Below are 52,349 nucleotides of genomic sequence, written 5' to 3'. Positions count from 1 at the left end.
AGAGAGAGAGAGAGAGAGAGAGAGAGAGAGAGAGAGAGAGAGAGAGAAGGGGGGGTGGATTTCCTTGAACATGAACCACACGTTCTTTAAGCCAGCTGCTGTGTGGGTCAGGCTGTGGCCTTTGTTCATAGGCTACATTTTCTGGGTGTTGCCCAATAACTAAACGCCCTGAGGATGGCTCTTGATGCAGTGAGACTTGCTCCCATAGGCTAAGACACATGCCTGCAGCACCAAGTGCAAATGGTGTATGTTTAACCAAGATCGGACGAAGTTAGAAAAAGTTAAACAGAACAAATCTTATTTTTCAATCAGAAAAATGAAGCCGAGGGTTAAATATAAACAGGCAGACACAGAACTTAGACTGGCGATAAAACATGGTTTTAAACTGCTGAACCTTGACGACAACAACAGCAAAAATCGCATTAACACTTTCCAGAGGGTGGGCAAGAGAGCTCGTCCAGCAAAGGCATTGTCCAAGACTGACAACCTGAGTTCCGTTCTGAGATCCACAATGTAGAAGAAAACAAACTCCTCTGCCTGTCCTCTGACCTCTACACATCCACAGATCATCCATGGGTCTGCCACCCACCTCCACCTATAAATGAAAGTGAAGAAGCACACACACACACACACACACAGGAAGAATGGTGTGGGGTAATCCTGCAGGAAAACCCTCCAGTCGATGGGCATCCTCACTCAATCTAAGTAATTTCTTTCTCATATATCAGTCATTGGCACAGGGAACTCGAGGAAGGTCCCGAGCTTTTTTTATTTCTTCCAAGCTCCTGGAAAAGGCATTCCTGCTGCAGTGTCATTCACCCATGCAGACACTGCAAAGGAATTTCACCTGATGCTCTCCTGAAGCCATACCAAAAACCACTTCAACGGCGCTCTCATGCGATGGAAGCAATCATTCCGATTTCCCCTCCTCCACACTGATGTGCTTTCTCTCAGGACAACCAGCCGCAAAAAAAAATAGTGAGCAAAAGACAATGAAGAGAGACCCTGGCCTTGTTTATACCAGCAGCATTAGGGTTATATAAAGCAAGATCTTACCCACATAGTTCATGTGTTCAGCTTTTCCCTGGCCAGAAGAAAGGTTAAAGGGCTGAAAATTTGCAGACACACCCTCTGACTCAATACAATCCCTTTGCACTGTAAGAAATGAATGTTTCACATGAAAATCAATAATAATTTAATAATAAAAATTAAACCTCACAATTGTATATGACTCACTCCAAACCAAAAGCTAAGAAAAAGTCCCACAAGCGCCCACCCAGCAGCCTGATTCAGCGAGCAGCCGAGCAGCCACTACTCCACAAGCCCAGCTAAGGAGCAAGCAGGCTTCCTCTCTAGGTCCCCCATCGTCAGAAAGCAAAAGGCCACGGGAGAAGACTTCTGTTCTAGTTGTGCTTCAGAACACAATGGAGCTGCTGAAGTGTGGTGAGCTATCTCAATTCTAGTGGCTGCCTGACCTCAGCTGGTAAGATCTCAGCTGTTCTACTGCCTTTATGGTAACCGAGACACACACACACACACGAACATGCGTACACACAAATACACATGCTCACATACTCCACACATATGGGTGCACACACATACAGTCACATACACTCACATGTCTCATGCACATGTGTTCCCTCACACCTTCCTAGTCATGCACTATACTCGTGTTCAGTCACATACATTCACACGTACTCACATATACACATTCACACCCTCACACACTCACCCATGTTCGTGTGCTCACAGTCATACCCCTACCCCTACTCCTGCACACACTCACATACTCACACATGCTCACACTCACACTCACTCATGCAGAGTTTCGTACTTACACACGCACTACCCCACAAACATACTCTCACATGCTCCCATACACCATCCTCTCTCTCTCTCCCTCTCTCTCTCTCTCTTTCACACACACACACACACACACACACAGTCTCTCACATGCTCACACTCCCACACATGCCCCCCACTCACAACTTTCTTACAAGCTCAGGCTCATATCCATACTCCTGAATGCTTTCACACTCAAGTACGTGTGCTCATGTACTCACAAGCAACCACATCCTCTGCCGCATGTTCTCACACATACTCACACCCTTACACACACATTCACACACTCACACTTGCACACACTCACTGGTACTTCTTACATACATGTATATATACACTCCTTTGTCTTGGTGAGGTGTTTGCTGTCACTGGAGTTTACAGTGAATCAAAGAACTTGTTTCTGAAATGAAGTTATCACGTATTAATACCACCCCACACCTGCCCTCGGCCTAGATTCCCACCTGGTCCACCTTCAGGCTAGATTCCCACCTGGGTCCACCCTCCAGGGAGTTCCAGGAACCAGCGGAGCCATTCCAACAGGCGGATGACTAAGAAGCCCAAGGCCCCTTCTTCCCCACATTCTCCACAGGTCCTCCTCCCCATCCCCAGCTCCCTCTCTCTGCCTGCCTTCCTGATCTCCCCAAAAATACTCCAAGTAAACACCTCTTACTCAGAACCCCTGTTTCCTCCCAGCCCCAATGCTGGGTGCCATCTCAAAGCACAGCATTGCCCTCACAGACAGTGACCCACCTACCTCAGGTGCCTCAGCCAGGGAGAGAAGGCTTCCCTAGCCCCTGTGGAGGTGCACAGCAGTGGCCTCCAGACACAGGAGGCCATGTTTTTCACAAAACCCAACCTTCTCATTTCCACAGAGCAGTGGTGGCACATGTTGTTACCTACCAGCACACATAGGACAACACCCAGGCTGCCTGCCTGCAAGCCTTCTTCATAGCCAAGGAGTTTGAGGCACACCAACCTGGTTCTTTACTAGTTGGAAATGCCAAGGTGCTCACATACTCAGGCATGCATGTGGACAGCCCTGGAGGGCAGGCATATCTCTAGCCTGTCCTCCCCACAGGCATTCCTCCCCATAGTGGCCAGGATGCACTGTTCTCTGCTCTCAGAACTCCTAGCCTAACCCATGCCAGGGTTCAGAGGTGATCTGTCATTCTGTGCCTCAAGATATTTAAATCATCTTCTAAGCTTCATCTCAGCATGTGAATAATCTGTAGTAAGCAATGTCCCCAGAAATATAACATTAAGCATCGCTCCAGCCCCCTGCAAATGCATAGTTTCACTTTCTGCCATTTTTAATGGCATTAAATTTATAGTTGTCATATATTTCTGTGTAAATTAATTCTTTAAAAAAATCATGGCCAATATATATTAGTTGCCCTCATTTCTTGTAAACAACCATAATTTAATAACTATATCAGAACATAAGAAATATTTATACCTTTATAAAGTATATTTTAAATATATGGCTAAATGATACATAAATAAAGGCACAACACAGAATTTCCCAGAAGTAGATAAGCAGTGTATTTCGCAAAGCTGTGTATATTTTCTACCCACACACAGTGGGCAACACGGGCAAAGAAGACATTACAGAGAGAAACCTCCGCTTCGTTTCTGCAAAGCAGCTGATATGTCTCTTTCCCCCGGTTGTAGCTTCTCTATAAACAGACACAAAATGCTTGGCTAATTCCCTGATTTTGATCAACACTGTGGCAAAGACACTGTTATAACAGTATATCCCACAACCTTGTGATATCTAGGCAGATGCTGACAATCAGAAAGCCAGACGTGTCCACGTGTCTAAGGAGAGGCTGTGTCTTTCCCTCCTGGCAGGAAGCAGAAGGTCGATATGAGCGCTGCCATCTTGTCTCACCCTGAGTGAAAGGCTGTCCAGAGGCATTAGAGAAAAACAAGAGTGCATGCTGAAGGTTTCCTCAGGCCCAGCCCACAGCACCACAGCGTGGAGATTTCCCATCATGCACTGGGCATGGAGATTTCCCACAGTGCACTGCTGTTTTCCGGCTTGTTCATGTAATATCTGAAAACTCAGATGTACATGACCACTGTGGGTGGCCATTTTCATGTTTGCAGAAACCTCAAAGCACTCAAAGATCTGTACAGACTTAGGAGAAGAATGTGGTTATATGTGAGGAATCGAAAGACTGTAATGTTACCCAGGTGTCCCTAACTTCCAGGCATGATGCCTCTGGGAGGTACTTGGTCACCAAGTACCCAGCTGAGGAAATGCTCAATGGAATACATCCAGCCTCTCAGCCCTGTGCAAAGCACTTGTCCTGTTGACCAATCTCCTGTCTTGAGAGACCTTCTGTGACTGACCACTGTGCCAACACAAAGCAAGGCTAGGTGTGCACCAGGGCTCACTGTGGCTTTGCCACATTTCAGAGCCCCATATAAATCACTTTTATGCCATCTTTTTCTCTTCTTTGATTTGGCACCAAGAGAACAAAGCCTGTAGGTGTGCCTTGCACAAGACCCTCGGTTGCAATTCAGTATAAAGTAAGCAAGCAAACAAAATAAACAAACAAACAAAATCATACACACACATACACACACAGAGAGAAGGTTCTAATACTCAGGCAAGCATCCCAAACCTAGCTGAAGACACAAATATAACATCACTGGCAGCCAATCTACCTACCCAAAATGACTCAGTGGTTCACTTTCCCCTTTCTTAAAGGTCTTACAATATCCTGTGAGCATCAAAATGGAAAATATAACTTCCTTTAAAACAGCACTCTGGAGCAGAAATAGTAAAACCTGAGTTAAGGAAACAAAGGAGACTTGTAAAGATATTATGATAGGGAAGTGTTATCATGAGGCTTCACTTCCCAAGACAGCATCGGGTACCCATGGCATGAGGCAGGGACACAGACACGGACAGAGCTGAGACAGCCATCAGAATGGCAAGTCCAGATGTCTGTGTGTGTGCGTGTGTGCGTGTGTGTGTGTGTGTGTGTTAGAGCTTACTTTAAGAACAATTTCGTGACACTTTTGAGATGTGAAAGAATCTCTTTTGAAATTCAATGTTAACTGCATTCATGAACCCCAAGAATAACAAGAGGGAAGAACAGAAGAACCCTAAGAGTGAAGTAAGAATAATCTTGGAAAGCTTCCTCAAAGAAAATATCAAAAGATCCTTGCCAGGTTTGATGGCACATGTCTGATATCCCAGCATTTGGGAGGCAGAGGCAGGGATCTGGGTTTCTAGGGTATGGAGTAAGATACTGTCTTGAAAGAAAAAAAAAAAACACAAGGGGCTGGAGAACTGGATTATCAGTTAAACACATGTGCTGCTCCTCCAGAAGACCCAGGTCTGGTTCCTCTCACCCGTACGGCTGCTCACAACATCTATAACTCCAATTCCAGGGTATCTAACACCTTCATCTGGCTTCTGTGGGCACTGGGCACATACATGATACACGTGCAAATGTGGAAGCAAAACACTCACACATATAAAAAACAATTCTTGAAAAATAATGAAAAGAAGCAACAAGAACAAAGGAAACACTAGATAAAAATGTGGTTAAGGGTAAAAGCCAACTGTTTCAGGTAGATAGGATGTTCCCAAGAGAAGAGGTAGGTAGCCACCCAAGAGCGATGGGCTCAGATGGTACAGCAAGGCCAGGGCAGCAAGGGCAAGAAATGAGAGCACTTAAGCAAACCCTTTCCAGAAGAAAATGCACTCCGCCTCAGTTGTCCAAAAAGTAACAACCACACGGCCATGTTCTTCTGGATGGCCACTTCTGAAGAAGGTAATGGAACCATTGCACAAGAAGCCAATAGGAAAACTGTGTGTAGAAACATCGTACACAGCCTTGTCGAGACTGACAGACTAAGGCGGATAAAATTTTCCTTCCCTGTCCCCACCAGTGCAGGCTCCTTTACTAACAAGTTTTGACCATGTCACTAATACCTAGGAATCTACCCCAATGCATTTGTCAAGATGGTGAGTGCCATAAAGAAAGACTGCAGAAGTTAGAGTGCACCTGGATGCCCTGTCATGGTACCTAGGGATACCGTGGACTTAGTAGACAAACCAAGCTTCAGGAAAATTTGCACACCACCACCACTACCACCACCGCTACCACCACCACTACCAGCAGCAGCAGTTTCCAACTCTGCCTCCACATTAGCTGTAGGGGGCAGCAGTGAGGAATCCAACCAGGGCCTATATAAGTAGCATATGCTCATGTATGTGAATGTACACTCACACAGCCATTATCTTGAATTGTCAGGCATCCATTCAGTCCTGAACACAGTGATGACTGAGGAAGTCTTTCTGGAACCTCCTCCTGGTTCTGTGAAGACTGCTACAGGACACTGAGCATGTGGACTGGTACTGGTACATAAGAACTGCAAAGGAGACTCAACTGGGGAAAATGGCGGCAGCAGAGGGGAGGAAGGATTGGGGATTGGGTCGCCAATCCTCTGACTGTGTGGGAAAGGAAGATTACTTTGTTGCAGCTTTGCCAGAAATGGTTTCCTCAACTGTTCAATTGAGCAAACAAATTCAGAGAAGACCCTCCCTAGGTGGTCTCCCCATGCTAGGGAGGTGCTCACAGCAGACACCAAAGGCTGTTTGACTGAACTTCAGCCTAGAACGGAGCCGTCAGAGAAATGCTCTTGTCTTCTGTAGGATGTACAGCTTCCAGCTCTGTGCTTCCCTAGAGGTGAACTCTCTGGAGGGAGTCCTGCTTTAGGGTACTTGGATGCCACCTTTCTCACCTCTATCCCAGACCCTCTCTCTTTTTCAGGCCCCTGCCAGCTGCTCTGAGCCTCAGCTATTGAGCCCTTCTCTCTTCTCTCTTCTCTCTTGCCTTCCACACTCGGCTGTTTCTCAGACTCCCATGACTACCACCCTTCTCAGATGGACTTTCTTTACTTTGTCATGAAGCTCTGACAGGTAAATAAAGGGCTTCTGCTTGGCCACAGTGGGGGGGAATACTCTCATGACTCCTTCCTTCCTCACATTCAGCCTACGGACGCTGTCTCCCCTTAAGAGAAGGCCACATGCTAATAACGCAGGGTCACTGAGCTGAAGAATAGAGTTGTCCTTTCTTGGTAAGACATCTATAATAAAACAAATCTACAACCTTTCAGTGGCTCACTGAAGGACACTGGAGACCTCCTTGCTCCTAAAGATATATGATAAAACTCTGCAGTGTGGCGAGCCCAGCTTTCTGAAGTTTACAATGCTGGTGGACGTTCTAGTGTGTTGCTGAAATGGCCACTTAAATTGTCCTTTCTTGTGGCTGATATTCATCCCCCATACAAAATGGCTGCTTTACAGTCCTCCCTTTTTCTGTGGAGGGAGCTGGAATGGATGCTGGGGACTCATACACACCAAGCAAGTGTTCTGTCACCAAGCTACCTCCCTGCTTTACATTTTATTTTTAACAGAAAAGTCCTGATGCATCAATGCGCCAGAGCACAGAATGCATTTAGCCAGGCTTCTCTGCAGTGGCCAGCATGCCGAAGGACAGGAAGACCCAGAAGTGTGCTGGTGGGCATCCTGTTAATCCCTGGCACTTTAGTTCTGAAATTGGCTTGGTATTTCCCTAAACCTGGTTCCTCTGCTTGGAGAGAAATTCCTTGACCCACTTTAATAATCAGGCGCAACTCATTTTGCCCAGATCTCAGTAGAGTCTCTACCTTGATGTCATGTCTTGTTCCTGTAGACTGAACAGATTCTAACTAACAGGACAGTCTTAACCCGGCTGCCCCTGCCTCGCCCACCACAAGACTGGTTCCCTCAGAATCCAGCCTTAGGTCACCAAGACACCCAGAACTGGCTGTCTTGTAAGGAGGTAGTCCTGGCCTTAGAGTAAACACCTTCCTCTCCTTTCTGCAGAATTGCATCTCTGAACTTAGAGCTTATGGACAAAACAAATGACACCTGAGACAATGAGAAGGCCAAGAATCATGCAAAGAGTTACTTCACAGTAACTGTGCCTGCTTTGTAAAGCTTATTGGAGCCTGTTATGAAGAGTGGTGCTTCCTGTGTGAATCCTAACATATCCCTTACTGCTGGGGATATTTGGAGACAGGGGTCCTGGCAATCGCCAAGCTCTTGGCTGTGTTTGTCTCCAAGCTGTGTTCCAGAAGCAATGGGCCAAGTGGCCCCCGCGTGGTGGAATCCTTCAGGATCCGGCGACCTCTAAAGAACTGAGAGCTGTAGGAGAGGTGGATCTTGGCTCAAGAGGTCTGTGATCCTGACCACTGGTCTGCGAACTAAAACCACCTACCTGCACCGCCCACATGGGAGTGTTAGAAATTATAGTCCGTGCTCCCGGGGACCCTCACAGAGATTCAGGGCCTCCACGGAGGCCACAGAGTGAGAGACTTAGTCCTCCCAGCCTGATGCAGTGCAGGCTGCAGAGGGACTCCCAGTACTGCCCCAGCCCCTACCGCTGCGCTCATTAGAAAACTGCAGGGGGTGGTCCCCTGGCCTCGGCCCTTGCAGCCCAACATTCTTACATCCAAAAGGATCTGTCCCCAACCCCCACAGGGTTGGCTCTTGACATCTGAAGGTTACAGAAATGTGTGTGGGAAGGGATCAAAGTCAGTGGTGTGTTAAATGGAGGGGCCTCTTGAGAATCTTGCACTTGGGTCCATAAAGACAGCCACTGGTGGAGGCCAGAAGTGAAGCCTCTAAGGTTGGGCTCTGGGGCCCAGAAAGCTTCAGGAGGCAGGAGTACATTCCCTGTCCTCCACTTAACACCTCCCCAAATGTGCCCGAAACTCTGTCTGGATAGACCTTCAATGGACCTCCTTCGTCGCCCACGCGTGTACACGCGTCCTCATCCACGCTCCTGGGGGAATCGACTACAAATCTCAGGTTCCCCCCCTCCCACCCCACCCCACCCCCGCGCGCGCCGGTAGACCAGACTGGAGGGAGGGGGCGGGGGCGAGGGGGCGGGGCGAGCGGAAAGCAAAGAGGACAGGAAATGCCCTTAATTGAGGGAAATGCACACGAATTGCAGGGGCAGCCTTTGATGTCGCCTCTGGGCTGAAGGGCCCCTCGGTGCTGGCCAGCCCACCCGGCGAGCCCCATCTCGGCTTCGAGCTGGTCAGAGCACCCAGGAAGAGGACGCTTTCCTGCTGAGCAGGAGGCTCTGGGCCAGTCCAATCTCCAATGCAAGGCAGCTAGCGGGGAGCCCTTGAACCCCTTTGGTCCACTCAGACCCAGGGCTCCAGGGGACAGCTCCAAGGCCAGGCCTAGCAGGCCTGACCACATCAGCCTGCCGTGTAGCACTCCCTGGAAGAAACAGGCCTGCCTTGACCTAGGATGTGTAAGAGTGTTCGTCCAAATGACATTCCAAACACACACACACACACACACACACACACTTTTTTTTTTCCTTTTCATCATCAGCAAATAAAGATTAGCCAGGGAGATTACAGAAAGCGTTTTCAGTCTGCAGCTGATCTTTATTCCGAAGGCTTTGTGATGATATTGATGATGATGATGGTCAAGAGGACAGTTTGATTTTTGTGTTTGGAGCTAGTTATAAAGAATCAATATTATATCAAGGGGTAACTTTCGTGATAAAGGACTTTAGCCACTCCGGCTATTCATCATAAGTCTGTAGCAAGCAGATAGGTCAAAAGAAATTATATTGCACTAAAGAGTGAGTCTTCTTATCTCTCCCATACCAGGGGAATAAGGGGCCAGCCGATCGATACAGTAGCTGCCTTATACTTCTTGCAATTATCAATAGCTGATTTCGCCTTTTGAGGCCTGCATCTATTAATGCAAGCTAATAATCATCACTTGAGCCTCCCCACAGGCAGGAGAGTCAAAGTTTTCAGCCCTGGCATTATTTATATAATCATATATGCTAAAGCACCGATTCCCAGCCATATGCAGCCCAGATTCAAAGTTTGGTGATCAGGGGAGAAGGACTTCCATAACATTTGTAGCCCCAGGCATGCAGATGACTAGTGTGTGTGTGTGTGTGTGTGTGTGTGTGTGTGTGTTACCTAAAGTGAAGCTGCATGGTACCCTGTAGTGAATATGCAGCAAGGCTCCACAGCACAGGGAGCAAGGCGGGTTTAAATACAAAGCACATGGCTCCCTCCCATTAAAAGTATCTGGGCACATTTATTTCAATGACTTTGAATGCAAAAAGCGATCAGAGCAGGGGCTGAGCTGAATCTAGTGTGGGCAGGGCTATGCATGGATTTAACTAGTTAACTTCAAGTGGAAGAGCAGAAGCTCAGATAAAGCATGCACCCCCCCAAAAAAAATCTCCTACAAGTATAATTTTTGACTATATGTTTTCTAATACCCCACACACACCCTGTAATAGAAAAGCAACATCTCTATAATTGGCACTTGACATGCTGTTTGCGTTGGGCTGTGGTACACCAAGCACAGATTTCCTGTTGATGGAAACATTTATCATTGTGATTGCCCCAGAGTGGCAGGTGGTGTTATCAATTACCTCTTCTTACCAATAATAATATTAGTATGGTAATATCTTTGCTCTAGTGAGAACCAATTAGCGGTCACTTGTCACAGCATTAAAGACGCAAAATCATGCTGAATTTAACCCAAAGGACCTAAAACAAAAGTTAGGGGGTGGGGAAGGAACCAAGGGAAAGGGAAGAGATGTCAAGAGAATAGGAAAAACAGAAAACAAAAGCCCCTAATATCCGAATATCTATTTGTGTGAACGAGCGGGAGAAATAACCATATTGTAAAGAAAATGTCAAGACGAGCTATGTAACACTGTCTTCTGTGGATCCAGAGCCAGGTATCTTCAGTAAACCGTGACTGTGAAGTCAGAACCAACTAGTCAACTCCTCTTGTCAAGTCAATCTTGCAGACAGGCTTTCTGTTTTATCTGAAGAAATGATACAAATTAATTCAAACACCTAATTATATGTTCCATTAATGTAAAATATACAGTATTAATTTGTAAATAATATCATTAAGCAGACAAAATAATAACGTGTCACCTCTTAAGACGAAAACAGCGTTGCAGGGGGAGAGACAATTAACAAATTAGATTTAATTACAGGGAGGAAAAGCAACTTTTGTTTTTGCAATAGTACTTAGGTATTGCAATATTTTAATAGATAGTGGTCATGCGGTAAGCGTGCCTGTTCAGTGTGCCTAACTATACTGGAGCATGTACCTCTTCTGTGTGCTAACCTGGGCACAGTCAGAGAGCCTGCTCCCTGCTTCATCTGTGGAAATATCCCACACCACACTGTCACTTTGCAATAGACTGTTTTGATTAAGGCTTCAGATGCAAACTCTTTCATCGAAATTTGCCACACTGCATAAGAACGACGAAAGCTGTAACCCAGAAGCATAGGAAAGGGAGGGAGGGAGAGGAGAGGTGTGCAGGAAGTAACAAGCTTAGGTTTTTTCCAATTTTCCTTTTTAAAATAATCCCCTCTCCTTGTCTCGGCCTTTGGGATCCACTGGAGTGTGGCCCTTCTGCAGTGGAGGGTATCTGCTTAAGCTTCCGTCACACACACACACACACACACACACACACACACTGCTTCCTTGTTCTTTCCTCCCCATCGTTGACATCTCAACGAAATTCGCGAATTCCCTCAAGGGAGTTAGGTAGCCTGCAACCTCAGCCACAAAGGTCAGCCAGGCATCACCATGACCCTGCCATGGCAGACCACCCCAGCCTGGCCCCATGTGGAAACCGGCATCCTTCCAGGATCAGCAATGTCCACTTCTATCTGAGCCCCACCTACTTCACCTTTCTACTTAACACCTACCAATCGAGCCACACCTCTGGAATCCGAGGGCTAGCTCCTTTTACGAGGACCAGAGCAGGATTCGCCTTCATTGGAGGGACTAGAAAGATCCTCCCAGAATCACACCTCATAGAAAATGCAAAGCAAGTCTTCCAATTAAACAGTTACATTGGGAAGAAAGACCTGGGGCGAGCATGCCGGCTTGCTACAGATCAGGAGGGGTTGGCGAGAAGACGATGGAAGAGGGCCTCAAGCAGCAAGGAAAGGGTTGAGACCGGCTTAACGTGACCTAAATGAAGAGTCGATAGGGATCAAGTGGTTGTGGGATCCAGTGGGTTCCATCTTCCCCCGAAAGACTTCAGGCTGTGGGAACCTGCTTTTGGTTCTCCCTTAAAGTGTGCCAGAAAAGTAGGGAAGGAAGGGAAAGAGGAAAGAAAAGAGGGAGGGAGGGAAGGAGGGAAAAGGAAACCATAAAAGACGGTGCACCTTTAGCCAGCGGCTGGACACAGATGACCTGTGACAATCTTCCCGCCAAGTCGCTGCAACTTCTCTCAAACTCTTATTGGTCCTATATTTTGCAAAATTTTTCATTTCACACGTACCTGCCCCCAACACAACACTTCCATTTTTTTCTCTCCTCGCCCGTAATGCATTGCTTTCTCTGTTATTTTTTCTATAGTAAAGGTCCTGCCCCGGTCGCCCCAAAGTCCTAGATGTAAACTTTTTGTCGCCAAACACCTCTGAACCAGACACGTGTCCCCCCATACTCTGTAAGCATTCAGAACTTCACCGCATGATTACAGCGACAGTGAGACATTTCATCCCTATAACTTAACCTAACCGTAAACGTGCCATCCTTGTGCTTAAGTGTATGTGTGTGCTACAACAAAACTCACGGTTTCGAACATCTTTTATTTGCTTTTAATTTTTTTCTCTTAAATAAATATTCCCTCCACCAAAAGAAAAAACAAACCAACCTTAAGGATTTTTTTCCCCTGTAAGTGGCTCTTGGGGCTGTTTGGAAGCGGCTCCAACCTATGCGCGTCCTTCCTCCGCACAGTTCTCTTGCGCTCTTCCCGGAGCCAAAAACTGTTGCTTCGTGGAACTTAGACTAGATGCGGGCGTGAGAATGCAGTGTGGGAACCAAAGCCTAGAGCCGAAAGACAGCTTTCCAAGAGCCTGGTGAATTAGACAGTTTGGGGTCCTGTGGAGGGGGCAGAGGATTCCGTCAGTAGGCAGTTCGGTTCCCTCAGCCCTGCGGGAAGCTCGCAAGTCGCTGGGCATTGAGGCTGAAGGGTTGCTGTCTTACTTTCCCACCCTCCACCCACAAAACAAACCAGGGTAAACTCCGGGAGGCCATCTGAGCCAAGCTTCGCACACTTGGCTACTTGCACAGGCAAAAAGTATGAAATTTAGGAAGAAGGAAAAAAAAATAACACACATGCTGGGGAGAAGGGCATTGGAGCGGCTGCGGCGAGGCCTGGGGCACATCCTGGTGGCGGCTCCGGGATGGAGGACGCACGCGGGCGCGTGCGCTCAGTGTTGCAGGAGAGCGCGCGAGTGTGCCCGCGGGAGCGAGGCCGCGTTCGCGTGACCGCGGGAGTGGGGTCGGGAGGGGTGGACCGGTGCGGGGAGCGCGCCTCGCCAGCTGTCCAAGGGTGCCCGGCTGGCGTAGACATGCGTGACCCCCTCACCTGGCCCCCACGTTATCCCCGAAATCCCGATAACACGCAGCAGGCTCGCTGGACTTTCGTGGACTTGGAACTTTGAGTCGCATTCGTTGCCCACTCTGTAGGCCTGGACAGTAGGCGCTGGGGCCACGGAGCCGGCGGGAACGGGAAGGGGGGAGCGATACCTAGGCCCCGCTGTCCCCTCCCTCCCCTGGACTTAAGAATCCGTCCGCGGTGGGGAGGCCCTGGCAGGCGGGCGCGGAGCCGTGAAGCCCTGGTGGTGGCAGCGGGCGGGGCAGACGCTCGGGAGTCGGTGGGGACCGGGGGTGAGGGGGGGCGGGGGACAGCAGAGGGGAGGAGAACGCAGGGAGGGGAGGAGCCGCGAGGCCCGCGCCGCTTCCGAACCGGAAAGTTGCTCTTGCCGAAGTCCCGCCACCCTACGGTGCGCACTCCGCTCCGGCCGCGAGCCTCCGAGCCTGGCGGGTCGCCGGAGGAGCCCGCGAAGTGGACAGGAGCCGGAAGAGAAAGTCCAGAGACAGGGGCACCTGAGCCGGAGCGGGCTGGGCTTCCCGAGCGGCGCGGCGAGTCGCTTCTCGAGGACCAGAAGCGGTCGGCCGGCCCGGAGCGCAGGCTGTGCGGCGCCGGGGCGACCCGGGCGAGACAAAGGCGTCGGGCCGGAGCCCTGCCCGCGGCCGCTCGCTCCGGGAGGGGCGGCCCGGCGGCGGCGGAGGGGGGGGTGCGCGGCGCGGGCGGCGGCGCAGACACTCTATAAAGGGGCGAGCCCGGCGCGCCGGCGGAGACGGCGCCGCGCGGACGCCACCAAAGTTTGCAGCCTGCGCGGCGCGGAGGGGTCACCGCCACGGCCCGCACCGTACCCCGGCCCGCCGGAGCCGCACCTGGGCGACGGACGAACGCAACGCCTGAGCTCGGGCGGGCGGCGGAGCCCGCGATGTGAGCTGCGTGGGGCGGCGCGCACCCCGGTCCGCAGGCGCCGCGGCCCCTCCTCGCCTGCGCGGCCGCTAATTGCGAGAGCGGCCTCATTTGCATAGGCCGCCGGAGTCCGCTGGAGGCCGGCCAATCGGCGCGGCCCTCCGCTAATGGCCATGCATTATTCACCAGCCTAATTGCTCAGCCCCATGCGCGGCCCGCGCAGCCGCCGCCACCGCCCCGCGCCCCGCGCCCCTCGCCCGCCCGGCCGCCCCGTGCCCACCCCGCGCTGTCCCCGCCGGCCACCCCGCTGATGCCGCTGCCCCGCACGGGGCCGGAGCGCCGCTAGCAGCATGTCTCGGCGCAAGCAGGCCAAGCCCCAGCATCTCAAGTCGGACGAGGAGCTACCGCCGCAGGACGGGGCTTCGGAGCACGGTGAGGGCCGGGGACCTCAGGGTGGCCCGGAGTTCTGGGGTGCCCACCCAGGTTGGGAAGCGCGGGCGGTGGGAGCGACTGCGCGCGTCTCAGAGTAAGAGAAAGTTCCTCTGTTCCCTGGAGCGAGTGCTAGCTCTGAGTCCGGCCCCTCGGCCAGGCTGGCCAACCCGGACTGCTTACTCCCTCGATGCGCGCGGGAGCGGAAAAGAGTTGCGGGCCAAGTAAACTTGGCTCCGCTGCTCAGACTTGGGGAGCTGCGCGCGGAGGGCGCTGGCGGCTGGGCTGGCTCCGGACGGATCCGAGTCGGTTGGGCCGGAGGCAGAGGCCGGCTAGAGGCGAGCGGGCGGGAGGGGGTCTGCGCTGCCGCTTCCGTGCGGCTCTGGCTCTCTGAGTCCACATGCTGCTTTGGTGGGCCCGGAGCGTCCAGAACGCGCGGGGACCCTAGTCTAGCTCAGAACTGATCCCAGGGAGGGTGCAGCAGCGGGGAACGCGTCCGGGGCTCACCTACCGCTGGACGCGGGCCCTGGAAGCAGCCGCCTGGCCAGCTTTGTTCGGCGCCGCGCGCCTTGGTGCTCAGCCGGTGCTCGCCTGGAGCCTACCCGGGGCCCCAACGCCACCTCGGTGATCCCAGTCTCTGTTGCTTGTCTCTGATACCGCCAGCAGGCGCCTCGGGTGACCCCCAGGCCGCGAGTCCTGCGGTGTCCCAGAGCGTTGACAAATCCAATCATCCCTTTCGGAAGCAAGTGGGGAAGTAAATGTCTCTTGGCCTTTCGTTAATGGCCGACTAGGGAATTGTGGGGCGCGAGCACAGCTGTTTCTTTTGGGGGCTAGTGCGTGTATGCGGTAGGACCTCAGCACGTTTCTGGAGGATTCCAAGTTTTCCCTTCGGCCTTTTCATACTCTTTTGGACGTACGGAAATCGGGCTCTGGAGGCACCTTCGCAGTTACTTCGATGGTAGGAACTTCCTCCTAGAACCATTCAAAAATGCAGGACCGGAGAAGTACAGACACTGGAGAAGATGCGAATTTAGTATAGTTGAACTTTGGCACCCTAAAGTTTATGGCACCCTGAATCCGTGAGCCCTGGGCGCCAGTTTTGGCCCGCCTTGCCAGGATCCTCAGGGCACCAGCAAGGAAGCCGAGGAGGGGCGACCACGTATGACATAGAGCTCCCCCAGCTAGTTGAGGTGGAATAATTTATTCCTTAAAAGCCAACTTTTTATGACCAACCTATTGTAAATTGTTTAGAGGCAGATACTAAATAATCTTTTAACTATGAAAACAATACCATCTTTTAAAAAAAAACCCTCAAAACCCTAATAGACGGAATTTAAGTTTTTAACACACATCGGTAAAGTTTGACAAAGCGTGCACGTCGTAGTAGAAAGTGAGAAAATGTCCATAGCAGCCCTGGAATGAATTAAATCAAATGGGACTCGTTGGGTCTTTTTGTTGCCGTGAGGTGAGGGACCCGCATCTCTGCAGCCAAGTCAGCCAAGATTAGAACGGGCGATATGCTAAAAAGAAACGCTTGCATATGTTGGGTAGATTAGGGACAAAGAATCTTTTTGTCATGGAAATGGATTTTTTTGTTTTGTTTACTTCTTCACATAGAATTTCTCACACTTGGGTTGTTTTGTATTGCCCTCAATGACTACATGATCAAATGAATGGATTTATTTCTGCCGAATGAGAAAGACAGTCTTTCCCTCAAAAGAACTACACTGCATCCCAGTGAGGGATTTTAAAGCTTCATTATTGCGGCTCCTGAATAGCTCAAAATCCGCTTTCACAGCCGCTCTAAAATGCAACAGTGTAAATACTTCTCCGCTTTGTAGGGTCGTTATCAAAATGTGCAATGTCTCCTTTTATTAAAGCATATTTTAATTAATAGAGTAAAACCTCGGGTATTTAACAATTAACAAGCCGAGGCACCGTTGTTCATTTTTAATTTCGCTTCAGAAATGTGAGTGTGGTAAAGTTAATCGTGTAAACATGTCGGAGGATATATAACCCCGACCGTGTTGAAAACCCCAGATAGTCAATTATTTACGAGTTCTCTTTTGAATTTTGCTGGCTGCTCGAATTTATTTCGAGACTCTTCCATATCCAGGTTTTCTCTCCTTTCAGTAGCGGCGTTTCTATCCAGGCTGTGTTTTCTGCAGTCATTCAGACTTCTAAGCCCGAGGTTGCCACAGTTCCTCAGCATATTTTGCAACAGGCCAAAAATAGCCTGTCTGAGGCTGAGCCCTAGTAAAGCTGCATGTGCTATTCGGGTTTGAAGGATAGTTCAGGAAAACTGTTAAAATAAGTTCTTTCTGATGTAATTGTTCTGAAGCAGATTGTTCATGGAGCATAAAAGATATTCTGTTCCTTATGAAGTCAAGGAATGCTGGTGCTGTCTTAACTCTAACATAACCAAGAGAAGTAGGTTTAAAAAAAAAGATAAATGGTTGTGTAAACTAAATTACTCCATTGTCATTTCAAATTCTTAAATTGTTTTACATGCAGGGAGACAAACATATGCTCCGTGAAGTTTCAAGGGAGCCAAGTCTACAGTGTTTTAGAAATGAAGTAAATGGTTCCTTTGTATCAGTTTGGGTGTGACATGTTAATTAAAGCACCAGGTCCATCTCTGCAGAAGAATTGAAGGCTTTTGTTAATACCATACAGAACAGATACCTTATCTAAAAGAGACAGAGAGAGAGAGACAGAGACAGAGAGAGACATAGAGAGAGAGAATATAGAGGAGGCCAAAGATGCATAGTCATGTTGATTTCCAGTGGACACCGCATATTTTAAAGATTTATTTTTCAGGGTTTTGTTTTTAGACAAACAATAAGAAAAGGGCAGCAATAGCTTTGGTTCCCTGCATCTTTTAGACTGAAGGAATGATTGACAAATCTGCATGAAAGCAAGTAAAGCTGCCTTATGGAAAGTTCTGGAGTTACCCTGTGATACATTTTTATTTTAAGTTACTGAGACTCAAATCCCCAATAGAAACTGTCGTTTAAAATTGTTTATCCGTAAATATTTCCCATTTTAGAAATAGATGTGATTCAGCACCAAGATTCAGTTAGATCTGTGCCACCAATGATGTTATCCTCCGAGCCAGCTGAAGATTTTTGTTCTAAGAAAAACTAATTAAAACTTGCAGTGACAGTGCCACACTCAAGCCCTACCAAGAACTTTAAAGACATTGCAGCGTGCCGGCAAAAGAAAAAAGAAAGGGCAGTCCCTAAAGATGCATGTCTCTGTCCTGGGAAAGTCTGCGTTTAAGGAAGAACAAAAGAATGTTGTAATTTAAAACAGTTCTGAGGATGCATCTTTTTGTGGCCATTAATGACCTCATAGTGTTTTTATTTTCCACCAGCTTACAGTATATGACTATCTTGAAATTTCTTTCAAGTGCGGTAAGCTTCCACCTAAGAACCAACCAGTGGAATTCACAGACTGCTTAAGTTCAGGGAGAGAAAGCCACCGGGGCTCAGTGAGGAGAGCTTTTTTTCTTTTATCTGTATATGCAGGGTTCGCCTACCCCTCCCCCAGTAGTCGCATTTACAATTCAGCATACCAAAAGGGACAATACAGAAGCCACTTTCTTACCTCCACTGGCAGATTGTTTTCTCTCTCTGAAACACGAAAGGTAAAAAGTAAGTGGAGGGGGGAGGGGGAGGAAGAATTTGCAAACATTTCTTTTTAAAACAGCGCTCAAAAAAAAAAAAACTTAACCTGTTTAAAAATGCTCACTCTTAAAATGGGTACCAATTAATACCACCTCAAAGAGAGCTGAGTATGAGACAAGAGTTAGAGAATTTAAGTAGAGTGTATTCTAAACTTTTCAAAGCCTATGCATAATCCAGGTTTTTCAGATGTGTTCAGACCGAGCGAGAGGGAAAGGTACAGAGGGAGAAACAGCAGGAATTACTTAGCAAGCTGATTATTTCTTTGTATCTAGAATGATGGCTAAAACAGACAAAAAGTAGGTCAGATTTCATTTTCAGCCCTACTGTCCACCTCCTGGTGGCCTTAAGAGCATTTTCTTTGGGAATGGGGAATGCAGTAAACAGAGCCAAGATTTCTGCTCTGTGAACTGACCATCAGCTGGAATTTAGCATCCTCATGTGTAAGTCTTGGCACGAGGTCTTATGTAAGTAAGTTAAAAGTCTTTAAGCTGCTAATGAGATTTTTTTCACCATCTTTTAATACAGCAACCTAGTTTTTGAATGTCGTTTCAAGAAATAATATGAAAAAGAAGGGTTTCTCATTTCTCTCTTTCCCTTTACTGTCTTGATGACTTTTGTTTTCCTCCATGATTTCTTGACTGGTTGCCAGTATAAGAAAGGCCAGTGACTCTTAGACAATCTCATGAACATGTGAGGTAATTCTCCTGCTGGCCGAGCACCTCTGTAATCAGTGCCTGTGAAGTTGCTGCACTTTTCATACGCAGTCTGTGTGGGAAAATCGAATTTTAGTCATTGTTGTAAGCGATCTGTTTTTAAAATATTTTGGATTTTTTTCTCTTGTGATTTCAACAAGAAATTTTGTTATGATTTCATAATTTCAACAAGAAATTTTGTTATGATTTAAGGTGTGGTTAACTGTGTGACTGCCAGACAGACAAGGCAAATAATATTCCAGAAAGTGAAAAATACAGGTTTTTAACAAAGTAATGGGATGACCTTTATGCTCGAGACCAAGATTAATTTGTTTCTTAATTAAAGGAAAGGGGTTCTGGCCACCAAAGGGGACTGATGGTTCCCGAAGGGTCTCCCCTCTGATGGTGGACCTTTTCTCTCACCTCTAGCTGAGTGAGGGTGTACTCTAGGGTGCTCAGCCCCCTTTGCGTTCTTTACAGTATGTCATGGAACCTTTTTTTTTTTTTTTTAAGTGTGGTCCTAGGAAAGGTGGGTGGCAGAATGCTGGCCAGCTTGTGTCTCCTCTCCCTAAAGGTGAGTCGTTAGGAATGCTGTGACAAGCCTTGCTGATTTAACCTTTGCCTGCTTTGCCCTGCCAGGGGTGGCCGCTAGATGTCAAGCTCATAATACAATTAGTGCTCCTGTGCCGTTGACCTTGGCAACAGGACTCACCCACCATTCTGTTCAGTGTGAACTCCGAGTCTGAGTGTTAACTAGAGATCCCACGAGTTTGTTCCGAGCAGTGCAAGCTTAGCAAATGCCATCCAGCTCAGCACAAGTGTTTATAGCTCTTGGAAGAAGAGAAACTGGCTCGCTTTTGTGTAGCCATTACATCTTGAACGGTTTAATTAACCCTGCAGGTGCCAGGGCACTTTGTCCTTATTCCTGAGCATTACAGGGTCCTCGGAGTGGCCTCAGACTGAGCTGTTTGATAATAGTCTTGTGTAAATTGTGCACATGCAGAGTCACTGGCATTGTGGGGGTGGGTGGTGGCCTTTCCAGGATGACTTTCTACTTATATGTAAATTTCTCCCATAGAGATGAAGCAGCACCACGAAGTGCTGCTGGTCAGTGAGGAAATGGTTCAGTCGGCTAGCCCAGTGCCTAAAGCCTAATAATGCTCACAGGTGATGTCAGTCTCTTTCCTAGTTTCGGTGTGCATAGAGCTATTTCATCCTAGACATTTCTGCACGAAATCCGTGTTGCTTGCTCACTCTATCCCCCAAACCCTTCGCCAAGCGAGCGAGGGAGGGAGGGGCTGGGAGTTGTATGCGCTCTGATAGTGAATTTCAATCAAGTGGACACTTTCTAGGAGGAATGTTCTTGCCTTAGATCATGGAAATCTCTGTATTTAAACCACCACCAAATTATGACGAGGGTTGCTGGCTTCTGACACGTCTCAGGTCTCTGGGGTTGTGTGTGTGTGTGTGTGTGTGTGTGTGTGTGTGTGTGTGTGTGTCAAGCTGGACAACAGGATGAAAGGCTGATTGTTCATGCCTCGAAGTGCAACGAACATCTTTCTATCGAAGTGACTGTGCACTACTACCTCAACTTTGTGCCCCATAAAGGGACAGCCTCTCAGTCCCCGGAGCCTTACCGCACAGATTAAAACTGAACCAGTTTAAACAGAAGACGCCTGGGGCCTGTGCCACAGGTGGTCGTGACTTAACAAATTTGTGATGTGGGTCACTGAGTGAGAGGGATCGGTTGGGTCAGTGCCGCCCTGAGCATAGCAAGACTGCCCTCCACCGTTCAACTCCGTGAGCGCACGCTTCCAGGTCTGGGGGAAAAGGACAGGAATTTTTCTTTTGCGCCTGGAATTTCTTCTACATTGTTAAACCCAGTGGGGGTCTCTATTTGTCTCCTCCTGTGACACAGCTTGGGCTCAGTATGGCGATAATTCATCTTTCTTTATGGGATTCAAAGCTATCATAAGGAGTTAGAAAAGAATTAATTTGCAAGAAAATAAGTGTCTCCGGAAGAGTTTGAGAAAACTTGAGGAATGCTTGCTACATTTTTAAGAGATGGAAAGACAAAGGAAAAAGTAGGGTTTCCTGTGGGGAAGACCTACCTGGCATTTTAAAGTTTAAGAGAAGTTTATACTCCTCTCTGCACTAAACAAGTTTGCCTTCTCCCTTTGTTAATTGTAGTGAATTGTAAATATGTAGCAAAGTAAAGGAAATCATAAATCAGCAATTTTACTGCTGCTTTGTAATGAGTGAAAAATCCTTTACACTTCTGGAAGGGGGAACTGAAGAGAAGCCTTGCTGAGGGCTGTGCATGAATATGTGTATAGAGAAAGCATGAGTCTCCTATTTACACACTGCAGTGTCTTCACTTGGGGGCTTGAAACAGACCATCATGCTCTGGAAGACAGAGAGAGCCATGGAGTCATTTTCCAAAACTAACCAGAAGTGAAAGCAACAGACTCACTCGGAAGCTGCGGTGGATGAGAAAGACTGAGGAGGTGTTTATTAAACACGCTATTTTATCAGTAAATACAAAAACACTGCCGCTAGCTAGGTGCCTTGTGGCTTCCTCTAAGGGGCTGTGGGCCTTCTCCCTCTCCTCTGCCAGCCGCAGAGGAGACTGTTTTAGGAACCCCAAGTGCTGGGAGGTCTACAAATCAACCTCAGATTTATTTTTCTGCCTCCTCCAATGTAGATGAGTCATTTCCCAGGATAGTGAGGACTGTGTGGTCCTTTTGGTAGGTATCTTGTCCTGGTAGCCACTGTCACATACTGGTCTGCCAACCAGGAAGAAAACCATTTCACAGGGAGATCCAACACCCAGATGAATTAGTTGGTCAACTGGTTAGCATTTTCTTTCCCCATAGCGTATGAGCATATGTAAGCTTTATAGTGAAGTGTCATAAAACGCCTGCCTAATCCCTGCCTAGTGGGTTTCAAATCTTAGCTGTTGAACAACCACTAGGTAAAAAATATATCAATTACTTTGACACAAGTGAGACTGATTAGAATGCTTGCTTTTTTAAGTTCTCTCCTCAAAAGAAAGAAAAATTGCTAATACATTTCTTAAAGATTTTTTGTTGTCCTTTTGAAGAGTGTGCCTCTCTGACTCTGGTTACCCGTAAATAAAAATTTTAAGCAATATTAACTGATGAGTTAATAACTTTTACTTTTTAGCATGGTGGCCAGTTCAGACTGTAGCCGTAAGTGAGACACGGTTGAATAATATAATCTTGGCTTTACAAGATGGCAGTTAAAGGCCAATAGCAGCAACGTGATAAAATATAAAACAACCAGGACACCCACCTGGGTTTTCTCGTACAGAAAACAAATAACAATGTCAACTCTGCACATAGACAGTGTTATGCATGCCTGTGCTTGAAAGCAGGTTCTAATGTAATTTCTCTCACTCTCTGTAGAATTCATCAGAGGTCAACATTAGCAATCTGTGAGTCAGGAAAACGTCTTGATGCTCCAAAGAGTCCTGTCCTCAAGAAAGCGTACCACGTTCAGTTATTCCTATTCATCCGTCAGTTCAGTGAAAGAGTATTTTGTGACTTAAAAACCATTTCAAATAGAGGCAAGCAAGTTTAATTTCACAGAGGGAGCATTAGTCTTTTATTTGTAGTTGTGCCCATCGTAATAAATTTCTGCTTACCTCCAGCTTTTCTGAAGGAGGTCTGGTTACACTCAGATTTGGGAAACACATCTCTAGCTTGAGCATGTAAGACACTGAAGAGTCTGTGTTACTGGCATTTTTAAACAGACCCCAGCAGAAATGTTAAGTGGTCATTCTAATTTATTTGCCCCAGATAAGAAATGCAAATCATACTGAAGAATTTTCCCCTCACTGACTGAAGTTTTTAAGATCACTCTTTTGCCAAAAGTGAAATTCATGATGAAGCTTGGCTCATAAGCAAATTGTTACCAGGCTTGGTTTCCTTGTTGGGCTCATTAACATAAAGAACTGTTAACGGGTCCGAAGGGTCAGAATGCCTTTTCCCCACAATTTCCTCCTTCAGTTTGAAAGGACTATAGGTGGAGGATCATTTTACTTTGAACAAAATATCTAATGTTGGGATAATTGTCACTTAACATTGCATTAAACAAAATGACGTTATTTGGCAGAAAGTGCTTAAATATTCCACACACACTCTGTACAGCTAAGAAACACTTATAATTTAGCAGCCCTTCCAGTGGAGGAAAGAAAAAGAAAGAAAGAGAAAGAAATTACCTGAGGGATCCCTTCTCAGCTTCAGTGCATCTGGAAGTGAACCCTAGAAACACTTTAACACATAAAAAAACTAATGGGAATGTAAAAATGCAAATCTTTAAAGTAAATAGGGAATTGTTTGGGCTGAGACCCTTTTGAAAAGCATGGGTATTCTGGGTCACAACACTACACTTTGTTATAAGGGAAATCTGAGAAATGCTTATTTTTGAAGGTATAACTTACTTACAGTTATGCAAATTAATTCTTTCTACACTGAATGCAATTTAAATGATCTCAAAGTCAACCCACTTTTAAGCATTTTCTGAATGAATTGTTTCTAGTTTCTAACACATACAAACATAAAGAAAAAGTGTTCTTTTAGTAGGATACTGTTTGATGTTGTAAATTTACATTTTAAACCTTCAATTTTCGTGCATTTTATGTACTGTGAATTTTTATCTCCTTATAAAGACAATATAGACAATATTTCAGGGCATTAGCAATTTTTGATTTGTTGCCACTTCCTTTTTAAGAAAGTAGCAAAGGTATACTTTTTATATCATAGCTTTACTCTGGAATGCAACTTGTTAAGGTTAGCCTGCTGCTTTGTTATTTCTGTGCATTTATTTTACTGCTTAATGCAAATAAGCTTTGAAATGTCCATATATAATACATAATATGTAATATGTGAGAGACGTATATGGCTTTGAGGAACACTATACAATTAATTAAAGAGAAATTATAAGTTTAAAATTTGGCATTTTGTTAAAACTTTTAAAATTAAGTTACTGGAATTTTGAAAAGCTCATAGGTTTTTTTTTTAATTCAATGATTAAAAAATTCTACACACCCTGTCCCTCCCCAAGCCCCGTTCCAAAACCTTAAGCAGGTTTACAATTAGTTTTGCATACATTGAGCAAAGTTGAGCACAGAGTATTTGTTTTGCTAATGTGCCTATCTGCGGTATAAATCGGCTGTGTCTTTGCTCCTAGCTACCCTCAACCTCATTATGGATACCTATTACGTTCCTTCCCCCACGCAGTAATGAGAGTGCTGCCGCAGCCTGATCTCCGCACTGAGTTTAGTTTAAAAGTCTATGGGGTTTATGGGCTGCAGCTCTAAGTTCTTTCCCCTTCAAATGGCTTAGCCAGTTAAGAAAATGCTAATTGAATGCTGCTAATAATTTTTATAGGCATGTATAAATTACCTGGAAATAATGGCCTCATGGAAAGCGACAGACCAGCCGCAAAACAATATTTTTATTTCATTTTCCAGGCGAGGAGCAGTGGGGGTTTCCTGGACAAAGTTTAAAAACAACAACAACAACAAAAAAAAAACAGACAACAAATAGATTTCTCTCAATATGGTGTTGACTTAACTCCCACCCCCCAACCCCAAAAACAAACCTTAAAAGAAAACTGTTAGAGACTTTTTTTTAGCAAGTGCATGTGCTAGTCTTAGGACACCAGTGTCTTTTCAGGTCGGACTGGGGCTGGTTTGCTCTCCACCCCAACTTTGCACATGGAACAAAGAGCTGACTGGCTTGTGACACTTGCTCTGTTCAATCACCGATCTGTTGCTGTCACTCCATCTGCAAGCCGATGAAAGAAAAACAAAAACCCTTCAAGTCAATGGCACCCAAGCTAACACGCCAAACCAGGCAGCGGTGGGCACCACACCCCACCACGGTGACCCAAAAAGCAAGCACCAGAATTGTCACCCGGTGTCAATTTCTTGTTCCCGTACAGCTATTTATTTGATCAGGTGTGAATTAGAGTTGTTCATTAAACACGGTTGTTATTCGGCACAAGAGGGTTAGGGGAGACAGAGGAAGTAGCTGCCTACAACAGTAATTAAACATGTGTAACCAATTAGAGGCTTTTCCACGATGGTGCAAGCATATAATTTGCTAAGTCTTTCTATGAGAATAGATGAAAATAGGTACAAAAAGTGTGTCTGACTACAACATTCTCATGTTAAACATGTCAACATCAATGAACTTTAAATATATAATTCCTAGTTTGCTAGCAAACCAGTGAACTCTATTGGCTAATCACAATAACATGTAATTTTAAGTTCATTTTGCCAAAGAATATGGCATCTGACAGAGCCGATTAATTGTACTAAACATGATTCATTTTAGACCTAGTGTATATTGGTAGTCATATGGCAAGTTCTGAAATGTAGAAGATTCTTCCTTCCAAAAGAGAGAAGGACAACACCATTGGGATCTTAAGAAGTGCTTATAGTTTCTTTGTTATGTTCACAAATCATTAGTATTTAACCTAAATTTCCTATGTGAAATAAATGCGTATTGACTCAAAAGGTTCTGTGGGATCATGTTAAATCAGCACCACCTCAGCTGGGTTTAGAGATGATAAATCCATGAGCCCAGACCACACCACACAGGCTTCCTGTCAGGTGCTGGTGTGTGGGAAAGGTTACGGATTAGCTCGGCAATGTTAAGTGAACTGGCAGAGGCGTCTCTAATTTTGTTGGAAATGAGGAAGCCCGATGGTAAAGGGGAATCCTAATGAGCCCGTCGAAGGCTGGCTTTGTACCCAACAGACAGGGTGGCTGCGGATTGTATGAAGATATTGGAAATCGATGGCTTCTATGGAATTTCATTAAGAAGCAGTATCCACAATTGATAGAGCCTCATAATTTGATGGATTGTGCTAAGAAAATGATTAGCTAGCTAGAAAGAGTCATAGAACACACACGCTGGGACGTCAGAAATGTTGAAGTGGGGTAATTTGTACAAAATAAAAAATATTGATTTTACTGATGTGCAAAATTTTGAAATGGAGGGTGGCTGTCTGGCGGAGCCTGGCTGATGTAATCTCTTCTTGGTTTCCTAGGCGTCCCGGGGGATGGTGCAGAGGACGCAGACAGCGGCAGCGAGAGCAGGAGCGGCAGCGAGGAGACCAGCGTGTGCGAGAAGTGCTGTGCGGAGTTCTTCAAGTGGGCGGACTTCCTGCAGCACAAGAAGACCTGCACCAAGAACCCACTGGTGCTGATCGTGCATGACGATGAGCCGGCACCGCCCTCCGAGGACTTTCCAGAACCTTCTCCCGCCAGCTCGCCCAGTGACCGCACTGAGAGTGAGGTGGCTGAGGAGGTGGCGCCCACGGAGGGCAGCGAGGTGAAGGCTGCTGCAAAGGAGGCAGAGCCCATGGATGTGGAGGCATCTGCGGACAAGGGTCCTCCAGGCCCTAGTGTGCCCCCACCGCCACCTGCACTGCCACCACAGCCAGAGCCTGCGGCCTTCAGCATGCCTAGTACCAATGTGACCCTGGAGACGCTGCTCAGCACCAAGGTGGCGGTGGCACAGTTCTCACAGGGTGCACGTGCAGGCGGTACTACAGGCGCTGGTGGCAGCGTGGGCGCTGTGGCCATCCCCATGATCCTAGAGCAGCTGGTGGCGCTGCAGCAGCAGCAGATCCACCAGCTCCAGCTCATCGAGCAGATCCGCAGCCAGGTGGCCCTGATGAGCCGGCAGCCTGGGCCTCCACTGAAGCCCTCAGCCAGTGCCCCTGGAACAGCCTCAGTACAGCTTCAGGGCCTGACTCCGCATGCGGCCCTCCAGCTTTCTGCTGGACCTGCCACTGCCTCTGCTGGCTCGGGCTCCACCCTGCCGGCAGCCTTCGATGGCCCCCAGCACCTGTCACAGCCTGCATCGGGCACAAGCACTCCCTGCAGCACCAGTGCCGGCCCCACTGATTCTGGGGCACACCCAGCCTGTAGCACTGGCCCAGCTCCAGGAGCCGTGGCTGCAGCATCCAGCACTGTAGGCAGCACGGTGCAGCCCCAAAATGCATCTACACCCCCTACCCTGGGTCCTGGACCCCTCCTCAGCTCAGCCTCTAATCTGCCAAACCCTCTGCTACCTCAGACTTCATCCAGTAGTGTCATCTTCCCCAACCCACTGGTTAGCATTGCTGCCACAGCCAATGCCCTGGACCCCCTGTCGGCTCTTATGAAGCACCGCAAGGGCAAGCCCCCTAATGTTTCAGTGTTCGAGCCGAAGGCCAGTGCCGAGGACCCTTTCTTTAAGCACAAATGCAGGTTCTGTGCCAAGGTCTTCGGCAGCGACAGTGCATTGCAGATCCACCTGCGGTCCCACACGGGGGAGCGGCCCTTCAAATGTAACATCTGCGGGAACCGCTTTTCCACCAAGGGCAACCTGAAGGTCCACTTCCAGAGGCACAAGGAGAAGTACCCCCACATCCAGATGAACCCCTACCCTGTCCCAGAATACCTCGACAATGTGCCCACCTGCTCTGGGATTCCCTATGGCATGTCCCTGCCCCCAGAAAAGCCGGTGACGACCTGGCTGGACAGCAAGCCAGTGCTGCCCACTGTACCAACATCAGTAGGGCTTCAGCTACCCCCCACTGTCCCTGGCACCCACAACTACACTGACTCCCCTAGCATCACTCCCATCAGCCGGTCCCCACAGAGGCCCTCTCCAGCATCCAGCGAATGCACCTCTCTGTCCCCAGGCCTCAACAATACTGAGTCTGGTATCACAGTGAGGCCTGAGTCACCCCAGCCACTCCTGGGTGGGCCTTCGCTTACTAAAGTCGAGCCAGTCAGCCTGCCTTGCACAGGTACACGGACAGGAGATGCTCCTGTGGTGGGTGGGCAGGTCAGCGGGTTGCCCACTTCGGCTGCCACCACCGTCACAGACAGCGCCTGCACAAGCCTCGGCAGCCCTGGTCTTCCGGCTGTTTCTGACCAGTTCAAGGCCCAATTTCCTTTTGGTGGGCTGCTTGACTCTATGCAAACGTCAGAGACCTCAAAACTGCAGCAGCTGGTGGAGAACATTGATAAGAAGATGACTGACCCGAACCAGTGTGTCATCTGCCACCGCGTGCTGAGCTGCCAGAGCGCGCTGAAGATGCACTACAGGACACACACAGGGGAGAGGCCCTTCAAGTGTAAGATCTGTGGCCGCGCCTTCACCACTAAAGGCAACCTGAAGACCCACTTCGGGGTGCACCGCGCCAAGCCCCCGCTCCGCGTGCAGCATTCTTGCCCTATCTGCCAGAAGAAGTTCACCAACGCCGTCGTGCTGCAGCAGCACATCCGGATGCACATGGGGGGACAGATCCCAAACACGCCACTGCCCGAGGGCCTGCAGGAGGCCATGGACGCCGAGCTGCCCTTTGATGAAAAGAACGTGGAGACCCTCAGCAGCTTTGACGATGACGTCGACGAGAACTCCATGGAGGAGGACTCGGAGCTGAAGGACACAGCCAGCGACTCCTCTAAACCGCTTCTGTCTTACTCGGGCTCCTGTCCACCCTCACCCCCGTCGGTCATCTCCAGCATCGCCGCCCTCGAGAATCAGATGAAAATGATTGACTCGGTCATGAACTGTCAGCAACTGGCCAGCTTGAAGCCAGTGGAAAATGGGTCTGGGGAAAGCGATCGCCTGAGCAATGACTCCTCCTCTGCGGTGGGCGACCTGGAGAGCCGCAGCGCAGGTAGCCCCGCCCTATCCGAGTCTTCGTCCTCCCAGGCTCTGTCACCTGCTCACAGTAATGGTGAGAGCTTCCGGTCCAAGTCGCCAGGGCTTGGCCACCAGGAGGATCCGCAGGAGATCCCACTGAAGACTGAAAGGCTGGACAGCCCACCCCCCGGCCCAGGAAATGGAGGTGCCCTGGATCTGACAGCGGGCCACCCTGGTCGGCCACTCATCAAGGAGGAGGCCCCTTTCAGCCTGCTGTTCCTGAGCAGAGAGCGGGGTAAGTGTGCGAGCACTGTGTGTGGTGTCTGTGGCAAGCCCTTTGCTTGCAAAAGTGCTTTGGAAATCCACTACCGCAGCCATACCAAGGAGCGGCCATTTGTCTGCACGGTCTGCAGGCGAGGCTGCTCCACTATGGGTAACTTAAAGCAGCACTTACTGACACACAAGTTGAAAGAGCTGCCTTCTCAGGTGTTTGACCCCAACTTTACTCTAGGTCCCAGCCACAGCACGCCTAGCCTGGCCTCCAGCCCTGCGCCCACCATGATCAAAATGGAAGTGAACGGCCACAGCAAGGCCATCGCACTGGGTGAGGGCCCAGCCCTACCAGCCGGGGTCCAGGTCCCTACTGGGCCCCAGACAGTGATGAGCCCTGGGCTGGCACCCATGCTGGCACCCCCACCACGCCGGACACCCAAGCAGCACAACTGTCAGTCATGTGGGAAGACCTTTTCCTCAGCCAGTGCCCTGCAGATCCACGAGCGCACCCACACTGGGGAGAAGCCCTTCGGCTGCACCATCTGCGGCAGGGCCTTCACCACCAAGGGCAATCTCAAGGTAAGAGGACCACACTCTGAGGCTGTGGCCAAACCACGTGGCACCCGTGGATGGTGACATGTGCCCTTTCTCTAGGCTGCCAGGCAGAAGTTCTGTCTTCACCCTCGTGTGTATGTATGTATTCACATGTGTGGAGTGGGTTGTTTGTACATTTACGGTATGAGTAGACATAGTGTGTACATGTGTACACGTGTATGTGTGTACATGTATGTGCACATACTCAAAAGATATGCATCCCATTAAACAGTAAATCTATGTTCCACCTGAAAGGGGTCGGAGGGTGGGGGGGGCACTTGTCTGCTTGCTTCCTCTGATGGTATCGGCCTGCCTCAGGCCTAGGGTCATCATAGATACATGGTGAGCAGGCCAAGGATACAAACCTCTAATCTGAAGACAAAATAAACATGGCCCTTAAAAGTTAGCATATAATACAAAGACAAGACTTGCTCTGTGAGGTCTAGAATGTTCCATTAATTGTGTGACTGCAGACAAAGCTGCTGGGTAGGACACTGGGTGAGAGGTTCCTCCTGAAGCCTGGAGGAAACATATTGTGCTTAAGCCCCAGCTCAGCTGAGTGTTCTCTGGAGACTGACTGCTGACAGATGCCCCAGGTTCCAGCCTGTGCTGCTGGCCTCAGCTAAACAGACACCACCTGGCTAGGCCTCAGAAGCCTCTCCAGGGAGTGCCAGTAGTCAAGACCTGTGGCTTCTGTGCTGAGCCTCCTGCTGCTCTGGGTGGCCCGAGAGGGTCTTCACACTCATTTTCCTGTTTGAGGGGAAGCAAGAGATGAGGACAGTTGAAGACTTCAAGTTCAAGACCTTTTAAAAGCTTGAACGTGAACTGAGGAGGTGGCTGCGCCTCATCTACTTGGCGAGTCCCAGGCCAGGAAGAGACCCTGTCTCAAAAAGGAAGGGGGGGTCCATGTTTAAAGGATAACACCAGAGGTTGTCTTCGGACCTCCACATGCATACATTAAGGTGGAGAATAGAAGAGGCAACCGCCAAGGGCCTTTATCCTTAAAGCTAGAACATTCTCTATAGTCTCCTGGGGTGAGGGTGTGTATGTTGGTATCTAGGAGGTTTGTTCACTTAACACGACAGTTTTGCTTTTTTGTATTCACAGAATGAAATACTATGTGTCTGATACAAGGTGCTCAGGGAAGCTCCCCTAACTGCATTCTGCTGACCCCGGGCTAATTCTTAGAATGTGGACCCATGAAACATTGAAATCGATCCACAGTTGCCTCAGAGTTCTTGACTTGCTTACTTGTAGCTCTCTCTCTATCACCCACAGGTACACATGGGCACCCACATGTGGAACAACGCACCCGCAAGGCGTGGCCGCCGCCTGTCTGTGGAAAACCCCATGGCCCTGCTTGGCGGCGATGCTCTGAAATTCTCTGAAATGTTCCAGAAGGACCTGGCAGCACGGGCGATGAATGTTGATCCTGGCTTTTGGAACCAGTATGCCGCTGCCATCACCAATGGGCTCGCCATGAAGAACAATGAGATCTCTGTCATCCAGAATGGAGGCATCCCTCAGCTCCCAGTAAGTCTAGGCGGAGGTGCCATCCCGCCTTTGGGTGCCATGGCCGGTGGGGTGGACAAGACACGTACTGGCAGTAGTCCACCCATTGTCAGCTTGGACAAAGCAAGCTCAGAGACGGGAGCCAGCCGGCCATTCACAAGGTTCATTGAGGATAACAAGGAGATTGGAATAAACTAGCAGGATACACTTAAGACTCCACCCTCCTCTTCTGTCCCAAGTCCACTCTGCAGAGTTGGAGCATCAGGCTTTGGACCCCACATGCCTAGGCTCTCATTAATACTTTACCCATGACAGAAAATCTCTGCACCCTGCGGCTGCTGTAAGGTGGCATGGTGAGTGAGGTGCAGTACTTCAGTGGGTTTGACTGTTCTGAGGAACTCTGCAACCCTTTAAGTAAATTTCAGACAAAAGCTTATGTCCTTGAAAAAAAAATGGCCTTAGGAACAGAAAGAGCTCAGACCGTATCTACTTCATTTCTCCTAAAACCTAGTGACCCCTTTGTGTGGGGGAATGGGGTCCCCTGTGGCAATCCCGTGAGCTGCATTCAATGCTTTTGTTCAAATTCTGTAGACACTTGAACTCTGTTTTAGGGACTCTTCGTCTTGGAGAAGCAGCTCAGTGCTCCAAACGCTGTGTATAATGACAGTCACTTCGTCTATAGTATTTATGTTAAGATTATGCGGGTAACAGACAATAAAATAGCCCAACCTTAAATGAAGATTTTGTATCACAGAATACATCTGGCTATGTGATCTTTTTTTTTTTTAAAGCAAGATTTGCGTCATTATAAATAAGTGGATTAATTCAATGCTGGCAAAATCGTGACGTTCTATTGGGAAAGATAGCATGCTTTCTGTGTGCAAGTACCTGTCAGTACCACCCCTCCCCTTTAATTTAAATGTTTGTAGCTGCTATGTGAACAGTTGTTCTCTAGTGTGGTCTGTGGCCCCGCGGTGGATTGGGAACAAGTTACAGACAAGCATCACCGCAAAATGATTCACAGAATTATAAACAGTTGTGAGTAAAGATTTCACATTATCAAAGCTGTATAATAAAGAGGTAATGTTTGTATAATGTGGTTGCAAATCTTAATTTATACAATTGCACTTTTAGTATTTTGTATTAGGGAAGTTTGTCTATAATTTGAAAATTAAAAAAAAAGATGTAAAGTATTTTATAAATAGTACTTCGGTTTAAAGAAAATGGAGAAAAAAAAACCCATGTCACAGTTTATTGTTTTGTCTTAAAGTCAAACATGAGAAGTCTATCCTGTTTAAGCAGAAAAGAAGCCACCAGGACTTGTCAGCACCTCAATAAAATAAGACCTGCCATTTCTTAAATTAACATGCTTTATTTAACTTTTCTACAAAACCTCCTGAAAAAACTGTGAGCACCATAACAAAACTTTAACAAATTACTCTCAGTCCCCTGACATAGAAAGGCAGGGAACAACAGAGTTCGTATTGCACAAGTGTGATTTTACTGTGGGCTCCCCTCTGTCTCTCTCACACACATGATATGGGACTGCCTCATAGCACTGGTCAGGGTGCAAATGAGACGGGGATACCGAGTGTCTGGCAGTATAATCAGTCATATCCTTGACATTTCCTAAGTTCGTGATTTATTGTCTTTTCAAGTGCAAACACGGTGCGGTGTCCTGATCATTCAACCCCCAATCTTTTGCTGATGACCTGTCTAAACTGCATCCACTAAGCAAAGGAGCCAGATGCTGGGAGGCGGGGCGGACTCGAAACTTGAACGTCAGTGTTGTGTGTACTACCTCATTTTCGTGCATTGCAAGCATGCTGGGATGTGACATGATGGACTTCCCACAGAAACTGCTCGAGACATTCTGTAGGTAGCTGGGTACCTCGGCAGGGAGCTGTCTGTGCCTGAAGGCCAAACCAGACAGTGGGAAACAGAAGGCTAGAGCAGTCACCTCATACAATTGAACCAACAGGAAAAGGCACTGCAGGGGAATGACTACCACTGGCCCGTGGCTGAGCAGAGAGCTTCTGGGCTCATTAGCTGTTCCCGTCTTTAGAAATGAACGCTGACCTCTCCGGCTCTGTTTTCCATGTCGTGAGGTGGAGCGTCTTCAGGCTGTGCCATCTCTTGCTGGGGTGGGGATGGGAGCAGGTGCTCCAGCTTTGGGGAGAGGAGTCAAGGTGGCTTAACGTTGCTGTGCTTTAGCAGTTGAGTATCTTGTTATTCATGTGTGTCTTCTTAGTGTGTTTTCTCCCCGTCTTGGTTGGTATTTGGTACCATGTTAGTGTTCTTTCTTCTCTCAAAAGGATGTGTATATAACTTAAGAGAAATGTAAAGTGTTATAAACGAGACGGCGGATGAAGATGAAGAGACCACCCCCATTCTGTGTTCAGGGCTGGCTGTCCCTCTGCGTGGTGAAGAGAGACACTATTTTTATACCGCAAAAAACACGCGGGGTGAGGGCCTCCCAGAACCAGCCAGGGTGTTTGGTAGACCTGATATATTTTATGATTAAGTCTTGTGGCTTGACACATCTACTGACTGAAATGGATGTTGTAGACTAGGTTACTATTTTTGTCACACAGAACTGAATAAAATGCGGGGTGTTGTATTATTTCTGAATCGTGTTCCCTGATTCTTCTCGGTGGAGTTTGCAGTGCTGGTTGCTTTCGGTGGATGGATGTCTGTGCCATTTTCCATGGGGAACTCAAATAAGGGTTGGCAGGTTATATTTAAGCAATATCTACAAGTACTTTGATCTTGAATTATTTTTTCAGTGCTCGGCATAGAACCCAAGGCCCTGTAAATGCATGCCAGACAAGCACCTTTGCCACAGCTCCAGATCTCCTAACCCCACCCCCCAAGTAAAATGGATCTTTCTAATTTCGGATGTTGCTTTACATCTGCCATAGAAGAGAACGTAATAGAGATGCCTGCCAGAGAATCTGCAGTGCCCAAAGATGACCACGCTCGGGTTTGCCTTTCCATCCTCTGCACTGGGTGAACATAGCAGCTTTCAGGTCACTACAGCAGACAGGTGTTCTCAAGTCTGTGTAGGAAGCAGAGTGTGCTCATGGACACCACACTCGGCAGACTTCACACGGGCTATCTGACATCAGCCTCTGTCCACTGCCACTGGAGATGCCGTTTGCTTTTAAATTAGCTGTGTCTCACAGATAACACTGCTACAAATCATAACTTTAAGAGCTCTTGGATATTATGTTAGATGATCTGTTTCTTCTTTTTTAAACACTATATAACTATTGATACCCAGAAGCTAAAGTGACTTGTATCAGGAATATTAGGGAAGAGGAATTCTTTTAGGAATGAGGAAGGCACCAACCACTAATCCAGCTGACCAGGTCCCCCCTTCATGGTTCCCAATCCTTAGAAATTAAACTGTGTTGACATGTTTGAACTATTCGGATGGTAAGTTCCATTTTTAAAAAGGAAAAAATAGCAAAGATTCCACAATTATTTAGAATCATCAATAAAATTTTAAATTCAAGAGAAAAAGAACATATCTCTTCTATTTCAAAATTATTTATAGGTAGCAAGCCAGCGGTATATATGGGCTTACCAAGTATGGGTTCTACTTCCAACACCAGCTCCAGGTTCTCAAAAGAATCATCGTAAGAGGCAACAATCCCTAAAAATCACTTGACTACGTTTCTATTCTAAGTTCATTTCAGGAGCCATTAACATTTAAAACTAATTCAAAGCAGTACTATTGGGCCAAAGAGGAATAATCTTGTCCCTGTGGATGAGGGTAGGCTGCACATACCAGCTACTTCTCCTTCCTGTCTGGCAGACAATACTTGCTCCCATGTGGTATTTCACAAACACAGCAAATGTCAGGGGCATTTCTTTATTCCTAAGCAGTGTCTGCACTTCCAAACCACTGCCGTCCATCCCTCAGCCTTGTGGCTCTAGCTGCAGACACCTGAACCCTTCGTTTCTTTCTCCTGCCACATGCTTGAGGCAAAGCAGCAATGCTGTGTGACTGTGGCTCTTGGTCTTGCCTGCCCCCACCATGTACCTGACCAGCCTAACTCATTCACTGAACACCAGGGCTAAGGTAGACACACTTGCTTGTTTACCACCAAAGTGTCTTGTGACTGAACACTTCAGTTGAGGATGACAGGGCATATTTATGTCTCTTAGCTGATTTGGGCATGACCATGCTTGAGATTAAAATTTGATCTGCAAAAATATTTCTTAGGATAATAGGGAAAATTCTTTGCCTTTTTACTTAAAGAGAAATGACTGGTATTGGCTGAGCATTCTTCACAAAGAGGGAGCAAGTCACAGTGCAGTCAACTCCAGCATTGTGGTACTGAGTCGGAGGCTGAGTCTCCACTCACCCTTGTGGTATGCTCTGTAGGTCAAGGTGGGCGCTGGAGTGGACAGGGTGTCTGCCAGAGGCGGGGCTCCTCCCCTACCCCGGTCTGTAAGAGCTCAAAAGATGATGAGAAATAGATCCACTTCTAAGACCACTAATATATACTTTCCCTGTCATGATATAATGCACAGAGTAATTGACAATATTTATATAGATAGATATGTGATATATCTATATAGACATAGACATAGAAAAATGTGAACAATTGTCTAAGAATATTATGATATAGAAAATTTATTCCAAATAACTGCTGAGAGATTTCTGTGGATTAATTTTTGGACCAGGAAAATGTGTTTCTATCTTTAAATATGAACGCAACAAGAAGACATTCAGCTCATTGGTCTTCTTTCTAGTTCTTCAGTACCTGTGGTAAGATAAAGAGCATGTTCTTTGAAAATTATGATGACTTTATTTTCTGTTAGAAAACAGATTCTTAAAGTGATTTGGCTTTTTTTGTATACTTCACATATAATACAAGCACAAACACACACACACAAACACACACACGCCCCTGAGGGAGAAGTGAATGTTCAGATTAACATGTTAGTTTTTTTCCTGATCTTTAAAAATAACAGAGAAGCCAAATCAGTTAGGTTGCTAACACCCTGAGTAACATTTCAGTGTGCATCCCTCACTTCTATCCTGGCATCTCAGTTTATAAATTCAGCGAGGCAGATTTGAATGCACCCATGTGAGGCATGCGGCTCAGCTTTCACTGGGCTCAGGACAGAAGAGAGACTGCCACTGGTGTCAACATGTATAAACAGGAAACAAGTGACTGCTGGGACCTGTCCACGGGCTGAGAGGGTGAACCTGACCGCAGACATCAGTGTGGCCACGCCCTGTACAGGACTCAACCATGGAAATAATGGTTGGATTAGAATTTTCCAAATGGTATTATTTATGAACAAGGAGATTCTATGGCCCCCCACACACAAATGCACGCATTTTCTAAGTTGGTATGACATGCTTTTAAAAGACGTCTAAAATGATCTGTAAGCTAGAATGTTTCAGAGAAGCCTAAATCATTCTCTCTCAGCCATGTTGTGTTTTGATTCCTTGCTGGCTCCGTTTATTTCTCATCTTCCTGTGCTAGCTTAAAGGACACAGATTTTAATGTGAGCAGAGGTGAATTTTGTTTCGTAGGGGCGTTTTGTTTGTTTTGTTGTTGTTGTTGAGACAGTTTCTTTCTTACACTGTCCTGGCTGTCCTGGAACTTACTATGTAGACCAGGCTGGCCTTAGTCTTGCCAAGATTCGCCTGCCTCTGTCTCCCAAATGCTGCAAGGAAGATTAGAAGCAGGTGCCACTATTCACCCCCACCCCCACCCCGTGAGATGAGAATTTTTAAATGACAAAGGTCACCACATCATTGTCTTTAGAACCAGCAGATCTTTTGATTAAGATCTAAAATGGTTCTGTTTTTATTTTTTTCCTATTTGTTATGTCAAGAACAATTTAGAAACAATTGCCCTTGTGATCCTAATTTACCTACAAGAAATGTGCGGCACCCTCCGTGCCAACACTGTTGGTACCAAAAAAAAAAAAAAAAAAAAAAAAAAAAAGAAAATAGGCCTGGAAAAAAAATAATTTGCACTGCAAAGGACCAAAGTTTAGAACTATTTTATGAAAAACTGCTTAAGGCCTTCCTCCCTACAATTTCAAATAAACTCTCAAATAAATTATATTTTGACAAAAATCCATTTCAGCCTTTATATTTCTGTGACTTTTAATAATGCATGTACAGTTCCCCGTGAGTGCTGTAGACATCTTGGGAGCTGTGACCTTTACCGATCTCACCCATGAGATCTGGAATCTTCCATGAGGCAAATATAACAACCAGGTTTGTTTGTTTGGTTGGTTTGTTTTTATATCTAGAGCTTTAAAAATATATACTGGAATTCCAAGGACATAGGCATCAGGAAACAATTCTACTATTTGTCACCAGTGTATAGACACTTCTCCAGTAATAAGTTGAAACAGCCATAATTTCAGCCCAGAAGTGCCCAGGTCTTTATTACTTAGGAAGGGGCTATATAAGGTCGATTCCAGGCAGGATTCCTGCAATTGGTGCAAGTGGGCCTCACTGATAAATTATGAACAGTTTTCCTAGGCTGAACTCCGAGTGTATTCTAAATGATCTCAGGGTGTTTTGTAGAATCTGAAACTAAGCCAGGCAGGTAAGACTCAGTTCTCCATCACCTGTCCATGTTGCCTTCCCTTACCCAGGATTTAGCTCATGGCGTGATGGCTTGTTTCCTTTCTGTTTGTCCCTTTGCTGCTGTTGTTCTCCCCTGTCTATCCTGGATGACTGAAGAAGGTGGGATATCAGTTTAATCAAATAATAATATGGTTATGTCAGGATGCCCTTTAAGCCAAGCTGTGACCCCTGGCACCTTTTTCTTCTGGCTGGATTAGCTTCTCAGTTTAGAGATGTAGGCTCAGGGGTCTTAGAAGAAATTAAGATCACAGATGTGTTCTGTGCTGGAAGACAGGTCACAAGCCATGGACAGTTCACTGCTGAGTGTCTGGAGACCATTCCTGGACTGTGACTGTGCTCAGCCCAACCCTTCCTGGTACCTGTGGGCCAAGGGATCTGTGGACAGGCCTAAGGCAAGCTATGTCCCATGTATGTGTTGTCTGCCACCAGTGTGTGAACTACCTGCAACGGGGATGCAGAATCACTCCAGGATTGACCACATCATAGACAACTATAGGAACTGACTTTGACCCCTTTGCGTGTAGCATGCATGGGATAGAGCCAGCTCGATACACACCAAGAGCATGAAGGCTGTAGACTGTGGGCTATGTAAACAAATTCATTGGAGGAGCATTGTAATCACAGACAAGGAAAAAGGGGGCATTACCACACCCGAGTATCTACTGTTTGAAAATGCAAGATGGAACCTACATGCAAGAGATTAGGGGGCAGGGACATTTGGATTTAAAATAGCCTTTTGACAATTTCATTTTTAAAATCTTCAACCCCAGTTTTTAATCTTAACAATTTTTTGGTAAGATCAGACTCAGATTGTATGCATCTGCGTTTTAGCATTTAGTAAAAGCTGCATTTATTGTCAGGTAGTAAGTCTGCCCAAAGACTCCCTCAAAGTGAGACTCAGCTTTGCAGAAAGAGGCACAGTGCTTCAGGTCAGCACATCTGCCTTTGCAGGATGATAAATTAAGCTTTAGCTAGGAAACAGGTTAAGCTTAGGTACTTCAAGTCATTGTTCCAAAGCAATGACAAAGGTTTCTTCCTTCACTTCATAGACACAGATAAAACAGCCAACATGTGTTTGCAAAGCCAGCCCAATAGAAATTTCCCCAGCACAGTTCAGTGTCACTGGCATCTTCTCGAACTTTGTAACTGAAGAGACTGGGGGCCTCTCTTCCTCCAGTAACAGAATGTTCATATAACTTAGAGGAAGCACTTCATGGGCCCAGGAAGGTGGCGTCCTGCCCAGGAGCCTAGGCTCCTCAAAGCATGTAGCATCTCACCTTCCGTTTTTTTCTAAAAGCTTTTGAGGGGCCTCCCTGAGGTTTGAAACCCAACATAAAAGAACTGTGTCTTTTCCAAACATTTCAAATGCCTTTCAGAGTTATAAATAAAGTGTGTTCAAACAAGTTGCCAGGCTACACAGACTGCCGAAAACTCACATGATGCTCCTGTGTTCTGTGTGCCTTTGGTGGCACCTGGCTTGGACTCCTCTGTAACCCATCAGACACTGAGGGCTGACTTCTATGCTGAAGGTTTACAGGTGATAAGAGCTGATTTCTGACAACAACTTCCTGGATGTCGTTCCTTTAAGGGTTCATGTCTGCACATGTCCATTTCCACATATCTGAGTCACACAAACACTCCCAAGGCCTGGCCCTGGACTTTGAAGGTAGGGCAGGAACTCTGGGTCTCTGTCAAGTAGAGAATGCCCAGTCCCTACCCATACTCAGAGCCCTGGAGCCTGCACCCAGTAATGGGTGCCGTTAGTAAGGGGAGCCCAGAGAACAACCTAAAGATTTCAGTATAGGAAGCAGCTGAATGTGGGCTTTAATGATAAGCTGGAACTGTGTGGGGCCTCTGCAGCCCTGCATGTCCAGTACCTCCTATAGGGTTCATCTTTATCCAGACCCCTTTACGGCTCCTATCAACAAGGTTGGGCCAAGCAGAACGAGCCAGGAATACCAGCCATTTTGGAACTACAACAGGTAGGGTGGCTTCTCAGGACCCCATGGCTGTCCTGGCTTCAGGAGATCCTGGAGCCTCATGAGAGGGACCAAGGCTCATCCAGGCTGAGCCAGAGCAGCATGAACAGGCACTCTTATCTATAGAGCTTGTTGTCCATGCCCTTCTAAAATACAAGGTGAGCTGGAAGCAGATGGAGCGCCTGCCCTGGGAGAGAGAACCAACCCTGTGAGTCCCAAGCAGGTACAGCACTGGGAGGCCTCTGTCACCTGGAGAGGTGTTTCTAGGATATACACGTTAACTCAGTCCTCACCAAAGGCAAGTTAAGTTACTCTAAACTATCAGAGTTTCTGTTGAATCTCTATAGGTGCATCCCTTTAGGACAGTGTATGGAAGAGGTATCTCAGTAGGGTGGCATACCCTAGTTTGTTATTCCCTATGTACCTTACTACCAATTCACAGGAATGGCACATTTCCCTGCACATAGGCCTGCCACCATAGCCACTGGCTTCCTGGGGTGTCAGAGTGAGAGCTGATGTCATTTCCTTTTAAATCCCCAAATGTCTGACATGCCTCCTCTCACAGCTTTCCATCTTGTTTATGTTTTGAGATGGGCTTACTTTGTAGTTCAGACTTCCTAGAACTTATCATGTAACTGAGACTTGCCTTGAATCCACAGCAATCCCCCTGTCTCCGGTTCTTAAGTGCTAGGATTACAGCTTTGAGCCACTGTCTATATTCAACTGTGATATTTTAAATACTGTCTTTCCTAGACTCCTGTTCCCTGGTCTTAAAAACCCCCTCCCCACCAGCATGGCTAGGCCCATTGGGCCAGTGACCACTTCTGGGATCAGAGGGCAGAGCCACTCCAGTTGGGAGGGCTGATTAGCAATGCAGGCTACTGGGTGGGGGGCAGGAGGACAGAAGGAGTTGGTTCAGCTATAGAACTCACTGTAGAGCAGGCATGGCTCAGAGAACCCAGGGATTAACATCACAGTTCTTTACAGGAAAGGGTTCTGTTGGCTCATGAAGCCTTCCTGTTCCCTCCCTCACTGTTCACTGATGTGGGTGGCGGATGATTGCTGGGCGGGGCCCTGCTTAGTGTGAGGAAACATTGGAGGGTGAAGGTGAAAGTTCAGGAAGCCGGTAGAACAGGGTCACAATCCATGTCCTTGGTATGTGCACCCTCTGAGGTTCACTCCCAGCTGCCTTTCTGGTAGTTGTCCTGGTCTTTCCTGTACCACCCCCATACCCATCAGACGTGCAAATGCTGGGATGGTTAAACCTGAGATTTCTGGCCCTTCTCAGGAGACCACTTCTGATGCCCAGAGTTGCTCTGGCCTTCTAGTGCCTATTAGTCTTAAGCACAGCCTCAAGATCATGCCAGTCAGATATCTAGGAGTGCATCCAGGGTGTTGATCAACATAAAGCCAGGATTTAAAGCCTCTACCCGAGGACTCTTTAAACCACGGTGTCTGAGTGGGTCCTATGAAGAGCCTGTTGAACCATAACCTCATCTCTGGAATGGGAGACCTAGGAGAGACCCGTGCCCATACCCATTTTAGCAAGATCTTGATGCTGATGCTGATGCTGTCACAACTGCCACTGCTGGCCCTGGAACATACTATGTGCAGATAGAAGAGGAAATAAGCAGCTGTTAAGACATTTGACCACTGTGCCTTTCACACCTGGGGCACACAATGTCCTGCTATCCTTCTTCTGAAGGCCCGGGTCCCATCAAGCACCTTTGCCTCAGCCAGATCTTCATAGCACCTGGCCAGTGGAATCTTCTAGGCTCCCTCCATTCAACCTGATGTGCAGTGTGGTCTGCGAGCCACACAGTTGAGAGGATGTCCTGATGTTCCCTGATGTGCATGGGCTTTGGCCAGAGGCCTACAGATTCCAGCCCTCACAGTGATCACTTTGTAACCACAGGGCACTCGCTGACTATTAAATTCTGGATCTGTGAGATGGGGCCCCAAAGTCAGGGGCTCTGGTTGGGGGAATCTATGACTTACCAGTGTGATACACCCCTTCACCGTTGTTGGGAGTGTCCAGGACCCCAGACTGTTCCTATGTTACCCATGTCACTTCAATAAGCAGAGCATCAGTGGCACCAGATGATCTGGGTATACTCCTCCAGAAGCCCTGGTGGGGAACCAGACAGTGGGATACGTCAGAAGACCAAACTTAGTGATCTATTCTCTATTGAGGTCCAGTGGGACAAGCCAAGAGTAAGAATAGAAAACATGAGAGGACAGGCAAGGTCAGACCTATGCATAGGAGAGTCCAGGGGTAGGCAACCTTTCAACTGGACAGTGAACACAAGAGTGGTTGGTAGGTGTTAAGTTTAACAATAAGCAGCTGAGAGAGGCGGCACACGCCTTCAAGGAAGCAGAAGCAGGAGGATTTCTGTGAATTTTCGGCCAGCCTGGTATAGAGTGAGTTCCAAGACAGGCAGAGCTACATCTATAGTAAAACTTAGTCTCAAAATAACAAAATAAGTAGAATCAGGCGGGCTGTTGATAAGAGCAGAATGGGTGGCAGCCCCCAGGTGGAAACGCGACCATTCATCACGTGACCAGAAGGCATCTGGTGCCTGTATCTAACACCACATCATGGTTTCTTGATCCCTAGCTACAGTCATGACATTACCAGGGCTAGCTTTTGACTTCCCCAGTTCTAAACTGCTGTCTTTGGCACATTTCAGGGACCCCTATCAGAGAGAGATTTGTCTGTCCACTGCTGATGGCACACACTGACACCTGCGTTGGGAGAGACCCTGGGGACACAGGCCCTGTGGGTGGTTACCTTATTTGGGGGGTGGTTAACGTGACCTCCAGTGTGAACCTCGTTTGCCTGAAGGTGGTACCGCTGGACGCTTCGGACGTCGCCCAAGCCTCCACATGTGGGTGTGCCCTGAGCACCACGGACAGCTGAAATAAAGTGTGATGCATGCAGAAATATTCTCAGAACCTGAGAGAAGTTTGCTGACCAGAAAGAGGGCAGTCTTCCCAAGAAACTTGATGACGTCCTCCCTCCCCTTTCCTTTGTTTTAATAGCAGCCACTGGCTGGGAAGGCGCAGTGGCTCTCTGCGGTCACATCGTTGTGTTTGTTTTAATGACATGGGCAGCAGCAGATGGAGGTGAGGATAACTGGAGAAGAAAAGGGTATTATTGGTAAATGCGCTGGAAGCCTTGCAAATTTGAGAGGATAAATTGAAATTTTACAGGGCTAATGAGTTTTTGAAAACTGTTAGCCAGGCTTGTCCAAATCGTTCTCTCCCTATTTAAGATTGTCTAAATTAGAAACTCAGAAATTTCAGGAGCCGTTTTGGTCCTGGAATGAATAAGCAGGCCAAAGTAGATGGCGTGTTCTCATTTATTAAACTTACATTGTGTCTTGCTTTCATTGTAATCATAGTGTAATATTCTTATTAGAATTGATGGTCTGTCCAGAGCTTTTGCTTTGTTGACCTAAGATCTCAAAACATAGGGGCCATCATTGGAATTCAGTTAGCAAAAAAAATGAAATTTTGCGTACCTCCTTGTATGTTTTATAGGTACTGAGATATGCTGGAATAGTTTCATACAAATCAGAAGGAGAATTTAGATGAAAATTCACTCTATTTCTGCAGACATACCCTGCTCCAGTGGCTATGAAACTCTGGATTTGATGATTGGGCTTAGCTATGTTAGGATCAAGTTTGAACTTATGGCCATTATAGAAAAAACCATGTTTAGAGCCACTCTTAAATTTTCTAGTTTCCAGTAGTGCAACCTTTCAACACTGGAAGCTACAGAAGGAATAGTCATTCATTCATTCATTGTGTGTGTGTGTGTGTGTGTGTGTGTGTGTGTGTGTGTGTTGTACATGCACATGTGAAGACCAGAAGTCAATGCTCAGTATCTTTCTCAATCACTTCTGTCTTAGTTAATGTTCTATTGCTGGGAGAGACGCCATAACCATAGCAACTCTTGTAAAAGAAAAGCATTTTATTGAGGCCAGCTTACAGTTTCACAGATTTAGTCCATTGTCACCGTGGCAGGAAGCATGGCTGAATACCGACAGACATGGTGCTGAATAAGTAGCTGAGAGTTCTACATTCAGATATGCAGGACATTGGCAGGGAGGGAGCCACTGGGCCTAGCTTGCACATTTGAAACTCAACAGCCCATCCCCCAATGACATACTTTCTAGAACAAGTCCACATCCACTCCAACAAGGCCACTTTACCTTATAATGCCACTCCCCGGTGACCAAGCATTCAAATATATGAGCCTATGGGGGGCATTCTTATTCAAGTTTATTTTTGTACCTTAGTCTCTGAAACATAGTCTCTCACAGAACCTGGAAGCACAAGGGCCCTTTTGTTTGCATCCCAACCTCCTCCCCAGCACTGAGGTTCCAGGGACAATGCTGTGCTAGGATTCCAGACTTAGGTTCATGCTGTGTGTTTCATGCAAACACTTAACTAACCGAGCCATTGCCTCAAACTCTGATATTTCTGTTACAGTTGGCAACTATGTCATCTGATGCCACTGATGATTGGTCTAATTTTACTTTCCTCAGTTTGCTTGCCCAGAGAATCATTGTTACACTAATCAGGATGGCACTGGACACTGTACTTCCATCATCCTGAAGTTAGATGGTCACAATATGCTGTTTTGAGATGTTATTTTCCTCCTAACCAGATCATGTGAAGTTGTCTTTTATAAATAAATAAATAAATAAATAAAGTGTGATCGAATGTTATGTCTATTCAATATAAATGTTCTTCCAAATATTCATTCATTCATTCATTCATTCATTGAAACCAGCTCTTGTTGTGTTCCCTGGAACTCCTGAGGTCAAGTGATCTTTGTGCTTCTGCCTCTTGTGTAGCTGGGACATATGAGCAGTAGTTTGAGAAATAATTACAAGTTGTAGCTTCGGATTATTAGCAAGCTTCTCTGTTGCTCATATAACAAACCTTTCTTATGTAGGGCAAACATTACTGGTCCTTTGGCTGTCATGCTAATTAAGCCTGTGGGCTTACCTGCCATCCTCAGCTGGGTAACGTGTGCACATTGTCTCACTTTAGAAAACACAAGGTTCTGGTGGTTTTGTTTCTGTTGTTGTTGTTTGGTTGGTTGGTTTTGTTTTCATGAGACAAAATTCTGTTCTAAGTTGCATACCCATAGTTGCATTAGGGTTACAGCCTTCCAAAGGAGGAGTACTTTTCAGACAGTCAGCAGTAGCCCATGAGGGCCACAGAATCGTTTGTGTTCTTAGGAAGGAAGACTAGTGCTTCAGAAAATGCAGATGGTTATATAAGGCTGACCAATTGCCTCCACTTCCAAGGCTAAACAAGACTGTAGGCAGATGGGTAGGCCCCTCACTTCTGACCCCCAAGACACATCAGCTCTGAGCACTAACTTGTGCTCCCCCAGTGCCTCATCAGCTTCCTCTCCTTCCCTGTGGTCTGCAAGTGTACCCCCTACAATGAGTAGGAGCCACCAGGCCAGGTGACAGCACTGACCTTCAGCAGAGTAGACCGAGCTGGAGAAGATCCTGGGAAATCACTTCTGTGCGCCTACTACTGCCACTGTGTCCTTCTCATGGAGCACTTCAGATAATTTCATATGTGTGATGGGGGCAGGACCAAACGTTTTCAAAGAAGGACCTGAGCTCTGCTGAGGTAGGCAGGGCTTGACCAGGACAGAGTCCCCAGGGGCAGTCACTAAGGAGTCTGTTTCACAGCAGCAGAAACTTTGAAAAAAGTTTGTGGCCTGCAGACCACCCCCAGTGATCTATGCTGTGAGGCCCGACCATCCTCAACTCAGGAAGGATGCCCACTGCAGTCAGTGTCCGCAGCTTCCTTAGCACTTCAGACATGGCTGGCCCTGTACTCTTCCTACACTCCACCAGTATGGATTCCTAATACTTTACACCTCGAATTCTGAGTCGGTCCAGTTTCCTGTAGTCCCAACCCAAAGTAGATCTATTCTCTTGAGTATTAGAGAAGAAAATATTCTTCTGGGACTCAGAAAAGGCTGTTACAACGTCTGTGTAGTGGCTGTTTATACCACAAAAGGTTGTGGCTCAGAGCCAACAATGAGAAAAATGCAGCTCCGGGCAGGATAACTGGGCTTCAGTGTTCTTTCCCCAGCCCGGCCGCAAGGAGAGTTCTCTAGAAGCCATACGGATGACACCTGTCAATGGTGGCCAGCTAGAAAGGTTCATTTTGACTGTGGCATACAGGACTGCTACTAGGTCTCTTCCATAGGCGTGGAACACACACAAGATTAACCCCAGTACCTTGAAGGTCAGGCTGAAGGCATCCACACCAGGTGGCCATTATAGCTGTGATTTGTCATGTGATCAGGCCTTGGGTGAGACACTGCTATCAAGCATGCTACAAGGGCTCTTCCAGATTCACCACAGCTAGCTCTGCAGATATTTGAGCAAATGGCTTGAGCAGTTTAGCCCCAGCCACTGGCTCCTCCTAGAGTCCTTTAAACTGACTCTGCTTTTTTCCCTACCTATTTCTGTCTAAACTGTCTTCTACCTTTCCCAATAATTTAATGTTCATAAATCCAGGTTAGGGGCTCTTGGACTCAGATTAAAACTCCATGGTCACCTAAACCCCTGTTTTCCAGGAAATGGGTCTCAGGAGAGCCTGTTATTGTTTGACTTAGTATTTGGGGGGAAGGGGCCTGGCGATTTTAGATATAGGGACATACTTCGTAGCCCAAGCTGGCCTGGAACCTGACATCTTCTACCTCAGCCTCCCAAGAGTTGGGGTCACAGGCAGGCACCATCACACCACATATACTGTGGCTGAAACAAGTTTTGAGAAGACAAGTCTGGCCACTAACTGTCATAGCTACCCAACTGGTGTACTGGAGAGAGACCGGGCAGCCAGATTAGCCTTGTTACCTTCCTGGGTCATAGTCTTCTCCTCAGGTGGCTGCTATGGGGTACCTCAGAAGAGTGACCCCGGCAAGAATAACAGATGAGCATAAGCTGGGGTGGGACAGGAAGCAGCAAAGCAAATGCTCCTCTCTGCTTGGCTTATCTGCTCCTTTGGGCCTGGAGAGTGTGGCTGATGACATTTCTAGTTGTTAGTGTCACTCTCCCCCTGAGCAAGACTCAATGTCAACCTTCTCCTTCTCCAAAGACCTGGTGAGGTGGGAAGTACATCGGAACCCTGTGTCTTCTGGAAGCCCCACTCTAAGGTGTTTTATCGGGGCCAAGTAGTTGAGCCTAAAAATGACTCATTGATCATCTGTGCAGACAAGGAAAGCCAGGCAAGAACATCAAGCTGTGCCGAGCCAGGCCACGTTCGATCAGAGATGCTTGCCTCAGTGTCACCAGTGCACAGTGCTGTGTGGATCTTCCCACTGGAGCTGTGTGTGGACACTCTGATCCATGCTGGGGACACTTTAAGCAGTACTATAGTTCCTAAGTTCCCTCCAACAAGCCACACCCTGCTCCCAAGTCCACATAGATCTTTGTATGCTTTGGGGTTTGTGCAAACATGGCAATGGCTATCCACAGCTGTCAGGTACGGCTTTTTTATACTTTACATGAGCAAGCCGGAAAACAGCAGTGCACTGTGGGAAATCCCCATGCTGCGGTGCTGTGCGCTGGGCCTGAGGAAACCTTCAGCATGCACTCTTGTTTTTCTCTAATGCCTCTGGACAGCCTTTCACTCAGGGTGAGACAAGATGGCAGCGCTCATATCGACCTTCTGCTTCCTGCCAGGAGGGAAAGACACAGCCTCTCCTTAGACACGTGGACACGTCTGGCTTTCTGATTGTCAGCATCTGCCTAGATATCACAAGGTTGTGGGATATACTGTTATAACAGTGTCTTTGCCACAGTGTTGATCAAAATCAGGGAATTAGCCAAGCATTTTGTGTCTGTTTATAGAGAAGCTACAACCGGGGGAAAGAGACATATCAGCTGCTTTGCAGAAACGAAGCGGAGGTTTCTCTCTGTAATGTCTTCTTTGCCCGTGTTGCCCACTGTGTGTGGGTAGAAAATATACACAGCTTTGCGAAATACACTGCTTATCTACTTCTGGGAAATGCAATCTTCTTTTACTTCTTAAAGAGAATTTAAGATTAAATAGCAAAGTTTTGGAACCAAACTGTGTCCAATAACAAGCAGGTGGACAAGGAAAAGGAGTTTTATACACACAGTGAAATTTTTGTCAGCCATAAAGAAGAACAAAATTGTGTGCTTTACAGGAAAATTGATGTAGCTTACCAAACTAAGACAGTCTCAGAAAAACAAGTATCATAGGTCTTCTCTTTTGCAGTTTCTAGATTTTACTTAAATAATAAAATCATGTATGTATATATCACATAAAATTATAATTAATTTTTCTAGGAGACCATGACTGATGTTGACAGAGAGTAGAAGTGTCCTTTGATTTAAGGTCAGCGGTATAGTTATAAACATGGCAGTAGAGGTGCCGATAGGAATATTTTCAGCAACTAGTTTGGATATTTTCAGTATGAAACGACTCATTCATGTGACTTAAACAGGGACACCTTTAGTGATCTCTGAAGTGACAGAACTCTAAACCCAATCCAGCAGGTAAAGGAAGGGAAGTAATGTCCACAGGCTCATGCTCCTTGTGAGCAGTCATCTGATGCTATGGTACCCATCCATGGTCTCTTGGTTCCATTCACAGGAGGAACCTGTAGTTTGTGACCTAGGGTTGGCAACCTCTGAAATATATTCCTGTTTCCTTTGTTGTGTGATGTGTTTCCTGAGAGATCTACCAGTATATCCCTGCACACAGTGTGTCCACTGACATATCCATGCACATGGTGTGTCTCCCAGCATATCACTGCATATGGTATGTCCACCAGCATATCCCTGCACATGGTGTGTCCACCAGTACATCCCTGCACATGGTGTGTCCACAAGCATATCCTTGCACATGGTGTGTCCACCAGCATATCCCTGCACTGATCAGGTTGGTTTTTGTTCAGTTTAAAATGTAAATTTATGTTTAAATAAAAAGTTATATTAGAGAAGGTTTGGGCTGAGGACATTTGCTGTGATGGTAGACAGGTCCCATATATTCCACAGCCATGCTCTGTCCTTATCCCTCTGGATGGTGTGCTGCATTTACTGAAATGAGTCACTCTCAATACCAAATAAAGTATCTTTCTCAATTCCCTAACGTCCAGTCTTTGTATCAGGCAGGCCCCATCCAGGATCCCACATGACTGTCTTGCCTTTCAGGCCTTTGAGTACCAGCAACTTAGGAATTGCATTTTCCAGAGGTGGCCCCGGGAAGTGAGAATTGGTAATGTATACCCCACGTTCTCCAATCCCAGGTGTCAGCAGAACCTGGTGGGAAGCCATCCATGCCACCTGCAGGTGTCACTGCCTCCTCTGCTGCTGCAGGGGATCAGTGGGTACCAGATGAGGTAGAGCCACACTGTCTTGGAATTGAGGGATGCTTTCTCTGCAGATGTGCTACTTGGGTCAGAAAAGGAGGCATTCTGGGCATCAACTGTCTATCACCCTCCTCCTATGTGCTGTTCCTGAGATCAGAAGTGTCAGCACAGCACACCTCAGCAAAGCTTAAGACCCTAAGGGAGGCCTTGGGTCAAGTGGGTGTGCAGGTTCCTGCAGCTAAAGAGGTGGGCTCCATGGGAGGCCTCATTCTCTACTCTGATCCTGACCACCCCAGAGGAAGTAACCCCAGCTGTTCGTCTTGTTTTATGAGACAGGGTCATTCACTTAGGCCTGGAACTTGCTGATTAGGACCAGCAGCCTAGCCAAGTGAGCCTTTGATCTACCAATTCCCATCCCCCCACCTCTGGGATTGTAAGGACACACACTACCACACCTGACTTTTAATGTGAATTCTTGGAATCAAACCCAGTTCTTCATGCTGGTAAGCCAAGCACTTTACGGACAGACCTTTCTTGCCAGCCCCCTTGCTGGTCTTTTTCGAAGGTTCTTTATAAATGGCTTATTTATTTCAGAATCTAGATTGGTCACATGTTGATTGTGCTCATCAGGGTTAAGAATAATAGTTTTGCTAGTTTGGAAGACAAATTGAGAAATCTTTCATCTTTGTGGTCTGGCATAAGATAACAACACAGCAATGGAACAGAAATGTCTTAGAATTATGAATAAGATAGATGAATAATAAGAAGAATGGTTGTGATCAATAAATGCAGAAAATGCACAGAAAATAGTTAATGCTAGGATTTCTATGTCTGTGTTAGCAGTTATAAAATTCAAGGCATGCGCTTCATTTTCTTGGTGTATTAATAAATGTAAGAGAAATTCAAAATTAACAAACGAGAGGGAAATCAAAAACAAAGACAAGATGGAAAAAGACCCAGAGGTCCTTATCTCCATGGGAAAGCCAAGCCACCAGGTTCCAGTCTGGACGACTCACCACGCAGGAACCTCGAACCGATAAACTGAAAGAAAGGCCCATCAACAGGGTCAAAAAAGGTGAGGTCTTCTTATCTGATAAAGATTTTAAAGTATCCATGACAAAAAAGACTTCAACCACCACTTACGAACATATCTGAAATGGAAGGGTCGGGGGGAGGCCTCAGCGAGGAAACAGAAAGTAAAAAGGATGGAGGGAAATCCTAGAGATGAGAAAGGTAAGTAAATAAAATCTTGGCTGGCAGGAGGGGGTGGAGGGATCAGAAGACAATACCAGAAATAAACTGAACTGAACAAGGGACAAGACAGACCACAAAACAAGACAGCACCCCCGCCCGCCCCAAACAAACACCTAGAGACTTGTAAACCTCAGTAAAAGATTCATATCAAGAGAAACTCCAGAAGAATTAGTTGTAGCGGGAGGTATTAAAAAGGGCGCCCCTTGGGGGCTGGAGAGATGGCTTAGCGGTTAAGAGCACTGACTGCTCTTCCACAAGTCCTGAGTTCAATTCCCAGCAACCACATGATGGCTCACAACCATCTGTAATGAGATCTGATGCCCTCTTCTGGTGTGTCAGAAGACAGCTACAGTTTATTCATATACATAAAATAAATAAATTAATTAAAAAAAAAAAAAAGGGCGACCCGCATGGATTCCGGGCTCTGCCGCCATGTCCCTGCACTAAGCTCAACAGAACCGGAGCTCCAGAGCTCCAGAATTTCACCACCCAGCTCGCTAAGTTTCCACTGGTGAGTCACTACTATGCCATGCCCGTGCTTCAAACCCCCACGGCCTTTGTGGGACACATCACGCATACCCACTCTTAGCCACCTTACCTTTCTATCTTGAACTAGATCGAATAGCCACGAGGAGAAAAACACCACACAAAGTCAGCTAAGAAACAAAGGTAACTCAGTCTCTGGGCCCAACAACCAAATCCTAATCTTGTAAACCTTATAAATCTGATCCCTCCGATGGAAACTGGGAAACTCTAGAAGCTACATCTTTCCCATGTGCTAACCCGGTTCCAAAATCCTCCCTTTCCTCCTTCTTCTCTTCCGCTGTCCAACCCGGAAGTCCCGCCTCCTACTCGCCCAGTGATTGGCTCCTTTATTTATTAGGGGGATGGTTCACAAGAAGTCCTTGAATACAAGACTCATTCCTGGTCCACAGCCCCTCCCAAGAGAGTGGAATTAACATCAGAATACAAAATACCAGGACCATCCACAACAGGTAGTGTCAAACTGCCCTCTAAATGTGTTTCTCTCTACCCATAGCTTAGTGCAGTTCCCCACCATCATCAGAGAAGATTAATATAGAATGAGTGAATTAATACACTGGAGTGGACAGCCACAAATGGGGCATCTATAATTCAGCTACCTCCAAGGCTCGTTGAACATCACTAAAGGGGAGCAGAAAGGATGTAAACTAGAGGTCAGGGAGGTCTGCGGCAAAGTAGTGTCTTCTGGACGTGACAGGACCTCTGCATTGATAAGCTCAGCAGTTATGGCTGCCTATGCAAGACCTACACAAGTTCAAGGCAGTCAACATCACAGCACAGAGGGGGTGGCTCATGAGGCCCCCATTCAGAGCTGAGGAGCTATTGGCAGATTATGGTTGCTAGGAGAGGGAGGGTCAGTTTTCTTGAAGGGTGTGATCCCTGGTAGGTTGACTATGTTCCAGCAGATGTGCTACACCGAAGGTATATATATGAGCAGGACAAATCAGACTGAATGGAATAGATAGAAAGATAGATAGATAGGTAGATAGATAGATAGATAGATAGATATTAGATAGATAGATATAGACATTAGACAGATAGATATAGATATTAGATAGATAGATAGATAGATAGATAGATAGATAGATGAATAGATAGATGAATAGATAGATGATAGAAAAATTACATAGATGAATGATAGATAAAAGAGAGATGGTATATATATAGATGATAGACAGATGGTGGATAGATGGATGATAGATAATAGGTAGATGATAGCTATACATAGAAAGATGATAGATGGAGGATAGAGATAGATAGATAATAAATACATAGATGATAGGTAGGTAGATAGATGATAGGTAGATGGATTAGATAAATAGATAGATATATAGATGATAGGCAGGTAGGTAGATGATAGAGACATGTAGATAGATGATAGATGATTTATAGATAGATAAATGGTATAGATGATAGATAGTAGATAGAAAGAGATAGATAGATAGATAGATAGATAGATAGATAGATAGATAGATAGA

At 46.8% G+C, this 52,349-nt stretch overlaps 1 protein-coding gene across 2 annotated transcripts; it reads left to right on the top strand.

The window, feature by feature from the left end:
- Window positions 1-14,075: 14,075 nt before the first annotated feature.
- Sall3 (spalt like transcription factor 3) lies at window positions 14,076-33,702 on the top strand. Of its 2 annotated transcripts, XM_028768955.1 has the most exons (4): window positions 14,076-14,642; window positions 26,104-28,995; window positions 29,212-29,552; window positions 30,846-33,702. In XM_028768955.1, the coding sequence occupies exons 1-4, from the start codon at window positions 14,561-14,563 to the stop codon at window positions 31,275-31,277; spliced, it is 3,747 nt and encodes a 1,248-aa protein (XP_028624788.1). In that variant the 5' UTR covers window positions 14,076-14,560; the 3' UTR covers window positions 31,278-33,702. The 2 variants fall into 2 exon arrangements, with proteins under 2 accessions (XP_028624788.1, XP_028624787.1); XM_028768954.1 differs by having other exon boundaries at window positions 26,104-29,552.
- Window positions 33,703-52,349: the final 18,647 nt, after the last annotated feature.

The sequence above is a fragment of the Grammomys surdaster genome, unplaced genomic scaffold (assembly GCF_004785775.1).
Source record: "Grammomys surdaster isolate TR1022 unplaced genomic scaffold, NIH_TR_1.0 189, whole genome shotgun sequence".
NCBI classification, from domain to species: domain Eukaryota; kingdom Metazoa; phylum Chordata; class Mammalia; order Rodentia; family Muridae; genus Grammomys; species Grammomys surdaster.
Note: the sequence above shows the minus strand (reverse complement) of the source record. Positions and strands in the feature narration are given on the sequence as shown.

What these genes read in the sequence shown, in the direction of transcription:
- Sall3 (XM_028768954.1), top strand. Translation starts at nt 14,561, where the DNA reads ATGTCTCGGCGCAAGCAGGCCAAGCCCCAGCATCTCAAGTCGGACGAG. An exon ending in GGACGGGGCTTCGGAGCACG is followed by an intron (nt 14,643 to 26,103) that starts GTGAGGGCCGGG and finishes TTGGTTTCCTAG; the next exon opens with GCGTCCCGGGGGATGGTGCA. An exon ending in CCACCAAGGGCAATCTCAAG is followed by an intron (nt 29,553 to 30,845) that starts GTAAGAGGACCA and finishes TATCACCCACAG; the next exon opens with GTACACATGGGCACCCACAT.